The sequence below is a fragment of the Monodon monoceros genome, unplaced genomic scaffold (genome assembly GCF_005190385.1).
Source record: "Monodon monoceros isolate NGI ecotype Baffin Bay Population unplaced genomic scaffold, NGI_Narwhal_1 Super_Scaffold_10, whole genome shotgun sequence".
NCBI lineage: Eukaryota > Metazoa > Chordata > Mammalia > Artiodactyla > Monodontidae > Monodon > Monodon monoceros.
This window is the reverse complement of record NW_021703766.1, coordinates 1,633,654-1,703,766: the sequence shown is the minus strand read 5'-3', so window position 1 is coordinate 1,703,766 and position 70,113 is coordinate 1,633,654. Positions and strand designations below refer to the sequence as shown.

General features: G+C 58.5%; 1 protein-coding gene across 1 annotated transcript; it reads right to left on the bottom strand.

Moving 5' to 3' along the window:
* Positions 1–22,387: 22,387 nt before the first annotated feature.
* SLC7A5 (solute carrier family 7 member 5) lies at positions 22,388–55,589 on the bottom strand. Its single transcript, XM_029206875.1, has 10 exons — positions 54,978–55,589; positions 41,017–41,142; positions 31,589–31,694; positions 31,085–31,129; positions 30,571–30,694; positions 30,014–30,117; positions 29,506–29,602; positions 28,793–28,942; positions 27,009–27,186; positions 22,388–25,943 (listed from the first exon to the last, which is right to left on the bottom strand). Exons 1-10 carry the CDS (start codon positions 55,507–55,509, stop codon positions 25,888–25,890), a joined length of 1,518 nt encoding a protein of 505 aa, XP_029062708.1. The 5' UTR covers positions 55,510–55,589; the 3' UTR covers positions 22,388–25,887.
* Positions 55,590–70,113: the final 14,524 nt, after the last annotated feature.

The following is a 70,113-nucleotide window of genomic DNA, read 5'->3' as shown; positions in this document are numbered from 1 at the left end:
TAGAGCCCATGCTCCACAAAAAGAGAAGCCACCGCAATGAGAAGCCCACGCACCACAACGAAAAGTAGCCCCGCTCGCCACAACTAGAGAAAGCCCGTGTGCAGCAACAAAGACCCAACACAGCCAAAAATAATAAATAAAATAAATAAAAATTTTTTTAAAAAGTCAGATACTTTCCTGTTAGCCTGATTTCACAATAAACCCAAGACAGAAACAAATGGCAAGGAAAACACAGAACGAACAAGGTCGGCATAGAGATTAAAGGGACCAGAAATATATTAGACATACATAAGATAAATAAGCAACAAGTAATTAACATAGAGCACAGGGAACTATATTCAACGTCTTGTAATAACCTATAATGGAAAATAATCTGAAAAAGAATATATATATATAAATCACTTTGCTGTACACCTGAAACACAATATTGTAAATCAACTATACTACAATTAAAAAAAGAAAGAAAAAGGAACATATTAGAAGTAGGAACCAACAGGGTGTCTGAGTGTCCTGGGGCCGCCAGAACAAATTACCACAAACTGGGGGCCTTGAAAAAACAGAAGCTGATTCTCTCCCCGTCCCAGAGGCCAGAAGCCCAAAATCAAGGTGTCGTCGGGGCTGTGCTCCCTCTAAAAGCTCTAGGAGAGGGTCCGTTCTTAACCCTTCCAGCTCTGGTGGCCGACAGTCCTTGGCATCTGGGCTTATACCTACATCCCTCCAATCTCTGTCCATCTTCACAAAGCCTCCTCCTCTCTGTGTCTTCACGTGTCTTTACATAAGGTCACCAGTGATTGAATCTAGGGCCCATCCTCACTGGATTTAGTGTCCCCCGAAAGGCGTGTCCATAGTCCTAACCCCTGGTACTTGGGGATGTGACCTTATTTGCAAACAGGGTCTTTGCAGATGTGATCAAGTTACAAAATCCAATGACTGGTGTCCTTAAAGAGGCAGAAGAGGGAAGTTTGAGATGCAGAGACACTGGATTTTCCAATGGCCACGTGAGGACAGAGGCAGACATTGGAGAGATGCAGCTACAAGCCAAGGAACACCAGGAGCCCCCAGGAGCTGGAAGAGGCAGGAAAGGTGTGAAGATTAATTTTATTCGTCACCTTGACTGGGCCCAGCAGTTTGGTCAACCATTATTTTAAGTGTTTCTCTGAGGGTGTTTTGGATGAAATTAATATGTAGATTGGTGGGGGCTTCCCTGGTGGTGCAGTGGTTAAGAACCCGCCTGCCAACGCAGGGGACACGGGTTCGAGCCCTGGTCTGGGAAGATCCCACATGTCGCGGAACAACTAAGCCCGTGCGCCACAGCTACTGAGCCTGTGCTCTAGAGCCTGCGAGCCACAGCTACTGAAGCCCGCACGCCTAGAGCCTGTGCTCCGCAACAAGAGAAGCCACCACAATGAGAAACCTGCGCACTGCAACGAAGAGTAGCCCCCGTTCACCACAACTAGAGAAAGCCCGTGCACAGCAATGAAGATCCAACACAGCCAAAAATAAATTAAAAAAAAAAAAGTAGATCGGTGGACTGAGTAAGCAGGTTGCCCTCCATAAAGTGGGTGGGCCTCATCCAATCAGTTGCAGGCCTAAACAGAACAAAGAGGCCAACTCTCCACTGCGTAAGAGAGAATTCTTCCTACCTGATGGCCTTTGAACCGGGACAACAGTTTTCTCTTGCCTTTGGAACCTGAAGCATCAGTTCTTCCTGGGTCTAAAGCGTGCTGGCTTTTGGACTGGGACCACACGACAGCTCTCCTGGATGTCCAGGGTGCCGACCTTGGGGCCTGTCAGCCTCCACACTCAAATGAGCAATTCCTTGGAATAAATCTCTTTCTGTATGTGGAGCCATCCTGTTGGTTGTTTCTCTGGAGAAGCCTGACCAGTACAGAAGGCTCTACTCTGGAGCATTTGGGGGGGAGCTCAGACCTGCTGACACCTGGACGTCACACTTCTGGCCCGCATGACTGTGAGAGAATCCATTCCTATTGTTTTAAACCACACGGTTTATGGTAATTCGTTACAGCAGCTCTCAAAAACCCAAACCAAACCAAACTCGAAAGAGAGGCAATACTGAGCTATTTAGGGAACCTGTCCCTAGAAGCCTCACTCTTGTTCTGAAATGCACAATTACCCACGTGCACACAAGATTCTGAGGGTGGAGGACGCTTTAATTTCACAGCTTCCCCCAGAAGAAGAGCCAGACTGCTGTCCTCCCCAGCCCTCAGAGGAGATGTTACCGGGAGAGAAGCCAGGTTTACCTCTGAGGACTCGACGGGGAGGAGGATGGAGGGGGAGGGAGGGAACTTCGCCGCCGAGGACTTTGGGTTTCTGTAGTGTTTGCGTTTATAACAAACTTAAAGTTAACACGAGAGGAGCTGTAACCGTGGCTTTTAGATGAACAGTTCCCCTCTCTGGGCCTCTGTCTACTCTTCTTTCTAATAGAGCACATTCAACTAAGAAGACCTCCCAGGCTGCCTTTCCAACTCTGTGGCTCCTGTGACCAGCGGCTGGAGGGCAGGCCAAGTTGCCGCAGGAGCCCCGATTAGAGGTGCCTGGTCAGGAAACAGCCGTGGCAAGCGCGGCCGCCTGCTGCAGGTCCCCTGGAAGAGAAGCCTGGAGAAGGCAGGTGGACCTCTGCTGATTCCACGGGTGTGACTCGGGCGCTCACCCCTTAGCAGGTTGTCAGGGTGTGGACCTCCCTCCCCCAGGCTCTGCATGGCCCTGTCAGAAAGTCCCCTAGACCAGCCGTGGACCAGGGCTACCCCCATCCAAGGGGCCAGTGCCTCCACACCCCGGCACCTCGGGGCAGCCCGGGGTGCCCGCCAGGAGGGCCGAACATCTGACAGGACAGAGTCTACGTCCTCTCGGCCGTTTCCTCCCAATCTGACAAGTTCCAGCACAACCTGGTGGGAGTGGTGGACAAGGTCACAAGCAGGGGTCCTTCCCCGGCCAGGGAACTGCTTGCTTCCTGGACCCCAGGGCTCCGGCCTCCCTGCTTTGGCCGGTGTTGGTCCTTCTTCGCAGCCTCCCTCCTTCTCCCTGCGCCCCTCCCTGCTCCCACTGTCACAATTGAGTTCCATGGGTTCCCGAGGCTCTGACCACCTCTGCCAGGAAGCCCCCTTCCCCACCGCTCTCACAGAGGCAGCTCCTAGCCCTGCCCTTAACACCTGGGAAGCTGTGAGGCTTGGTCCATCCCAGCGGATGGAACAGAGGTGGAATGTAAACACAGGACAGAACTCCCCTCACATTTCAGGACCCCACCTTCCCACCCCCGCCAGGGGCCACCAGGCCTTGCACGGGACACCCTGTCCCGGCACAGCGACATCCCCTGTGATCCGAGCTGCCCCTCCAGGAACGCTCCTCTACCTGACGAGGCTAGAGGCTTGTGAAAGGGGTGGGATTTTGCTCATTCTGAGGCCCCTTCAGGTCCTAGTATGGGGTCCTGCCTTGGGCTGCCACCCCAACGTGGTACAGGGTGGATTAACATAGGCACACAAAGTCCGTAGGGCCTACAGCTCCTCTCCTTGAATGTGGGTGTGCTCCGTAGCTGCTGGACGAATACAATCTGGAGGAAGTGATCTGTAAGAAGTCTGACCACCGTGAGACTGCCAGCCTCTGGAAGGCCCCATGGAGAGGCTGCATGGAGAGAGAGATGCCCGCCCAGCCCCCGCACGTCCCGCCATGCCAGCCCAGGACCAAGAAGCTGGGAGAGGACACTAGATCCACCTGCCCCATGGTTGCAGCTGTGTGAGACCCTGAGCAGGACCCACCCACTGAGCCTAACTGCCCAGAGCCAGGAGCCCTCATAATAAATTGTCTTAAGCCAGTAACCTTGGGGCTGATATTAACATGGCCATAGCTGGAGCAGGTGGCTTGGCGAGAACCACAAAAGTCTTCCCCTTGGGGAGATTTGTTGTTAAAAAGACCCCCTCTGGGTGGGCACAGTCCCACAGGAGGCTTAGGTAGTGGACAGCATCTCTGTACAAAGACGCAGGTGCCCCGTCCTCTGATGAAGGAAGTCCAGGCCAGGGTGCCTCTGTGCAGTGTACAGTCTGTGCCACTGTACATGGCGGCCCTGAGTAGAAGCCTCACTACAGACAGAAGGAGAGGGGAAGGGACTTGCCTGGCGGCCCAGTGGCTAAGACTACACCTTCCAATGCAGGGGGTGCGGGTTCGATCCCTGGTCGGGGAGCTCTCACATGCCTTGTGGCCAAAAAACCAAAACATGAAACAGAAGCAGTATTGTAACAACGAGTGCGATAAAGACTTAAAAATGGTCCACGTGAGAAAATAAGAATCTTAAAAAAGAAGGAGGTGGGAAGTGTCCGTTTCGGATGAGCGCTCCACCACTGTCCCCGTCACACCTCCACCGCGCCTGCTGTTCAGTCATCACAGGGCCCCTTTCTCCTCCTGGCCCACTCCGGCTGCCGGGGAGCTCGGCCGAACAGGGAGCCGGAGGAACATGGCGGCAGAGGCAGGCCCGGGTGCCAGGAGAGCGTGGAGGAGGGTACCGGGGAGGCTGTCCGCCAGGCCCTGCGGCCCACGGGCCAGGACTTGACCCGACCTCCCGGGCACAGGTCTGTAGTCACTGCTCGTCCCGGCCTCGTCCAGCCCCAGGGGAGCCCTTTTGAAGTCTGCTGCTGGGGACGACGCACAGGAGCCGCGACCCGGAACCCAATAGCCACCCCGCCCCGCTGATCTTTCGCTGCATCTGCTGCAAGCGGGTGTGCCTCTCCCGACCATCTTCCCAGGTGACCCCAGCTTCCCGGAGCCACCTGGCGTTGTGACGCAGCCTGCTCTGCCTGGACCTGAAAGGCTGGGTGCTGCATCTCCCCGCTCCCCTACGCACTGCAGGCACCTGGGGGTGTCCTTGCTCCTGCCCTTGCCCGCCCCCAGGGCCCTCAGCTCCAAGGGCGGTCCCTAGGCTGCCGTCCTTGGAGGCCGCCTGTCCCGCCCTGGTGGAACTGAAGGGAGAGCAACAGCTTGTAGCACTGGTGAGAAAGGCCTCATCCTCGTCCCGCCTCCCCGAAAACCCCTGAGGGATGTCGAGTAAGGGGCCTGCACCCAGAAAAGGGTTGTCCACTGTATTCCATATCTTGGGGCCTGACGGCGGGGGAGTGCGGGGCAGAAAGAGGAAACCCGGCCTCCCGTCCCTCCCCCACCGGACGCCGACATTTCACGGGGACACGCCTGGGCCCAGCGTGGCCTTGCCGGCCTCATACGCCTGCCCAGCTGCGGCGCTGGGGGCCTGCAGCCAGTGACCCGGGCTCCCCGAGCGCCACTTCTTCCCGAGTAGTGATGGTAACAGAGGTAACAGACGCCCTCCGCACTGCGACAGGGGCTCTCCCTGGACCAAGCCCCAGTCAGGCGCCTCTGAGCACTTTTTCAACGAGGCCTCGTCCTTGGGCATGTCCTCAAGAGCCCAGTTTTAGCCAGAAGCCTGCTCAGTGCGTTTAGCCAGAGTCGCCCGCCTTTGATTTCTGACCACCCGACCTCCTTATCCCCACGCTCCCTGCTGATGTCTGAACCCCCTGGGCTGCCTTCAGCAAGAATCCTGTTGGGTCTGGGTAGCCAGAGTCTCCCTCATCCATACCTGATGCTTCCTACTATTAATGTTTCCATCCAACGACCCCCACCTGCTCCTTGGCCGCAAGACCCCACTTGCTGACGCTGTATTCAGACTTGAGCACTCTCCCCTCCTGCAAACCCCACTGCAGGGGCCCTACACCCATCGCGACGCGACGGCCCTGGGTCGGCCTCACCATCTTTAGCACGTGTGATGAATCATGTTTTCTTTCACACCCGTGGTTCACTCAGGTGGGACGGAGGGGAAAGAGCCCCCGGAGCCCCCAGCACCATGCCTGCCGCGGGACAGAGGCCATAGCGTGTCTTCTCCGCTTTCTAGGGAAATCTGACTTTTGAGAGGGAGATGTCCATGTTCCAGACAACCAAGCAGGTGCTGGGGGCCTCTCAGGAGACCTCCGAGAGGACCGAGAGTCTGTATTCATATCAGGCGGCGGGTGCCAGCTTCCCCTCCTGTGGACGTCTGGCAGGAGCCTCCTCCCAGCAGCCCAGCCGCGAGGAGGGCAGCAGAGCCCAGGCAGAGGGCGGCCAGGCTCCAGAGAGGCCAGGGCCAAGAAGCTCAAGGGACAGGGTGATGTGGACGTGGCGGGCTGAGGGACGGGATGGGACATTCCACTGGGTAGAGGAGGAAAGGACAGCTCACTGGGCTGTGCTCGGGGCCTCCAGGCTGGCACCCCCAGGACACTGGGCATTTTTGATTGTCAGTACTGGGGTGGATGGGCAGTGCCATGACATGTAGGGGTGGAGACCGGGGTGCTTTTCGACCACGTACGGTGCACAGGACGCGCCCCCGTCCCCCAGATGCATCCAGCCCAAATGTTCGTGTGGTGGGCGTGCACCCCTGTGACAAAGGGCACAGCCCCCGAACTCCTGCCATTGCCCGGTTCTCTTCATTCAGGCAATGGTGACACGGAGGACAGCTAACCGGCGTCAGAGGCCTCGCCCAACACACAGCTAAGCAAAGGCGCGTGCCTGCCGTGCAGAGGCAGCACCAAGTCCACCCGGCCCCTCTCTCTGCAGGCACGATGCTCCCACGTCTAGAAAGCCCCACTGCGTCCAGGATCTGAGCCTCGTCCACAGTCCCCGGGGCTGCTGAAGCCGGTGTTTCTATCCCTCTTGAGGACGTCGCCCCTCCCCACCACCCCACCTCTGACGGTGTGCCTGGGGAGATGCACACACAGTCACTCTGACTTCCCCTCCTCCCTTCTATGCCCACAGCGTTTGTAAGGGCTCCAGGAGGACGCAGGGTCCCTCCGTGGTCCCCCTCTTGCAGAATTCCAGCCGGGCCCCTCCAACCCCCCGCCGAGCAGACTGCCGGCAGCGCCACCCCTCGTCTGTGCTTTCCGTGTGCGCGCGACCGCGGCAGCAGCCGGTTCACTCGCACGTCCCACGTGAACGGCCGCTCTGGGGAAGGAAGCCACGCAATCCCGGAGCCTCTTGCATCAGCCGGCAGAGGCACCCTCTGCGCGAGGGGGAGGGGACGAAGAGGCCGCCGGAGGCTTAACCTGGCTCCCAGGTTCACTGATGCGAGGAGATGAACGTGTCCCTGGGGGCTTCTTTCTCAACAGAACACGCTCCATCGTCTCTGCCCAGGCCGGCCCTCGTGTAAATGGAGACCGGCTGTAACGGGGCCAGCGCTCCTTGGAGCTGCTCTGACAGGTGCCCGCCTTTGCCTGTCTCCGAATCACTGCTCACACTGAAGGGAGGGGCTGCAGAGCCAAGCGTGGGATCTGCATGTTGGTCTGATGCAGCGAGGCTCTGGAGGGAGTCACGCTGATCGAGCACCGATATGCAAACCAGGACCCGCGCACCCCGCAGGACGGCAAAGAGGCTTCACCTGGGCCATCTCTAATCAGCTGGTCCTGTCTCAATCCCTGAATGGCATCTGCGGGGTGCCTGGCAGTGCCTGGAGATATTTTTGGTTGTCACAGCAGGGGGTGCGGGGGCGCAGGAGGGCATCTAGTGGGGCCGGGTCAGGGATGCTGCTCAGCTCCTACAGTGAATGCATAGGTCACCCTCCTCCCCCTCCAGCCACAGAGTGATTCAGCCCCAAATGTCGATAGCCAAGACTGGTAAACCCTGGCTGCAAGAGAAAGAGAGCTGTAATCCACTGCTTATGTCTGTCACTGGCACAGAAAAGGGAGGTGGAGGTGTTTGGACCAGGGCACATGTCACCCTATTCCAGGGGTCCTGTGATGTGGTGGCCTTATGTGGGTTACTGCTTTCTCAGGGATGGTTTTTATATGGTCCAGGAGTTGAAATCTCACATGTCTCCAGGGGCCAGACCCGGAAGAGAAATGAGTTGAGTGGGCAGGTAGAGGTGATGGTTAGATACCAGGACAGCTGCTGTGTGCTCCAGCCACTTCAGTCCCTGGGGACGGACAGCCTGACATTGCTAGATCCTTGGGGTTTTTTTTGTTTTGAGACAAAAAATTTTTAGAAATTTGGTCATTTTTTAAAGTGAAGTTTCCCGATCTTTGAATATTAATGCATATTATTTGAAAATAGTGTGTGTGGGGGAAAAGGAGTCTGTGGGTCCCCATCAGCTACCCCTGTGCTGGTCAGGCAGGTCCCAGCGCCCTAAGTGACCGTGACTGCACCTGCTCAAATGATAGCAGTCCCCACATGGTCCAGGCCAACAGGCTGTGATGGATTGTATCACCACCTGCTGGAGGATGCTCACTCCAGGGCCTGGGGCTGAGAGCACGGTGTGCATGTGAGGAGAGGGTGGGAGACAGTGAGACCCAGGGGCTAGTCCATGGTTGGGCTTGTGGATCCTGGCCCCAGACCAGCACCTCCCAACTGGATCCCCACAGCACCCTCCAGGGACCCCTTATACTAAGGACCTCTGGGCTGCACCCAAGATCTGCCAAGCCAGAATCTGTTTTTCAAGGCTTTTTAGTAATGTTCAGTATCTTTATGTGGAGTTGGGTTACTCAGTGTATGTGTTTGTCCCAACTCATCCCATGATGCACTGCAGACGGTGTACTTTGTGATGTGTAATTTTACAAAAGGACGAAGGGGGCTTCCATGATGGCACAGTGGTTAAGAGTCCGCCTGCTGATGCAGGGGACACGGGTTCGTGCCCTGGCCCGGGAAGATCCCACATGCCATGGAGCGGCTGGGCCTGTGAGCCATGGCCGCTGGGCCTGCGCGTCTGGAGCCTGTGCTCCACAATGGGAGAGGCCACGACAGTGAGAAGCCCGCATACCGCGAAAAAAAAAAAAAAAAAAAAAAAAGAAGCAGGAACAGGGAATTCCCTGGTGGTCCAGTGGTTAGGACTCTGTGCTTTCACTACCAAGAGTGAGGGTTCAGCAAGCCTCACGGGGCAGCCAAAAAATAAATAACTAAAAAGAAGGAACAGAAGGAAGAGAAGAGGGAGTGTCGAGGAAGAAGAAATGTTCCTCTACCCTGTGAAAACGAGCAGGGCCCTGTGGGGCCCTCTGGGTACAAAAGCCCCTCTGTGTCCCCCGTTTCTTATTTGTAAAAAAGGCTTTAGTCTCCTGAGCCTTCCCTGAGTTCCAGAGAGCGGACTCAAACAGTTACTAATTAGGGAAGTGGGGGGACACAGGAACAAAGGAAAAGCAGTTAAGCAAGAAAAGTAATGAGAGTCCTAACAATAAACAGAACCCTAGCTCCTCCTCAAGGGATGTACATAATAATATGACGGATATCTTCAAGTTCTGCAGAAACTAAGAACCCCCACCCAGGTGGAGGATGGTGACTACATGCTGAGACCCCTGGCCCTGTTGGAACCAGAAGGCCTATGACTGAGATTCCTGGGACACCACCCTGTTGCCTCACCACCAACCCATCAGAGGCCAAGTCCACAAGATGCAACCCTCACCCCAAATGTTGCCTTTAAAAACCCTTTCCTGAAAGCCATCAGGGGTTTGGGTCTTTTGAGCATGAGCTGCCTGTACTCCTTGCTTGATACTCTGCAAATAAACACTGTACTTTCCACCTGAAACTAACACAATACGGTAAATCAGCTATATTTCAATAAAAATTATGAAAAATCAATCAATAAATAAACACTACACTTTCCTTCACCACAACCTGGTGTCAGTAGATTGGCTTTGCTGTACAGCGGGTGAGGGGACCCAATTTCAGTTCGGTAACACCTTCTAGGTTCTTTTGGCTGGCCTAAGAAGTAAATTGACATGAGACAGATTAAGAGGAAAAAAATCAGACAGAATTTCATAACATCACCCAGAAAAACTGAGTAACTTGCCAAAATGGCTGAAGCCCTCACCTTAAACACCACCTTCAGGTAAAGACAAATGAGGATGTTGGGGTCGTGGTTTGGGACCTCAAAGGGGAGAGAGGGAATCCACAGGGAGATGGAAAAGCACATGTCTGGTAAACAATGTTTGCCGAGCCTGCAGAGACAATGGGACACAGAGTGGACTGTAGTCTGAGTTTCCTCACCACACCTGGCCTCATTCCTTGTGCAAATCTCTGGTGACCATGCTATTCCTGAAACAGGCCCTCTGTCTAAATTCTAATTCAGTAAGCTAAGACAGAAGATCAATGCCTCTTCCTGAGTCTTTTGGGCCTTATTGTTCTCAGCTGGAAATAATTCCCAGGCCAGAGACATTTGGGATGGCAAATTTTGTTCCCCTAGGAGAGAGAGCGGGAGAGAGAGGAAGGGGGGGGGAGAGGGGGAGAGAGGGGGGTTGGAGAGAGAGAGAGAGAGAGAACCGTAATGCAACATTTGAACACAAGTGGGCTGGTCTCCCACCTCCTGGTCCAATAGGACTGATTTCCTGGGGTTTCCCAGACCCCAGTCATCCCACGACTCAACCAACCATCTCACTTTCTCCCCAGCCGCTTGTCCTCTCACTATGTTTCTTTAAATGGACTCACTTTATTTACTTAAAGGGAAAACCAGCCGTAAACAGAAGGTAACTGTAAAAAACAATGTAAACAAAACACCGCCTTAGATTTGCAGCGGGGCAGAATTCGCCAGCCCCAGATGTGTCCTTGTGGAGTACCACATTAAGCTGGTTATTTTCCAGGCCACACCAGACATGGTGAAAAACTCTGAAAGCCAAGTAGAAGTTACCCTTTTGCAAGAATCATTGCCATCTGTAAGGGAAATCTCCGGCTGTAAGGGTGCCTCCTTCTCTGTATCCAGAAGGAAAGGACCACATCTCTGGAAACTCTCATCAGTGGGGAAGTCAATGATGTAAATCTCCATCACGACCTCATCCTGGACCACCGGGCTTTTCCTCACTCCCCACACCTGGCCCTCCCCTACACTCAACATCCTCTTTCGTGTTTAGCTAAAGATGCTATTTAAGGTGAGGGTTTTGGCCATTAAACTTCTGTTTGATTTTTTCCCGTTAGTCAGTCTCATGTCAATTTAATTCTTAGGCCAGCCAAAAGAACCTAGAAATTTCTTCCCCCACCACCGATTCTAGCAGGTTCGGCTGTTTTGCCAAAGGATGGGAACTGCGGGTCGGCCAAAAGGGAAACTCACAAGAGTTGAGAGGCGTTCTAACTGGGACTTTCTCAATGCCACTGGAGGGGCTGTGATGGGGCGGGTGAGGGCAGAGGCACCCGCCACGTTTAGGGAGTGTTTTGCAGCTGGCTAGCAAAGCATGTGAACAAGGCCCCCTTCCCCTCCAGGCTGGGCAGCTGGGAGCCTCGGGCAGGTAGGGATGAGAGCCGGCCCCAAACCACTGGTCAGAGCAAAGTCAGGTGATCAGAACCTGCACCCACAGGTGTGTGCCCCAAAGAAATGAAAACGGGCTTCCGAATGAGCATTGTTCGCCGTGGCAAAGCGGAAACAACCAGACATCCATCCGCTGATGGCAGCAAGACAAACAGTAGTACTCCAGCCAAACAATGGAGTATCACTAGGCCATAGAAAGGAATGAACACTGACACAGCTAGCACGTGGGAGAACGCTGACAGCATCCCATGCTGAGTGAAGGCAGCCCATCACAGAAGACCACATAGTATGATTCCACGTGTATGAACAGTCCAGAAGCAGCAAATTCATAGACACAGAGAGCACGTCAGTGGTTGCAGAGACTGGAGGAGGCAGGGACGGGGCATGACTACCGATGGCTACGGTGGTTCCTTTTGGGGTGACGAAAATATTCTGGGACTGGATAGAGGTACCGGTTGTGCAACATCGTGAATATACTAAATGTCGCTGAACTGTAGACTTTAAAATGACTGACTTTATGTTATGTGAATTATACCTCAATGTTTTTTTTTGGCTGCGCCGTGCAGCTCACAGGAACTTGGGCCACGGCAGTGAAAGTCTGGAATCCTAACCACTAGGCCACCAGGGAACTCCCTATACCTCAGTTTACAAGTCTTCTAAAAATAAATTTTTCAAAAAGGAAGACACTCTGGGGGCTTCCCTGGTGGCACAGTGGTTGGGAGTCCGCCTGCCGATGCAGGGGATGTGGGTTCGTGCCCCGGTCCGGGAGGGTCCCACATGCCACGGAGCAGCTGGGCCCGTGAGCCATGGCCGCTGAGCCTGTGCGTCCAGAGCCTGTGCTCCGCAACGGGAGAGGCCACAACAGTGAGAGGCCCGCGTACCGCAAAAAAAAGGAAGACACTCTGGGAGAGAGGACAGAGATGGTTTATGGCCTGAGGCTGATGTTCAACCTCTGCACAGCGGGCACCCCCCCAGTCCCTCCCAGGGTGAGGGCCGCTGTGCTCAGCCAGGTGTGCTGGCCCCAGGAGGACAGGCAGTAGGCTCAACTAGGAAGGAAGGGACCTGAGACCCCGGCCCTGCGTTTGCTGGAGACCCTCTCCCCCTTCCCACTTGCAGCAGGCCCATCCCCCAGGCCCCGGGACATTTCTGTCACTTCTCCCCTGTCCTCCCCTGACCAGCTCCTCGCCTGGCGATGTGGCTCCACAGTGGAGATACAAAGGGCGGCCAGTCTCCAGCCTGTCAGAGATGTCCTGAGGTCACCCTCTCTCTCCAGAGACTCACGGACACCCGCAAACACGCCTGACACCAGGGAGGTGACAGCCGTCGGCAGGCTCATCCGAATATAGGCGTCCACACAGTCCTCCTGCCAGATGGGAGAACTAGCCCCGTTGGAAAAACCCACCCACATGGAAGCGACGAGGTTGGGGTGCCGGTGGGGGGCTGCAGGGCTCGGACTGACCCGGGGCTCCCCAGGGAGCGGTCGGGACCACCTATGCCAGACACGCCAGGAGCTGCTAACACACACCCACCCCATCGTGGGTGGAACAGTGACCTTCACCTGGAAACACGGATGTGACCGGATTTGGAAATAGGGTCCTTGTAGATATAATTCGCTAAGTTTAGGTGGGGTGTGAACTGAGATTAGGGTGGCCCTATATCCAAGGAGTAGTGTCCTTATATTTGAGGTGCACACAGAGGGGAGGCCGCGTGAAGATGGAGCAGAGACTGGAGGGACGAGGCCACAAGCCAGGGACGCCTGGAGCCCCCAGGAGCTGGAAGAGGCAGGGGGACCCTTCCTCGGAGCCTCCGGAGGGCACCCAGCCCTGCGACCCCTTGATTTCAGACTCCTGGCCTCCAGGCCTGAAGGGAATAGATTTCTGTTGTCTGAGCCCCCGGCTCCTGGTCATCTGAGCCCCAGGACACCGAGGCAGCACCGCCCACGCCCGCTCCTGGCCTGGTGGGTGCGTGGTCTCAGGGCCTGTGTCCCCCGCAGGCCTCCAGGCCGATGCTGAGGGCTGCTGCAGCCTCTCACGGCCCCACGGGAGCAGGGGCCCCTCTCCCCGGGGCCACGGCCGGCGCCCACGTGGCTTCACCGCGTGGTGACTCACGGAGCTGCTGCCTCTGCGAAACACAGCCTCTCCCTTTTGGTGCCACGGAGGCAGCCGTGTCCCCGCAGCCGTGACGACCGCTCAGAGCTTGGGGACGCGGAGGGCAGGCCCCTCCCGAGAGCAGCACCGCACAGGAGAGCAAGGGTACCTGTCGCTGCACGGCGCCCTCCAACCCAGGTGAAGCGGCAGCCGAGGGGGAGCTGAATGGGCAAACAGAGCCACAGGCTGGGAGCCCGGTGGCCGTGGAGGGAAGGCGGTGGCCACACCCGCTCTCACTAACCTCCTGCTGGAGCTGGAGGGGCCAACTCTCTCCTCCAGCGCCGGGTCCTCGAAGCAGCGGGGAGGCCGGCGACGCCCGCTGCAGTTCGGCTGTCTGGAGGGTCCCTGGAGGGTCTTATTCTCTGAGCCGGAGCCCACAGCTCCGCCTGGCCTGGCCAAGGAAAAGGCTCAGAGTTCCCTGACCTTCTGAGCCCTTTGAGAGGAAGCTGCCTGAAGGAGGTGGGGATTCTCCCCAGATGAGGGGCACCTGGGCCGGACAAACCAGGACAGACCAGGATGGAGCGGTGGGCGTGACCTGATGGGCTCCTCCTTCTCAGGGGCCAATCCCCAGCCTCAGAGCGGGGTTTGACTTCCTGTCACCGCGGAGCTCTGGCTGGAGAAAGGTGGGTTGTTCGGTTCAGCAGGTGCGGGCACAGTTTCAGCGCTGGGTTGTAAATTAGGAAACAGCAGAGAGATTCCTCCTTTTGTGGAACTCTGCATTCAGGTGCTTATTCCAGAGACAAAACTAGGAACATACCTGGACAAGAGCACTGGGCTCTGGGGTAAAAAGGTGGGGGTGACTCAGTGGGATTAGAACTCGGTCTGGGGACTTCCCTGGTGGTGCAGTGGTTGAGAGTTCGCCTGCCGATGCAGGGGACACAGGTTCGAGCCCTGGTCCGGGAAGATCCCACATGCCGCGGAGCAGGTATGCCCGCGAGCCACAACAACTGAGCCCATGCACCTAGAACCCGTGCTCCACAGCAAGAGAAGCCACCACAGTGAGAAGCCCGCGCACCGCAACGAAGAGTAGGCCCCGCTCGCCGCAACTAGAGAAAGCCCGTGCATAGCAACAAAGACCCAATGCAGCCAAAAAATAGTTATATATGTGTATATATATATATATATTTTTTTTTTTTTTTCGGTACACAGGCCCCTCACTGTTGCAGCCTCCCCCGCTGTGGAGCACAGGCTCCAGACGCGCAGGCTCAGTGGCCATGGCTCATGGGCCCAGCCACTCTGCGGCATGTGGGATCTTCCCGGACCAGGGCACGAACCCGCGTCCCCTGCATCGGCAGGCGGACCCTCAACCACTGTGCCACCAGGGAAGCCCAACATATATATTTAAAAAAAAAAAAAAGAACTCAGTCTGGATGTAGGGGGCGTGGGTTCAATCCCTGGTCGGGGAAGTAAGATCCCACATGCCACGAGGTGCAGCGAAAAAAAAAAAAAAAGTCAAATGGAAAGGCCTTGCTGAGCATGTGACCTGTGACCGACCCTAGTGGTAGCAGGTGAGGGAGGTCTGGGGCCGAGTGAATCCCCAGCTGAGTCCGCTCTTCCAGCCCCTGCTGGGAGCTCCCAGGCTGGGCAGCAGGCTGGCCTGGTGTACCAGGGGCTCTACTGAGTGTGGCGGGAAGCAGCACGCTACGATGGATGCCCTGGTCCTAAGAGCAGAGCATGGAACGGTGCTCTCAGCTGTGAGGTCCGGCAGCCTCTGGCTGTTTCTGTCTGGGTCTGTGGTTCTGAATTAATGCTTATTAACGTAAGCGATGCCAATCCAGAAATGGAAGCTGCTGGAGTATCATGGGGTGCAGGACACCTGCAAAACCCAGCAGGTGTCCCTAGGCATCAACACCTGTCAGCCACGTTGATCTGACTCAGTCGATCCTCACAGCAGCTCTGGGAGTTGGCCCTTGTGTTGGGGACACGTGGAGGCTGAGAGGCTGCCATCTCAGCCAGGAGGCCGTGGTAGCCCAGATCCAGGCCCCCCAAGCCTTCTCGCCCTCACTGTCTGGGGCGGTTACCCTGCAGGGTGAGGGTGAGGGGCAGAGGTGGGAAGTCCCACTGGTCTGTCTGCTTCACCCCTGGCTCCCTGTTAACTGTGGTTTGCAGGGAGGGTCGTTTCCTCCGCAGTGTAAAGACTCTGGTCTAGATGGGGTGGTTGTCAAGTTTCCCGAGATTCCAGCTTCACCCCTTCCCCATCACCCACGCACACTACCATCCGGGTCGAGTTTGCGGGTGGGCCCCGCTGTCCCACCAGTGGACATGTTACCAGACACCAGGGACTTCTACATGGACCCAGATTGGAGATCTTCACATCGGGAGACAGGGAGAGTCCTACGCGGGCAGAGAGTCCCACAGAATCTCTAGTGGGTTAAATGGTGACACCCTCCCCCCCCAATTCATGTCCACCCATAGCCTCAGGATGGGACCCTATTTGGAAATAGGGACATTGCAGATGTAATTAAGGCAAGGATCTCAAGATGAGCTCATCCTGGATTAGGATGGGCCCTAAATCCCTGAGAGTGTCCTTGTAAGAGAATGGAAAATGCACACAGACTCAGAGACACACGGAGAGGCCATATGAGGACAGAAGCCTCGATGAAGAGGCAGGAAGGACCCTCTCCCATCATCCCAGGAGGGATCACAGCCCTGCCCACACCTTGATTGTAAACTTCAGGGCTCTGCACTGCAAGGGGGTAAATTCCTGTTGTTTAAGCCCCTGGGTTGTGTTAAGTTGTGACAGCAGCCCAGGGACACTGGTCCAAAGAGCTGCTTGCCATGCATCTCCACGAAGTGTCCCCAGTTCGGACTTTCTGGGATGGGGTCACACGGGGATGGTACGCGGTCCAGGATTCTCTCACCCAACGTGAGGTTCGTGGACCTTCTCCACGTGGCCGAGGCCGGGCATGGCTGGGCCATCATCCTCATTACCGTTTATTACCCAACCTGTGACCTCACCACAGTCTCTCCCTTGATGGTTCACGAGGCCCCGGCAGTTCCCAGATTGGGCTGTGGTGACCGGAACATTCTGAGACTGGCCCTGGGCCTTGCACACACCTTGAAAGTGTGTGCTGGGTGCACACCCAGAAGCGAATTAGTGAGTCATGGATTCTAGTGAAAGCTGCCTTACCGTTTCCAAAAGGGTTGAATTCACTTATACCCGCTCCCAGGGAGATTTGTCTGAATGGAATTTGTGCCGCTTGCAGAGTCCTGAAAAATGTGTACAGAGCTGGACTAAACTGGTCCAGATCATTGAGATCAAGATGTTTAGTTCCTTTTGGCAGAATTAATGATTCCCCGCTGCGCCCTGGCCTGCGGGCCTCCGGTGCTCTCTGTCAGGACATCGGCAGAAACACGCTGTCGCGGGCCAGGTCTCCAGTGGGGTCCCCAGCACCTCACGTTTGACGAAAGATGCAGATTTCCCTTTGGAAGGGGCCAAAGAGAGAAGCAGGCATGGACAGGCGAGCGGAGGCTACTCTTCGTTGCGGGCTTCTCATTGCTGGGGCTTCTCTTGTTGCGGAGCTCCAGAAATGGGCAGAGATGCGGGACACCGTGACTCTCGGGCGGAGATGGGCCGTGACCCGGGGTACCAGCCCCCGCGTCCCCTAGGTTTCCTCCAGTGCACGACGGGAGGAACGTACAGGTGGAAGAGACCCCTCCCCCGCCCGGCTCGGCCCCTCTTGGGTGGCCTCCCAGGAGCATCTCTGAGGCAGGCTTACTGGGGTGTTCCGTGTCCCGCTGAGATGCACGGGGTCACGGCCGAGGCCCCAGCCGACCCCACGGGAGCTCAGGGGCGGGGAGGCCCCGGGCTTGTCCTGAAACCGAGTGGGGCCCTGAGGGAATCCGGGCATGGAGGCCCTTTTGGCCCCGTTTCTTGTAGGCAAGACTCCAGCCTCCACGACCTTCCCTGGGTTCCAAAGGGCAGATTTGAACAGTTGGCTAATCAAGGGAGGAGAAGCCACGAAACCACCTGAGGCGAGATTACAGGGACCAGAGAAGCCCATCAAGGTGAGACCGACCACCTGAGAGCCTGCGCACCCCTCACCTTGTCGGCACCCCACTCTGAACGCTTCTTAGAAACCCTCATCACATCCTCCCAGGTCGGGACGCATAGTTTTTCGAGGCAGGAGCCTGCTGCGTCCCCCTTTGCCTGGCAAAGCAATAAAGCCATCCCCTTCTACTTCACCCAAAGCTCTGCCCCTGAGATTTGATTTGGCACCCGTGTACAGAGACGCTGAGCTTTCGCTTACAGTCCCAAACCGGGGACACCCGGGGACGTGTCCGGTCGTCACTGGATGCTGGCCGCCCGCAGAGACAGGGTTAGCTCTGGGGGAGGAGGGCCCCTCCGGCCAAGTGCAACTAGGGGAGGCCCAGCTGAGAGTGGTCAGCGGCCACCCTGGCAGGGTGGGCCCCATGCCCACAGCGTCCATCCCAGCTGCCCGACCCAGGCAGGCAGGCAGGCATCTGCCGTCGGGGGCCTCCAGCTGGGCAAGCCGTGAGGAGCGCCACCTGGGGGAGGGGTGCCTCTGGCAGCCTCTCCCCCACTCCTCCGCCTCTTTCTCAGGCCCCGGCCAGAGAAGTAGCGGCTCCAGACCTCACGCTGCGCCCAGCCACGACCCGAGGAAGAAAACTGCCTCTTCCTGGCACTTTCCCCAGAAGGCCCAGCACGTTTCCCTCAGGCCTCGGGCCTCTCTGAGCCACTGGCTGCTCCTGGAACACGTGCTGGACGGGCGTGTGTTTGCCCATAGGCCCACCTGTCCCTGGAGCGGTGGTGGGCTCAGGGTCCCTGGAAGGGAAGGAGGGTCCTGCGCAGACATGGGTGTGCCTTGGGGGCAGGGAGAGTGAGGCCGCTTCCCTTAACTCTCCCCACCTCCTACACCCACCTCACAGGTGGGAAAACCGAGGCTTTGGCGGGGGAGGAGGTTGCTCAGACTCTCATAGCTGGAGAGCGTTGGGCCGGGAGTCTTCACGGAACACGGCACGCTCACGTCCGGGAGGACGCAGGGCAGCTCGTCCCCCTTCTCTGGCTTCCATCTGAGTGTCTCTGGGAGTCCCCAGCAGCCCATATGTTCTCAGAGGTGAGCGAGGGAAAAGCCAAAAGGCAACTCATGACATTCCAATAAACCTCCTGGGATCTGAGAGAGGTCCCAGGATCCCAGCACCCAGAGAGGGAGGGGGGTGAGGGGTCAAGAGAAGTCAGCAGGTGAGCTGCTCCACGAGGAAGCAGCACGTGCAAAGGCCCTGGGAGTGTCCCAGCCGTTGAGAGGCGGCCCATCATGGTGGGGTGCAGAGGGAGGGCGTGAGTGGGTCAACAAAGGTTGGAAGAGCAGCCAGCGGCAGACGTGCGAGGTCCTATGGAGGTGGGTCTTTGTCTCAAACGCAGTAGGTGTTGCATTATGTCTGTCAGATGGGTGGGGTCCTGGGGTCTGCTGGGCACATCAAGAATGCACAGCAAGATCCAGGCAGCCAAGCGTCCAGCGCACATTTAAACACACGTGTAGAAAAGTGTGTGACTCTTTCATGCGCAGCAGGATCAATTTCCACCCGACTAGATCTAAGTACAGAACAGCGCCAGCGTCCCAGAGAGCCCGCTGATTTTTTAAAAAGCTAATTTAAAAGTAATGTTTCTAAAAAATAAATAAAATTAAAAAAATAAATATATTAAAAAATTAAAGTATTGTTTCTGTGAATGTGTAAATCACCCATGGGATTCAAAATTCAAAAGGTATAAAGGGTGCAAGATGAAAATATGTTTCCTGCCCCTTCGCTGGGTACTCCAATTCCCACCCTGGAGACAGCTGGGGTTACAAACTTCTGCAGAACCCTTCCAGAGACCTTCCATACTCAGAAAAACACACTTGTATAGTCTTTTTTCCCCTTTTCTGTAAAAACCATAGCATACCACGCCCACCACTCCATACCCTGCTTAGTGGTACATGCTGTTTATAAGGCGAGCCGTCCGTCTTTGTCTTCCTTTTTTTGGGGTAACGGCTTTATGGAGACATAATTCACATACTGAACAATTCACCCATGTAAAGCATACAATCCAATGGGTTCTAGTACATCAGCCAGCGTTGCGCAGCCAGCACCACAGAACCTTCTCATCACCTTGTCGGTCTTCACGGCTGCCTTGGACTCCTTTGTGGGCTTGAGCCAGTTTCTTTAAGCAGCTTCCTATTGCTCCGCCGACGCTCCTAAGAGATCAGGTGGCCTCAACGCCTGTTTCCTGCTTCCCTGCGGTGGGCACGTCTGACTTCGACCCTGCACACACATCGCCCTGGGAACCTGCATGCACCGGGCTTATCGGGTGAGGTTCTGTCTCCCCGACGGGACAGGCAGCTCCCAACCCGGGGGCTCGTGGGGAGCAGAGGAGGGCAAGGCCAGGCTCTCCTGTCCACAGCCCGTGAAGGGTTCGGGCAGCAGGCAGCGGGAGGTGGCCGGGGTGGGGGGCGGCACGCCAGGTACAACAGGAGAAAACACCCCCGACTTCACGTAGAGGGGGCTGAACTTCACCGAGCCGCCAGCCTGGAGAAGAGCCCAGCCCAGCGCCCCTGCCCCGAAGACCAGAGGACACTGCCTGGCTCCCTGTGACGAGGCCGGACTCGGACCCACGAAGGACCCACTCTTCCCCCCGACCCAGGGAACACAATGCTCATAACCAAACTCTGGTGACCTTCCCTCTCCGCCCAGACCCCCGAACTCAGCCCCTCAGCCGGAGGTGACAGCCCCTCCTGGAACAGGCCACCTGGGGGATCTTCTCTCCCCACGCCCCTCCCGGCCGCCCTCACCCCACCCCCACCCCGGCCCCTTCCCCTCCCTGCGGAGGAGACCCTAACCCTCCCCCAGCTCCCCCGAGACGACTGCCCGTCCTGTGGTCAGGGCCCATCTGCAGTGACCTTTCCAACATCCCTCCTTACTCAGGCCAGATCTGGCTTCCATGTGACATTTCTTTCCCTGGGGGATTCGCAGCCCGAGTCAAGGGACGGAGCCCAGAGATAAAACAGGAGCGGCTTTACTGGAAGACCCCGCCCCCGTGGCTCCTTGAGAACCAGGCAGGGCCGTCCCACGAGACCACCTTCAGAGCCTGGAAGACGTCATGGTAGCCAGAGGGACGGGCGGGAAGCGCAGTCACGTCCAGGGGCACCCTCCCGCTCCCATGGCCGCCCGGGACACAGCGGCCCTTGGCAGTGGGAAAATGTTCGCTCCCCGGAGGAACCAGCCTCGCCGGCTGTGCAGGAGGGATGATGAGGTGGAACCCTGTCGAGACGAAGAGCGGCCCAGCCTGCAGCCTCTGGAGCAGGGAGACCCAGTCGGCCCTGAGGGCTCCTTACCCTGGACTTGCTGCATTCCCAAGTTCAGGGGCCTGGCTGGTCCAGAGAGCACAGGTGGCCACTACCTGCCCGGGCTTGGAAGGGTTGGGACCACGAGGTGGGCAGGGCCAGACCCACGCCGACTTTGGGCCCCAGAGCCCTCCTTCGGGGAGGGGGCGAGGGTAAGAGCCCGTCTGGGGGCCACATGCCATCCTTCGACCAGCCTTCACAGAGATCAATGAGGGAGAGTGGCTTCTGGAACCTTCTGTGCCCCTCTTTGACCCAGAGAGGATGTGTTCTCCGGTGAAACGGGTAGAGACAGGTTCTGTGAAGATCTGATCACCCGGGGTGTTGGTGTGACCTAGGTGTTTAAGTTTAATCACCGTTGAGTTCCTACTTGCAGAATTAAGTCACCCTGTGGCTGGAGAACAAAGATCTGGGTCTTGCCAGACTCTGGGCCCCAAGAAGTAACGAGTGCAGCTCGGGGCCTGTGTGGCGTGGCCGGGCACACGAAGAAATTGAGGAGCAGTTTCTGGCAGGAGGGTGAAGGGTCCTGGGGCCCCAAGGGAGGCTGGTAGCCTGGCGCAGCCCCACGAGTGCAGAGGGTGCCTTTGGGGGTGAGGATGTGCTGCTCTCCTGGGCCTCGGGCCACCCCCTTCACCATCTTGGAGGCCACGGAAGGGTCACACGTTTACGATGCACGAAAGGGTCCTGTCCAGAGGCAGGAGCGCCAGGGGGTGCTGCTTCCTCCCCGGGGTCCTTGTAACATCACAGCGTGTCTGAGCTCTCCCACTGGGCCCGGATGTCACCCCCGCCCCCTCCCACTCCCACTCTGCCTGGAATCCAGTTCCGCTTGCCTGGCCCCCATCCCCAGTCTGCCGAGATCCCACGCCCTCACCGTGGTTCTGGCTAACCCCACGGGCAGGGCTGGTTCAGCGATGTCAGAGGTCCCTGCCTCGCTGCCGACAGCCTGACCCCGCCGGCCGCTTCCCCAGGCAATTTCCCAAGAATTCGGGGACTACGAGAAGAGGCCTCCCATCCCACCACCTTCTTCCCCACCTTCTCCAAACAGGCTGCTCTCTCCGTGCACAGGGTTGGGCGAATGTGCCCTGGTCCCCCACCCGGAGGCATTTCTCTTCTCTCGCTCCCTCCTGCCCCAGAGGACCCTGACCAGCTCCGCTCAGGCCACACGCGGGGGGCAGTTCATTCAGGTTGCTTTGAGACCTGTCCTTTCGTGTCCAGACCCTTTTCCGTCAGTGACCGTGAAAGGCACACTCGTTGAGGGCCAAGGAACGATCAGGATACCAGTGCCCTTTCATGTGTCCCACCTGCTCCCATGGAGACGGAAGTAGGACTTTTAACACGCTAGTCAATGCATCACGGCCTGTGCATCTCACGGAGCTGCCCCTGGGGTTTTGTTCAGCTGGTCTCCCTGGAGTAATAGGTTTTCGCCAGCAAAAAGCGAAGCTACGTGGTGCTCAGGGACCCTGGGCACCCAACCCGCTGGGGGCAGCACCAGGACCTGGCCCGTGGCTGGTACTCCCTTGCCCCAAGCCCAGGGGTTGGAGTGGAAACCTCCCCAGGGGCACCCAAGGCCCCTGGTCCCAGCAGCCTGGGCTCGCTCGGCAGCTGCCGTGGATGAGCCTCCTGCCCTCGTTGAGGTTCAGGCGGCCTTCCCATCCTGGCACAACCCCGTCCTGCCACGCAAGGCCCCTCGAGGAGTGGAGTTTGCCGGCATCGAGTGAGGGCTGGCAGGGCTCTGGGCCTTGCTCCACCCCGAGGCTGTGATGACTACCCTCAGGGCTGTTGTGGAAGCCTGTCCCTTCCCTCCGACCCCAAGATGGCACGTGCCTCCTCCCGACCCGGTGCTGGTCCTGGCCTGGCTGTCGCCCCAAGGCCAGGCCTGTGCTCCTCGGTCCCAACTTCAATGTCCCTCCTGAGAGGTGGACCCAAACTCCCCCCTCTCATCCCCTCGCCTCCTCCCTGGCCCTGAGCACCCACCTGTGGCCTCGAGGAGGCTGTTGGCAAATGAATGAATGAATGAACGAACGAACTGGGCAAGGAGGTGTACGATCAACCCCCCCCCCAACCCCAGGGAGGCACCTCCAGGAACCTCCCTACAGCCAGAACCTGGCACTGAATACAAGACAGAAAACCATCAGCAGTGCTTATAATTCTTTAGAAACAAACAACCCCCCCACAAAACACAGAACTCCCCATCCCGAACCAGCCAAGCATGTAACAGGTTAGCGGTCGGCAGAAGAGAGAGGCGTGAAGTCACACACGTCACTGCGCGACATCGTGGTGGGTGGCTGGCGTGGCTGGGACCCGTGGAGCAGCTGGGCTGCACGCCACTCCCACGATAAATAAACACGGTGCCAACAGCATCCCTTACACTAGTGAAACGTGAGGACGAAACAAAGCAGAACGGCTGCACACTTGTTATGCCAAAATGTGGCTTAAAAAAAAAAGTAACCCACGAAGGTGAACGCTCAGGACACTTGTCAGTAGTGTGGTCAGGAGTGGAGTCTCTGCCCCAGAACACAGACACGCCTGCCTTCTAAGGGGTGGGCGGGGCGGGCAGGGCGGGGGCCCTGGGCTGCACGGGACCCCACAGCCTCAAGTATCACAGCCTGGGCCCACAACCTGCCTTCCCACATGCTGTGGAGAGCCACGCTTCAGAACTACCTCTGACCTTTCAGTGCGTAAAGGGACCCCGTCACTCCTGCAGGGGTGGCACCACCCCACTTCCCCAAGATGCACATGGTGGGAAGGCCACTGCAGTCTGGAAAGGGACACCCGGCTCCCTGCACTCTGCCAGGTCACATCCAGAGCCAGTGGTCTGACCACGATGCGTCCTAAGTGTCGCCCCAACACCCTGGAGGGAAAGAGGCCAAAATCTGCTCAGCGGTTGCTGGACCCCTGCGGACAGGCAGTGGGCAGTGCACCCCAGGCAGCACCCTGCCCGCCCCCTGTGCGAGGGGCTGCGGTGGCTACGACGGCCAGTCTCCTCCTGAAGGGGCACAGTCCCACCAGGCAGGTAGTACAGCAGCTGCGGGCCCCATTTACAGGTGAGAAAACTGAGGCCCCAATACAGAAAGTCTAAAACCAGGTCTCTGACCTCCTGGATGACATTCTGCCTTCAGACGTTGAGCTGAGCCCCTAGATGCGTGGTTTACAGCCCCGGGACAACTGAGTTGGTGAGGAGACTTCCGTGGACGTCGGTCCTCCTCACACGTCAGGCGCTACAGGCGGGCAGGGGTCTCCTGACCAGCACGAAGAGGGAGGGGTGGACACGTGGCCACCTCTGTTTCAGCCTCAATGCCCAGCCTGGCCCCCCGCAACAAGCTGCTTGTCAGGTCTCTCTGGGCCCATCGGACCATGTGGGGCCCCGGAGCCCAGGTGGGTGGCAGTAGATGGACTGGCCACTCGGAGCTCACATGGCCCCTGGGAAATGGCTATAGCTGAGCAGTGAGGCTCAATGCCCAAGGGCTAGTCTCATCCTTCCCCTGGTGGGAAGGTCAGGGGTCAGAGACCAAGGCAGAGCCGCCAGCGCCTAAGAGGGGCCTCGAGGGAGCCGATCTGACCTTTGGTGACGCTGCTCCCCAAGCTGACTCTGTGGACAGTGACAGCACAGGAAAGCCAGCCGGTGGCCAGGCCAGAGGAGCTTCTGGGCCTCGGCTGCCTCCCCTGGGGAAAATGCTATGGGAACCACAAACACAAAAGCCTGCGAGCACAGCCTCTCCGGAGGGGAGGGTGGGTGTACCATGCTGGTCTCAGCGGGAGCCAGGCCCCCTGAGTCAGGTGGCCTCCAGAGCAGGTGCAGTCAGAGTGCCAAGGCCTGGACTCTAGCTCCCCGAGCCTGGGACAGGTGACAGGGGCGGGGACAGCAGTGCCTTGGCCAGGAGCTGAGAGCCAGCCCCAGATAGCTGGCAGGTCTGCCGTCCAGCCCTCGAGGCCCGGGAGAGCTGCCTTGCGGGAACACAGAGGAGAAGCCCATGAAGGGTCACCGCGTCTGCTTCCAGATTTCAAGTGTGAAGCTTTCAAAAGACTAGAGCTTGGCTCCAAAACCGATGCAGAACAGACCTGAAACAGCACTGCCCACTTGCCCACCATAGGAGCTGCTGGAAGCTTCTGGCCTTTGCTCAGGCTGGTGTCCAGGGAGGGATTGTACAGTCAGGAGCCCAAAGGTGTCCTGAGTGACAGGGTCTAGCCCCCAAACTGGCCCCGATCTGCACGTCCCGGTGGGAGGTCCGGGGTCTCCAAGCTGCCCCTGACTTCCGCTCGGATCCCCCTGCCCGTGGCAGGCACCAGGGCACCACTGTCGATCAGCCCAAGGCCTTTCCTTCTACAAGCCTTTCATTCAGATGTTCTTTCTTTTCTGGGGTTGGGAAGGGAGCTAGCGCAGGTCTTTAAGGCAACGAGACACGAGCACGTGGGTTAGTTTCACGAAAGTCACTACATCTACGGTAACAGAGAAACAGCAAAGCCCAAGCGCATGTGTCCAGGCCACCGTCCAGAGGGTTCTTGGGGGGGGTTCTCAGAACCCCTCCGTTCTCGAGACGTGCCGGAATCTGGCGACAGGATCTGGTCCCTCTGAGGCACATCGTGCTACGGGTGGCATTAGGGGAGAAAAGACGCGCCGCCCGCCCCCCCGCCAACACACGTTTCTTTAAAAAATAATCATCTTGGTGGTGTCGACGCGACCTAAGATTAAGTTAAAACAAAAATAATAAAGGGACTTCCCTGGCGGTCCAGTGGTTAAGACTCGGTGCTCCCAATGGAGGGGGCACAGGTTCAATCCCTGCTCGGGGAACTAAGATCCCACGTGCCGCACGGCGCGGCCAAAAAAATAAAATAAAGTTAAAAAAAAGTACAAATACACAAAGGTGAGAAGGGAGAAGGCCCGATTCGGCAGGAAGCCCCGCGGCCTCCTCGGTCCAACGTTCCCGCCTCCACGCTCGAGAGGTATCCACGGACATCCGTCTTCTGGGACTAAATTCGTACCAGGGTTCACAGTGGCCCGGCCGCCACCCTGGGGGAGGGACAGTGGGGGCCCCCAGCTGAGCTGCCTGGATGATGGAACCGGAGTCGCTTTCTAAGGGGTGGGTGGTTTAAAACAATCTCTGCGTTTTCTTTCCGGCAGCTTCTCAGATCCTGTCGCTTACGTCTCCTGGGGAACCACATGCATGAGCTTCTGGCAAAGGACCGTCGTGGAAACTGCCAGGAGAAGAGCGGAGTTACTTGGGGATCCTCTGGTCCTGGGCCTGGGGGGTCAGGGCAGCAAGGGATGTGGGCTCACCCCACCCCGTCCTGAGGTTGTAGGAGAAGCCAGAAAGCCAGAAATTTATGTGGAACCTCCCAATTTGCGTGTGTGTGCGCGCGCGTGCGCACATCGGGCCTGCAGGCCTCCTAACGGTTACGTTACTCAGGGAGGTGTGGCCAAGGATCCCGGCAACAGGCGGGTGCCGGCTCCACCCCTCATCCCGGTTCAGACCCCAGGACCATCGGGAGACGTAACTAGATGGTGGCCCCCCTGCTGGAGGCCTGTGACACCACACCTGGGCCACCGCCTGGCAGACCTCCAGGACCGGCAGCTAGCACGCCCTCCGCGGACCTCAGAGGGGCTGGAACAGGCGGGTGTGCTGGCGCCCAGGTGAACCCATCACCCACAGAGCCTTCACGAGCATCACTCGGGGGAGATTTCAGAACGGAGGGGCCCTACTCTAGGCCCTTGGTGTGTTCTGACAGCTCTTCAACAGGGACTACAGTCCGGGCTGGAGGCAAAGCTCCAGCAACATGATGGACAGCGTCCTGGGCCCCGGGCAGGTGCCCATCAGAATTCTGGGACAGCTACCCTGGGGATTTTGAAGCCCATGCAGAAGCCTGTCACACTAACAGCGGTCTCGGCACAGGGTCCTGAACCAGGCTTGTAAATGAGCCCTGTGGCCACAGTGCATATCCTGTTTTCTCCTCCTCAGCCGGCTGGGTTTAAGCTGGCGGCAGACGGGGATTTCGTTACTTGGCAAGAGCGGCCTGGTTTTCTGGAATCCCTTGTTCTGGGATTAGCTGGTGCACAGCTGAGCGCCTTACCCTGAAATACGTAGGCTAGGTCACCACCAGACACGCCCAGCACGGTCTGCTCGGCCAGGGCCTCACACGTCCCGACCCCGACCCCCGCTGACCCAGGGCCGTGGGCACTGCCTGCCGCGTCACTCCTGGCCAGGTGGGCGGGGCAGACCCCAGGGCGGGTGGAGGAGGCCCGGCCTGGGGGGAGGTACTCACAGATGCCCTGCAGCAGCCACTTGGGCTTGTTTTTCCACCAGACCCCGAGGAAGTAGATAGGCAGGCCACTGAGGATGATGGTGAAGCCGATGCCGCACTCCACGGGGGTCTTCCAAAAGGAGACGGCGATCAGGAACAAGCAGGCCAGGATGAACAACGCTGGGAGAGCCAGGTGGACCTGGGGAGGGGACGCAGCTGACATGGGGAGCAGGACCTCCCCGCGGGTCCTGCACCTGCGGTGTCCTGGCCAGCCCTGGGAGCATGGCGCCCTCCCTGTGCCCCCGCCAGAGCCGGCCTCGCCCTTGGGCCCCCCCCCCCCCCCCCCGGGCCCCCCCCCCCCCCCCCGACAGCCCTGCGCCCAGCTTATCCTTCCGGATCCAAAAGGGCCCGACCTCCCGGGCTGCTGCACTCGCCGTGCAGCGTCTCCAGGGTTTACTAGAGCCTGAGGTTCCCCTGGGTCGTGCTGGCCTCTTGAGAACCTTGTTCTCCGTTTACCCACCTCAGCACCCAGCGCTGGGCAGTAACTACCCAAAGCCCAGCTGGTGCTGGCTGGTGAGCTGGACCAACCAGGCTTCCCAGGTGGGGGAAGGTGGGCCCCCCTGGTTCCCACATCGCAGGGCGGGACCCCGGCCCCGCCTCTCACCACTGTCCCGTGGTGTTGGGGCAATGCCTCTGGGAAGGCCGTGGCCACCCGCTAATAGGCAAGGGGCACCCACCTTCTCAGAGAGTCCTTGCGGATGGACTGGACCACAGGCTGCGTGGCTGCTTGGCAGACAGCTCCGCCCACACAGGGCCCAGAAGAGGAGCCACAGAGGCACCCACAGCACAGCCAGGGCCCCAGGGACACTTGTCCCCTGTCTGCACCCACCGTGCCTCCTGCCAGGCAGCCTGTCCACATCCGGAACCCGCCCTCTGTCTACACCTTGGCAAGAGACCCTGGGGTGAGCGAGGGTCCCATCAGGTCGGCCCTCATGCCTGCTCCACCCCCAGCTCCACAAGGACAGGCCTGCTCCCCACAAGCAGGGAGCAAGGTGGTCTAGGGCACTGAGGTCGCCGGGTCCCCTGGTGGAACCTGTCCAAGACAGGAAATCTGGTCCTGGCTGGCATTGCAGGACTGCTCGGTGGGCGAGGGGCCCGTGGACAGGCGCCAGCTGCTGGCCACACGCCACCAGGACCGGAAGAAGGGCAGGAGCTGCCGGTCGGCAGCCGCCACGCCACGGGCTCTGCCCTCTCACTCCGGCATGACTGTCGGGGGCATAGCTGACGTGCTCACCAGGCCTCCCCAGCAGGGGTGTGATGCCCTTTTTGGAGAAACAAGGTCGCCCTTGGGCAGCTGTGCCCAGTACTGAGTTTATGAGGACACAGAAAGCCGACCTCAGGCCGGGGGCACGGTGGGCAGCCTGGTCCCGAAAAGCCTCCATTCACTCAGGGGCAAAGTCAGAGGACGCGCCCCTCCCCAGACAAGGTGGGACCCGTCCCCTCCGCCCACGTGCAGTCTGCTCTCGGCCACCCCGGCCGCCCGGGGCCGCAAGCTGCTTACTTCTGCTCCTCTCCTTTCGCTAGAAGATAAGCTCTAGGAGGATTAGGTGCTGGGGGTGGGGGGTGACTATTGTGTCCTTTGACGAACCCCAGCACCTAGAATCAAACAGTCATCAACAGAACTCAAGGCTTTTCACCAGGGCCCTTGGAGAAGGGTGCCCTGAGCTCCGGTGTGCAGAGGGGACGGAGGCCCACAGAGCGACGCTGGCTGCCCGGGCACACGTGGGGACCGCGCGGACGCTCACCTTGATGGGCCGCTCCAGATCTGGCTTCTGGTAGCGGAGCCAGATCATCCCGATGATGGCCAGGGCCACACAGAGCCAGTTGAAGAAGCTGAAGAAGTTGATGACGGAGAATATGTCTTTGGAGAAGGCGTACAGCAGGGTCATGGCACACTGCAAGCACGGGGATGGGCCGTGAGCTGCTGCCGCCGCCGGGACACATCTGGCGGGCGGGCTGACCGCACGCACCCACTCCCGTCTTAAAGGAAGATGTGGTCTGTGGGACACGCAGGCCCTCACGGCAAAGGAAAGCGCTGATGGGGAAGGGGCCAAGGCGCCTGGATTTCAAGGAGGGGTCACAGCCCACGCGCTGCCCTGCGGGGGAGGTTTGGCTTCACACGCCTCCAGGTTGTTTCTGCTTCTTGTTTCTCTCTCTCTTTTTTTAAATAACCACCATGTATTAATTTTGGAACGAGAAACAAAAAACCATCCAGCGCCATGTGGAGTTCAGGGGAGAGTGTGGCAAAGAGCACGACGTGGAGACACACTTCGCGCTACAGCCCGTCTCACCTCCACCTTGGCCTCCGGCCCGCAGCCCGGTGACACTAGGCGGAGCCGGGACGGCGTGGCCGCTCCCCGGACTCCCTCTGCAGAGCCCCCAACAATCCCCGAGGGACACGCCCACCCTCCACCTCACCCCGCCAGTGACCCCCGCCCCATGGAGGGTGGGGACTCACCGTGAACACGAGCGAGGGCACGGGCGTCAGCAGCTGTGGGTGGATCATGGAGAGGATGGAGGGCAGGTGGCCCTCCCTGGCGCCCACGAAGAACAGCCTGCGGACAGAGGGGAAGGCGGTCGGCCTCGGCCGAGGGACCCAGGCAGGTGGGGAGCGGAGGGGGCCTGTGCTGAGGACCGGGCTCCCTGCCGTGGGCCTTGGTGTCCCCCACGGAGCCAGCTGGCAAGGGGCCCTGTCACCTCCAGCCCCCCGCAGGGCTCACGTGAACCCACGAGACAGCCTGGACGGACACAGCAGTTGTGTCACCTCTGGGCAGGAACGTGCGTTATTTCTGTGTCACTTGAATGTTTTGACAGCTATGTTATTACTCAAAGTAACAAAAAATAGAGCTCTCCGAGAGCACGCGAGAAAGCCACACGTAGCAGCTCCCCACGCGCAGCCCCGCCCGCTCCCCCGCTCTGCCGCCAGAGCCTGAGTGAGCGAGGGCGGCGGCCCTGGCGGGGCTCACCTGGAAGACGTGAAGAGGGACCCGTTGACGGAGCCAAAGCAGGACAGACCCACGAAGACGGGGATGATCCAGGACATGACGCCCAGGTGGTAGTTCCCAAAGTCCTAGACGGACGCTGAGCGTGAGCCCTGCCCCGTGACGCCCCGACTGCCCCACCTGGCCGTCCGCAGGCTCCTCACCGCCCCCCACCCCCGGGCTGGCCCACACACAATCCCCTCCCCGAGGGCTCAGTATTTATTCGGAACGTGGGACAGGCCTCTGAGGTGGGGCTGGAGGTCCGTAATGGACTCAGCCCCTCGGCTCTAAGAGCGACCATCACTGGAACCACCACAGACGTGCCAACTTAAAACTGTCCAGGGTGGTCTGGGCACCAGTGCTGCTAAAGCTCCCTGTGGTCCCCACATACAGCCAGCGCCCTGCACCCGCTGGCAGGCTTGGTAAAGCACCACCTCAACCCCTCTGAGTAGGAGCACACTTTGCAGACGAGGGGCCCGGCCCGCTTCTCATCGTGGGCTCGGAGGGCCGCGGCCGGCTCTTAGCGGCAGGTGGCATCTTACCACGGCCACAGCCTCCGACGTGAGCATCTGCTCAGGGGACAGCGTGGTGAAGTAGGCCAGGTTCGTCAGCACGTACACCAGGGTGACGATGGGGAGGGAGATGATGATGGCCAGGGGCAGGTTTCTGCAAGGACCGGGCGGGCACATCACCAAAATGAAGCCCACCACGGGGCCGGGCCCGCCCCTCGCTGCAGGGGAAGCGGCACGTGACCAGCAAGTGGCTGGAAGGTGGCGCTTGGGGCAGGGCAGCTGTGCAAACCTGGGCCAGCGACTCAACCCTGCCGGCCTCCACGCCCCCATCTGTGAAATGGGCTTCCTGCCCATTCTGAGGACGAACCTTCTTCTAGATCACACGGCCCCCATGATCCTGACCCCAGGGGCCCTCCCGGAAGGCCATGCACGGCTTTTGTCGGGGGCTGGGCTGAGCCCAAGGATGGGCTCCTGGACAGAACCAGGCTTCTTCCTTCTCTCAGGTGAAAATGATAAAAACACGCGTCTCCGTTCGCATACATACCTGTAGGGATTAATCATCTCCTCTGTGACAAAATTCAAGTAATTCCTAGAATTGAGAGAGCAGACTTTTATTATACGTTCCTCCCGCAGTCATCGGGAAGAAAGAATGCAGGTTCCACGGGGAGTCCGACCTGGCTGCCCTGGGCCGGTGGAGAGGGGACGCCCACACCCCCAGGGACACTCACTCCCTCCTGGTGAGCAGCGGGGGCCATGGGGGCGCCTCCTGAGATGGCGATGGTCCTGCCCCTCCCCAGCGCCATCCCCCCTGGGAAGCAGCACCGTCCCTGAGGTGTCAGCAGAGGTTTATCTCGGGGGCCCATTCTCGGGGGCAGGACACGAGCCGAGAACAGCACTGCTACGAGGGCCCCTCTGTGCTTCCTCGGGAAGCATGGGGTTTCCTGCCCCCGCCCCGTAGAATTGCCCGTGGATGGCCAAGAGGTGTGGATTTCTGGACACTTTGGGGTCTGGCACGTGTGCCCCAGGGCCCGGATGTTCTAGAACCTACCATCCCCCGTAGGCAAAGAGGCCGCTGTACAGCGCCAGCACGATGTTCCCCACGTCCACTTTGGTGCCTTCAAACGAGGACTTGGGGTCCAGATTGGATATGTTACCTGGCAGGGGCCAAACAGACAGACAGGGATTCTGGGTTAGAAATCGTGGCACGGAGGCCAAGCCACAAGTTCCGCAATGTTCCTGGATCAAAACACAGTAATAGCAGACAAAAATGCAACAGATTAAATGCACCTGTGAGCCCCCAGACTCCCAGGGGCCGGGGCAGGCAGGCAGGGTGAGTGCGGTTCGGCTAGGTCTGAGGCCCCTGGGCCCACCCACTCGAGATGGGGAGGGCAGCTCTGCAGACCCCCGGCCGGGCGGACACCCAGAGCCCATCTGTGCCTGTGGGACAGGATGCCTGGGACGGGCGGGCACCGGGGTGGGTCTGCCTTGCCTGGGCTGCAGGGCGCTGGGCGCCTCAGAGGACGCTCCCTGCAGATCTCAAGATGCGGCCCAGTCAGGGCACCTGGGCTGCGTCTCCACTCTCCCCCTTAGTGTTGGGAGCCCAGAGCTGCTAAGCGTAAGCCAGCCTTCTCGTCTGGGCACACGAGCTCCCAAAGACGACCTGGACCCGCCCTGGGACGCGGCTGCACCCGAGGGGCTGCAGCTGCTGAGGGACGGTGGGCTCAGCTCTGTTCCCTAACCCAGATGGACGTACTGGGCTCTTGGACACAGGGGGTCGGCTTCTCTGCTGACCATTTCCACCCTGAATGGCCCCAGGCGTCCTGGGCTTGTGGCCGTTATCGCTCCAACCTCTGCCCCTGCCTTCACTGGCACCTCTGCTGTGGCTCCTCTTGTGACCCAAAAGGACACCTGTCATTGGACTTAGGGCCCCCCTAACCCAGGATGATCTCAGCTCCATCCTTTCCTTAATTACACCTATAGAGACCCTTTTCCTGAATAAGGCCACATCCACCGATTCCGTTGGACATGTTTTGGGGGCCACCACTCAATCCAGTATGGTAGACGTGAAATGTGGGGGCCTTAGAAGGGTCCCTGGCTACTAGGACAGTGTCTGGCCCTTTCTGAGGCTGTTACACCATCTGTGAAATGGCCCCATAACACCCAGGCCCAGAAAGACTCGCTCCATAAGGAGGGACCAGCCTGCCAGCCAGGTGCCGACGGACACGGGCAGGGGCTCGGCCAGACTCCACGGGGTTTTCGTTCCTGGCTCCCCGGCTCTGGGTGCGGCCGTGACACAGGCCCCATGGCTCTGGATATGAGGGTCTGTGCCCCGTGCTGCTGAGAAGCACATGGTCCAGGACCCGAGGGACCAGGCTGAGACGTGACCCTGGGGCTGCTACATGGGTCACTGCCGCCCGTGGCTGGAGGATCTGCAGGTCCCTCGGGGGACGGGGGGATGGGGGGATGGAGGACGCCATGCCTTCCACAAGGGCGATGGCCTTGGTCACCCCAGGAACACAACACGGTGATGGTATGAGGAGGTCGAAAAGTGGACCCGTGGCAGGGAGGCTCCCATAAAACCCCGTCATTCTACCCAGCCAACACCGCGGGGGGAGGGGAGGGACCCCAAGTTCCTTTCTGGGTCCAGATGCCCTGGATGCCTGGACTCTGCCCTGCAGGTGTGCTCAGGCGTGAGCTGGGAGAAGGACTTAGGACGCAGGAGGTCCCTTCCGCTCCCCAGATGAGGCCACGGTCTCATGATGAGAAAAGGCTCCAGGGAGGCTGGCACCTCACCCAGCCCGCCACCCACACGTGGATCTGTGTTGGAGGCGCGGGTCCTGAGACCGCCTGGTCACAGGGTGGTCAGCAGGCTGGTGGGCGGGGGCAGTGCAGAGAGCCGGCTCAGGACAGGGCACCCCAGCACAGCACCCAGGGCCTGGCTGCTCCCCATGGAATGTTCTGGAATGTGCCTTCCTTTACATCTGTGGGGAGGGGGAGGGGCATCTGTCCCACAAGTTGGGGAAGCTGAGGCTCAGGCCACCTGCCCACAGACCTGGGTCTGGCCTCCTGAGCAGGCAGCCGCTCCCAGACGCTGCAGCTGCTCCCGCGACCCCAGGTCTCCAGAAGACCCTGCACCCCTACAGGGTGTTGCTGCTGCCCGTCAGGGTCTTGCAACTACTTCTGGAACATTAAAGGCCTTTCACAGCAAGGGCTCCTTACAAGTAAGGCACTTGTGATTTTCTCCTCAATCTGCACCATTTCCCCATCAGGACATACTTCGATCTCCTGCTTGTGCTTCAAGGGGAACTGCTTTTCGCACATGCTGGAAGATAGATCTTGGTGCAGCCATTAAAACTGGCTCCCAGGACTTCCCTGGTGGTGCAGTGGTTAAGAATCCGCCTGCCAATGCAGGGGACACGGGTTCGAGCCCTGGTTCGGGAAGATCCCACATGCCGCGGAGCAACTAAGCCCGTGCACCACAACTACTGAAGCCTGCACGCCTAGAACCCATGCTCCGCAACAAGAGAAGCCACCGCGATGAGAAACCTGCGCACCTCAACAAAGAGTAGCCCCCCGCTCGCCACACTAGCTGTTCTGGCCCAAACGCAGACTGAAGACTCACAGGCTCCACTGGGGGCCTCAGTAGGACAGGTGTGGCCAGGCCGTCCTGCTGGGAGCTCTCTTGGTTATCCGGGGCCTCATTCCCTGTCTACAAAGCACCCGAATGCCCTGGAGGAAAGTGGGCATCCAGGTGCACAGAGGCCAGCACACCCCCTGCTTCTCTCCTGGCACGGTGGTGCGGGGGGGAGGGGGTTGAGGGGGAGCTCCGCCAGGAATGTGGCTGCTTTGGGCTCCGATCCGCCACTGCGAGTCCCTCTGTGCTGCCCCCTCCCTGTCACCTCCCTCCTGCCGACAGTCAGCGCCCGATTGGGTGCACACGTGGGCACCCTCGGCAGAACTCCTGGGTCTGTCCAGCCTCCGTCTGAGCTGGAGGGCCGCCTGGATCAGACCCGCAGCCGGGCTGGGCACCCGACCAAACACTGGCCGAGTTCTGCCCTCCTCTCCACGGGCGCCTTGGAATGGGCGCCGGGCCTGCTGGCTCTGCACGGCACTTGGCCCCGGGACCCCCAGGACAGGCACGGCTCGGGGGAGCCCGCCCGGGGACAGTGGCTCCGCCTGCCCGCGCCGCCCGGGCATCCTGTTGGGGCTGGAGCCCTCACAGCAGGTGGGCTTGCAGAGGCCTGGAGAGCTGAGGGGGCGTGCGCGGCACCTGCCTGGTAGTCTCCAGAGCAGTAAAAGAAGCAACGGAGGCAGCCACACCCCGTGAAATGATGTGTGTCCGCAGCCGCTTGGTGCCTGGCGGCCACCGCAGGGGACACACAAGAAAACCCCCTGGGAGGGCAGATCCGGGCAGATCCCAGACCCCGCACGGTGGTCTCAGCCACCCACCGGCCCCAGCAACCAGGGGACATGCGGTGATGGGAGACACTTGGGATTGTCACGGCTGGGGGCGTCATCCAGCGGGTGGAGTCTGGGTGATGCGAATACCCGGCAACACACGAGACGGCCAACACAGCAAACAGTGCCGGGCGGGATCCCGCTATAGACAGTGCTGGCAGGTGCGTGGCTCATGTCCTCGGCCGTCCCCCCAGTGGACCCCAAACCGGGATGCCATCCTTGTTAAAAACACAGAGCTCCAGATGCCGGCCAGACACGGGATGGATGACCTCGTTAACACCCCACCCACGCCCATGACCGCCGAGCTCCCCACTCCAGCTCTGTCCTCATGGGGCCCCCAGGCCCACAGAAGGCAGGCAGGCAGAAAAGTCATCACGATGGACAGATGGGGGAGCGCAGGCCCTCCCGCAGGGGCTGGGGGTGTGGGTCCCCTGGGCCACCCCGTCTCTGGGGCTTCTCGGCAGGCCTCAACGCCGCCTCTAACTCGCTGCTCACCCAGAAGGTGGTGCCACCTGGGGTGGGTCCCGCCCCGCCCCGCCCCGCCCCGCCCCGCCCCCAGGCTCACCCGCAGTACAGGCACAGGCAGGCCCCGAGGCCGCTTCATAGGGTCTGCCCATCTCAGAGGGCCGCGGGAAGGTGAAAACTAGCGCAGAGCCACATCCTGGGCTCTCTGGCAGCCTCGGGAACCAGGCTGACTGGGGTGGGAGTGTTCACAAGGCCCCAGGAGCCGATTTCAGGGAAAGGAGCCCAGACCCCTGCGTCATGCAGACAGAGCCATGGCAACCCTCGACCTGGAGCTGTGCGCGTGGGGACGGGACCAGGAGCCCCGGGGGATGTGCCAGCCCCTCTGAATCAGAGGACAAGGGCTCCTCATGGTGTCTGCGTCCCCCCAAGATCCTGCCGGGCTTACGTCACACTCACCAAGGCTTGGCCTGGGCCCGGGCATGGGAACCCACAGTCTCTCAATGCCCAGCCTGGAGATGGCAGCTGGGGGCAAGCTGGAAAAATGCCAGAGCCTCAGGGTGACCAGGCCGCGCCCTGCCCAGTGCTCTCCCTCCTGCCTCTGCCCACGGGCACCCCTCTCAGGACGCTGACGCTGACTGTGAGAAAGTCATTCCCCGAACCAGGGTGGGCGGGTGTCCACTGTGCAGGAACCTTCCACCTGGTCCCTCCTGAACCCTCTGGGGTTCCACATAATGGTCGTGTATGTGGTGGAGCGCACTGCACAGGGTACCCCCAAAGTTCATGTCCCCCTGGAACCTCAGAAGGTGACCTGCTCTGGAAAAGGATCTTTGCAGATGTAATCAACGCAAGGATCTCAAGGTTGAGACCGTGGACGAGGGTGGGCCCTAATTCCCCGAGAGCGTCCTTATAAGACACAGAAACACGGGGGCCACGTGAGGACAGAGGCAGAGTGATGCAGCCACGAGCCCGGGAACCACTGGAGCTGGAAGAGGCAAGGACGCTCCTCCCTCCAGGTTCCAGAGGGAGCTCGGCCTGGTTTTGGACTGCCAGCCCCAAGACTGTGAGGGGGTAACTGCTGTCGTTTTAAGGCCCTGGTCTGTGTCCTGTGCTGTGGCTGGCCCACAACACCCCCGTTTCCGCTGTGCCTTCACAGGCATGGTCAGGACATACCACAGCCATGGCCTTGGATCCCGCCTCACCATCACGGGCCAAGCGAGCAGGTGCTTGGCCGTGGGACTAAGCCCCATCTGAGAGTCAGCTCTGTAGGACCCCTGCCCTTAGCGGGTCTCCTGCTCCACCCAGAGACCAGGCACCCTTGGGAGGCTGCATCCCACAGCTGGCTTGCCGCGGGTCCCTCTTTCCTGTCTCCACACCCCGGGCTGAGCGCACGGTGTCTGGTGCCTATTCTCCGCTCTGCCTCGGGGGTGGTGGTGACGGTGCCCATTCACCGTGGCCAGCGTCTGTCTCTGGTGTCGTCCATCTTTTAAACTCCTGGAGGAGCTGACCCGGGGCCTCAGGATCAGCTTCAAGCCTCAAAGGACCCTCTCTGCACTGCACAGGCTGCAGAGGCCCCTGGGCACAAAGTGTGCCCAGCACAGGGCTGTGTGGCTGCCGCCCCCGTCCTGCTGCGGCCCCGTCCAAGCAGCTGACCACCCAGGGCACGGGTGAGCAAGGTCGGCAGGGAGAGAGCCAACTTCCAGGCCTTTGGTCTCATCCCCGAGGGCAGCACAAGCAAAGCATGTGACTTCCCATCTGTGATGACCCTGGACTCGGAATCTGCACAGAGCCACGCAGGCTGATGGAAAGGTCTCAATTAAAAACAATCAAAGAGCACCCGGAGGGCTTCCCTGGTGGCGCAGCGGTTGACAGTCCGCCTGCCGATGCAGGGGACGTGGGTTTGTGCCCCGGTCCGGGAAGATCCCATATGCCGCGGAGCGGCTGGGCCCGTGAGCCATGGCCGCTGAGCCTGCGCGTCCGGAGCCTGGGCTCCGCAACGGGAGAGGCCACGACAGTGAGAGGCCCGCGTACCACAAAAAAAAAAAAAAAAAAAGAGCACCCAGAGGAAAGAGCCACCCGTGTCCAAGCCCTCCCGCGGTGGCTGAGGGGTGCCCATGTCTGCCGTGCGACCTGCTGCTCTGGGCATTGGGTGAGGAGCAGACTGGCCCGCCCTCCCCCTTGGCCCCGCCCCTGTCTCCTGGGGCACAGGTGACCGTGGGGAGAACTGAACCCCAGCCACGTGGCCCCCGTTACAGCACCCTGCGGTCCCGGCATGACCCTGAGCCCCTCTGAGACGGCCTCCATCACAGGGCCCCTAAGTCCTGCACTAGGGGAGGCCGAGCCCGGGCGCCCCCGAAATGTCTCCCCTCCCTGTGAGGACAACAGCCGGGCTCACAGGCCGCCCGAGCTGCCTGCCCACAACCTGAAGACAGTTTCAGGCGGCACCAAGGCCTGGGGCCGCTGTGGCTACTGTGGCCACTTCACACATGAGGACACCAAGGCTCTAGCAAGCGAAGGGCCCTGCTGAGACCCAGACCCTCCCAGGACGAGGGTCTCCTCCCTGCCCCCCAGTGCTCTGGCCACCTGGCTGGGCTGCCCAGGGCCTTCCCCACCAGCTTCGGACACCACCCTGGGACAGGACGCAGGGTGGGCCGTCCCTCGAGGGAGCTCTCGTCCCCGCACACAGTGCCCATCGTCACAGGCCTTGTGGGGTCATGACTGGACCCCGACCCTGCTACAAGCCGGGCAGGGTTGGGCCACCACTGCTCTGTGGCCTGGGGGCCCACTAACCTAAGAACTAAAACACACACTGTCAAGTGACTGCCAGCCGAGTCCCAGCCCTGCGGGCACACTGGCCTTCACAGCTCCACCGGGGCCTCCCCACTGCCAGGATCCCCTTCGGCCCAGGTGGACCCCTGCCACCCCTGCCCTAGGTCACTCCATGGCAGTGCCCGGACACACATGATCAGCACAGGGGCCAGGAGCCTCCACGCCCAGGTCTCCCGGACACGGGGGCCTACGTCTCAGCGCCAGGTGATCTCGCAGGAACTGCCATGGAGGCCAGGGCCCGGGGCCAGGCCTGTCGGTTCCCCCTCCTGTGAGCTCCCCCAGGGGGCACCCTTAACCTGCAGGGTGACACCAGCTGCTCCAACTGCTCCAGGAGATGCCGGCCCGCCCACCGGAGGACACAGCCGAGCAAAACCACAACAGTCCCATTGTGTGTCCTCTAGGAGGGGCTGGGGCTCAAGGGACGAGCCTTCCCCACTCCCACCCTCCAGTCTCAGAATGGCCTGGCCTTGGGCCGTGGGCCTGCTGGGTGTTGTAGGTAAAGGGCCGACAGGGAGAAGTCAAAGCGGGCACGGAGTGCCCTCTGCCCACCGCTGTCACTCAGCCCTGGTCCTCGGGGCGCCCCCTCCACATCACGCGCCGGGCCTGCTTCTCTCTGCAGCCGCCCTTGGCCAAGCCTCCGCCACCCACACTTCATGGCCACCGGGCTCTGAAATGCCGGCCTGATTTCAGTGCCCCCCTCCTGAGAAGGCTGGGGGGAATCCAGAGGCCTCGCGTGGTGCCAGGCCCCGCATGCGTGCCTCCCCCAGCCTCCGGGCCACCTGAGCCCCTCCCCGGCCCTGCAGAGCCAGCCCTGGCCACACCAACTCTGAGCCTTCATCCAGCCGTCCCTCTGGCCCTCAGAAGGGCCTTCCTGATCGGGGCCGAGCCCTGCCTGCCCGTCTGCGAGTCTCCTGTGCACATGTTTGATGTCCGCACACCAGACACAGCGCGAGCCCTGGACGGCAGGGCCGAGTCCTCAACTGGGTCTCAGCACAGAGCCACACCCGGGGCCGCAGAAACTTCTGGTGAAGGAGGACAGGAAGGCGGGCAGGACTGCCCACGAGTCTCACTGGCGACGAGGACGAGGCCTGGAACAGAGGCCTGGAACCTGGACCTGCCAGGCTCCACGCCCCAGCCCCTTCTGCAGCCCCCAGGCCCCTCTGGGCACCAGGCAGGCCAGGCGGGGCCAGGCACTGGTAAAGGGCAGAGACGGCGCGTGGGCGGGTCTGCGAGATGCGGGTCATGTCCTCCAGATGCACCGTGGCTCGCAGCCAATCTGGGCACCATCACGCTGAGCCCCTGCCCGAGGGGCCCTGGCCCTTCCGCCAACATTCAGCATGGGATCCTTGGGGCAGCCGCCCAAGGGGTAAGTCAGGCGACTCTCGTGGGGAAAGGGTTGTTTTCACAAAGTGTCCTCTACAAGGGAGGGCATCCATCTGGGAGGGAAACCAGCGGACAGGAATTTTGCAGACACTGCACTGCCTCCCAGGTTCAGAAAGGAATGGCTTCGGGGGGAGGACGTTTTCGATGGCAGTAGAATTATAAACACGTTATGTATTCAAGCTGAACAAAGGCGCTTTGCTATCCCTGCTGAAATTTGTTTTTACAAAACTCCGGCCCCCCTACCTTCTTCATCAGCCTGTATCTAATCACACCAGCCAAGCAAAACCTTCACCAGCAAGTCCTCCTCAAATGACACTGAGCGTGCTCCCCAGCTAGACCGTCTGGTGGGCGCAGGATGGATTTTTCCTCCTACCCACTGGTTTCCACCCATAAGCTCTCAGTGGCGGGGAGTCCCTCAGCTCCCTTAGTGCTCCCGTCAGCACTCCTGGTACCTGGAACCCAGCCCGGCCGGGGTCCTCCAGACAAAGTCTTGTCTTTAGGAAGATGCTGGAACCTGAGATCCCAGGAAGCCAGGGGACACAGAGGCTGGTCTCCCCGCTCCCCGACACACGGGGCTACGGGGGTGGGGGTGGTGCTGCTCTGTGTCGTCACAGTGACCTCAGCCCCTACGAGACCACAGATCTGTGGCAGCCACGCACAAGGCTAGCGTGGGCCTGCCATCCAGCCATCCTGGAGAAGCCAGTACCTCCGTTCACCAAGAGACACCCTCGAGAATGTTCCCGACAGCATCCCTCTCAGTAGCCAGAAACGGGGAGGCTCCACCTGCCCACAGCATAAACTTTGCGGCACATTCACGAGAACGCAGCCCAGCGGGAAGACACACTGCCACCAAACGCCACTGCATCGGCGCCCATCATGGGAGGGGTCGGCATGGCGGGCAGCCATCCACAGGGCACGGGGACCCTGCTGGGGGCTGGGGGCACGTTCCCGTGTGGAAGATCCAGCGGCACCGGCAATAGCACCTCTCGGCCGTGCTGCTAATGCAGGAGGCGCGTCGCCAAGCTCTCCCCACGAACCACCGCCCACCCCGGTCACCACCAGGCCCACCCTGTGTGGGCAGGACAGCGGCCTCTGCGTGGCGGACCTGTTTCTCCTGCTGCTCTGGGACGGACGACCCGCCAGGTGACGTGCAGCCCACCTAACTCAGTGTCAGTGCTTCTCCCGGGACCGCGTGACGCGCCGACTCCAGTGACACCCGTTAGCTAAGGCGGTGGATTTGGGGCCGGGCGCTCAGAGACGGGGCCCCCTCCCCCTCCCCCCACACGCCCCCAGGCTCAGCAGGGCCTCCCGGGACAGCGGGGAGACCCCAGGGGCTGCACTCACCCTTCCCGATCTGGATGAAGCCGAGCAGGATGATCAAGGCCAGCGCCAGGAGTTTGGCCGCAGCGAAGGCGTCCTGGACGCGGGTGGCGGCCTTCACGCTGTAACAGTTGACGGCCGTGAGCAGTACTGTGGAGACAGGGGCAGCGAGTGAGTCCCGCGGAAACGCGGGCAGAGGGGCCGGCGAGGAGAACCCCAGCCCTGAGGTCACAGGCTGAGAGACAGCTGTGAGCCCAGGTGCCCCCCAGGCTGCCAAAAAGGTCTTTTTGTCCTAATGAATGAATTTCAACACGTCACCGCCACCTGAGTCCCTCCTGCAGGAGCCCTCGAGGAGAGCGCTGTGCTCAGAGCAGGCTGAACGCCCACACTGCCATCTCGGGGGGCGGGGGCGGGGGTGCTCAGTCACCTTTCTGCTCCCACCTGACACTTCAGCACAAGTGTCAGGCTCTCCCACAGGCATCCAAACTTCTCAAGGTGGGAACCCTCTCTTCAGAGGGTCCTCGTAGGATCCCACAGGGGCACAAGGGGTGCGGCATCAGCCTGACAAGCCCGGGGCGGGGGGGTCCACGGGGGCTGAAGGAGATGCACAGCCCAGGCTCCCAGTGGTGAGAATAGCAAACGAGCACGAACTCTGCGGCTGGTGTCACAGCAGATACTAAAGACCCAGACTCCATGCCAGTCACCACCACGGGGAGGGACAGGAGACACGGGGGGGCGGGCAGCTAAGCCAGGCTCCCCAAATGTGCCGACACACGCAGGCCCCCCCCTGGGACCCCAGAGAGACCCTCCAAGTCCTGAGCAGAGGTGGAGGCAGCGCTCAGTCTTCAGGGACCTCGCCAGCAGCCCCTCTGCAAACTCACCACAAAACAAAATTAGATGAAAACAAAGGCAACAAATCAACACTCAACACCCGTGCCTTCCTACTCGGTGGTTCCTACCTCTCGGCCGAGTCGCACGTGGAAACACGCACGCCGTGAGGCCAGCGCTCCAGTGCCCACGCCACTGCTGACGCCAGCTGCCCAGGGAGATGGCCGGGGCGCAAATGGGGCCTTTTATTCTGGGCAGGCTGGCGGTCGAACATTAACCAGCACAGCCTGGACCCAAGGGAAGGGCGTCTGTCCACCATGCCCCGCACACACCGGCTTTTCCCAAGGGCTGCGGTGGGTGAGAAAGTCTGGACCGGGCTTCTGCTCCAGACAGAACCAATCCCGGGCGGGCAGATGCCATGTGGCTTCTTCCCCCAGCTAAATCAATTACGTGTACTTTTACAACATGAGGGAAAGGCCGCAACGAAATAAATCCACGCTGTTTAACTAGATGAGACCTGACAGTTCAGGTGTGAGAAAAACAGGAAATGGCCCCCTGAGCTCTGGTTAGGACCGGGGGCCCACACTGCACCCCGCCCACGCTTAGTGCTTCCAGAAATTAACTGATACCCAAATACCGCCCACCCCATCACTTTCTCTTTGCTGCCCTAAGCCTGGCCGATGCAGCGGCTGACCGCGACTGTTTGCTACGCCCTCAGGAAGTTCAGGCTGAAAACTTTCACAACCAGTTGCTTTTGGCTGCTACCCCTAAACTGAAACCCTCAGATGTTCTCAGACCAGATATGAAGGCAAAGAGCTGTCACAAATGGACCTGGAGTGGCCCTCACTCGTGGGGACCCGGGCCAAGTCTGCACCTGTCAGAGGCTCGTGATAAAATGAGCTGCCTCAGGGTGGCGGCGCTTACACGAGGCTGTGAGAACGGGGGGGACAAAGTATCCATGTCACAGCACTGAAGCCATCTCCGGCAGCAGGAGCTGAGCCCGGGCTCAGATGAGGGGGCCGACGTGTGCAAGGGACAAACAGGACCAGTGACCTCCGCCGTGTGGCTCTGGGGTGGACAGAGGGCTCTCAGTTCGGGCCCTCGGGACCAACGCAGAGACAGCTGTCCCGTATTAAGTACATCAGCACTGCCATTCCCAGCACAGAAGAGGAGACAGAGGCTCAGAGAGGACCCCTGTACACGGTGCTAGGGGCAGACCCAGATCTCTGAGGCCCGTCTGATCTCAAACCGCCAGGTCGGGGGCGGGGGAGGAGGTTGAACAGCAGAATTACCTTCTCCTGGGCATCCAGGCTGGTGCGACCTGCCACGTGGCTGGGACCCAGGGTGAGGGGGCCTTGGAGGGCAACCCAGGTTCTTTCCCATCACTGGCCCCAGGGAGCCTGTGCACAGTAAGGCGGGGAGGGGGCTTTTCCAGGACAGTCGCACATTATGGGGAATGTGGCAGCCCTGAGGCCTTCCCTTCCGGATGCGCCAAGAGGCTGACAGATTGCATCACACTCCTCCATTCATGCCAGGCAGGAAGCGGGGAGAGCCGTGGCCAAGCCACACACGGGGAGGTGGCTCTTCCCGCCGCCAGCCCTGCCCAGCTGCCCTCACTGTTACCGCTGCACGACTCCCCTGGTTTGACTCACCCCATTTGGGGTGTGCACCCCAAGGGGAGCAGGGGCACCTCTCCCCACCTCACAGATAAGGACCTGGAGGATCCAGGAAGGGGGTGTGGCTGGCCCAGAGCCCCAGCCCCAGGGCCATCCCCCTGCAGTGGTCACTGGGGGCGGGACAGACCGAGGCCCAGGGCCCCTCCTCTACCGACCCAAGGCCCTCCCCTTCAGGAACACAGGGTGCCACCCTGCCTGTGCAGAGCGGAGCCCACCCGGCAGGTGTCCGAGCCCTGTGGACAGAGGGTAATGTTCCTTGAGCTCAGCTCCGTGTCAGAGAGTGGACAGGCAAGGCCGGGCTGGCCGTCTGCAGTAGGGAGGGGAGCAAAGTGGACTTTGTAATATTCACTTCCTTTACAGAAAGAAGAACTGAGACGCACGATGGAACTTTAATGTCCACTGACTTCAGCTGATGAGGGAACAAACGCTTTATTATCCTCCCTAGTGTCCCTCCTAGAAAACTCTGAAATGAAACAGAATCTAAAGTAAATCAGGGGATTCACTAGGACCCGTGTCTCTTAGCCTTAAGGAAAGCAGCGCTGGGAGGCTGTCTGGGAGGCTGGATTTGCCTCTCGGCTACACTGGTTTTAGGCCCCGTCACCTGGACAAGGTGCCTGACTCTTCAGAGCCTCAGCTTCCACACCCGCAGAATGGAGGGGGGGTGACAGGGACACGAGAGGCTCCGGGTGTCACACAGGGTCTGCTGCCGCCACTACCACTACTCCCGGCAGTACCCCCACCTGCGCTGCGTGGCAGGGGGAGGACAGTCTACCCCAGCGCACCCACAGGCGGGCTGCTGGGTGAGGCCAGCACACTGGTGGGAGGGCACCCCGGCTGGCAGCCGGCCCCCTCGGGGTTCCCCGTGCCAGCACCCCCAGATAAGCACCCCGCAACAGCTGGGGCCGGGGAGATAGAGCCCAGCGGCCTCCGGAGAGGAGCGGCAGTGGGCTGCGTGCAGAAGGCGGGAGCAGGCGGGGCCTGGCGGCTGGTGCCAGGGGCCAAGCGGGAAGCCCGCCCTTCAGGGCTGTGCCTGTCCTGCCCTCAGCCCGCCATGACACAGTCACCTAGCTGGCCTGCAGGGGCACCCCAGCTCAACCTCGCAAATGAGCCGGGGTCCCCGGGGCTGTGCTGGAGGGCCCGCCACCCTCTGCAAAGTCACCGTTCCTCTGCCAACGGACCCACGAACTCGCACTCACACCCTGGTCCACCGCTCCCCACCCCAGGGGCTCCACCCATACCCCATCCTCGTGCCCGAGACAGCAGGAAGCGCTGCCCAGTGGGGGAGGGAGAACCCCTTGGCTGGCCTCCTGGGCTGCTCTCACCCCATGGCCCTGGGGACAGCTGGTCACACTTAGAGCCGGGCCATGAGCGCCAACTCCAGCTGCGACCTGGCGGACCAGGTGGCTTGAGTTCAGAGTCCTGTCTGCAGACCGCGAGGGCCACACGTGCCCAGGGGGCCACCCGGGCCGAGGACAGGGGCTGGCCCACGGGCTCGGGGATGCACGGCAGCTCCCCCATCTGTTATTTCTCAGGACCCCCCTTGGGTAGCGCCTCCGGGACCCTCCCAGAACCTGAGCACAGGGTGGCCGGCGGGGAGCTGCCACTGCTCCGCCCACCAGCGTACAAATGGGATGGGTGCCACCAGTCTCTGGGAGGGCGCTTATCTGAGCAGTTCCCAAAGGCTCCTGCCCAGCCTCGCCTGACGTGACCTCTCACCCCGGCCTGACCGGTTATCTCACTCTCCAGGCCCCAGGGTCCACCTCCTGATGATAACTCTTCACACATAGGCTGCTGTCAGCTGTCAGCCACTGAGGGCCAGCCTCCCAGCCCCCGGTACATGCTGCGCAGCCGACTGGCTGTCTCACTCGCAAGGGAGAGCTTGAAATGCAAGGGGACCTGTTTTCATTTTAAAACACCAAAACAAAACAAAGTACAAAAAACACACCCAAATCTTAGTTCCCCGAACCCGCACCCCCTGCAGTGGAAGCGTGGAGTCTTAACCACTGGACCACCAGGAAAGTCCCTCTGCTCAATATTCTGTTAACAACCTAAATGGGAAAAGAATTTGAAAAAGAATAGATATGTGTATATGTATAACCGAATCACTTTGCTGTACACCTGAAACTAACACAACATTGTTAATCAACTATACTCGAAAATAAAATTAAAAAATTTTAAGTTAAAAAAAACAAAACAAAAGAAACCACACACCCAAATCCATTTCCCTCTCTGACAGAGGGTGACACCCTGATGGGATTTACCAGGCCCAGTGACCAGGGCTGCCCCTGGATTTTGTGTATGCCAGTAACAAAATCTTCAACAAACCCGGCAACGAGGGCCAAGTATGAGCACCTGCTGCGTGCTCTCCATCGTTCAGCGTCCTCAGCACTGCCGGGGGTCCCCTCACCCTCACCCCCTCTGCTGACTCGAGGACAAACACACCAGACAACGGCATGACTGACGCCAAGAGAACCATCTGAAAGCAAAGCACCTGGGGACTGGCTGGCCCCCCACTCATGAGAAAACCCGTCTACTGTCCCCACGTCTCTGATGGGGCCGCAGCCGTGGACCCTCCCTCGTCCCCGGCCCAGTGTCTGTAGGGACCGTCCCCCTCCAGGATGGAAAGGGGAGTGCAGGTATCACTTGGGTTTCATGCAGGGTCCACGGGTCAGAGCCCCAGAGCCTAGAACCTCACTACCAAGTGAGTCCTACGAAGCCGCCAGTGGCATCCTCAAATGAGTCTCTGAAAAAGGTGCTTTCTGTACGTGGCTTCAGGACGCTTAAGAAAAAGGGCCAATACTTGAGGCAAAGCCAGTCTGAGGCCCAGCGGTAACTGCCACTCCACACAGGTGGGAGGGGCCGAGCCGCCAGCCAGAGGAGCCCCATTTTACCCGCAGCTCTGCCGGCAGGCCCCCGGCGGCCCCCGAGACAGGAGCGGAAGTGGCTGGCAGGCGGGGCGTGCTGCAGGAAGCCGGGCCAGCCTGGTCTCTTGGGGCAGCAGCTGTCACGGGGCCGGAGAGCAGCAGAAGCTGAGTACTGTGACTGAGGCTGGACGAGCCCTGGGCCCAGGCAGCCGGCCCACCTGCCGTCCGGAGCCTCTACCCGCCGAACAGCAGCACCCGCGGGGCCCCTGGACCCAGAGCCCCGGCTGCAGGTGGGCCGAGGCTCCTCGACTGTGGCCAGGGAAACCCTGGGCTTGCGTGACCCAGGCGGCTGGGAGAGTGGCCAGCAGCGGGGGTGACCACCGACAAAGCGTCCAGTCGCTCTGGCGTTCTTGTCCTGCCTTTACTCTACTGTCCAAAACCGCCCAGCACACGGGGACCCAGGGCCTCCACTCTGGTCCTGGACACCCGGATATCCACTGGGCTTGGTGAGAGCCCCCTCCACCCCAGGCCCGGCCCCCATGATGGTCTGTGCCTCCACACCCAGCACCTTCCCCTCCTGCCCTAACTCTGCTGCCTCCTAATAACAGATAGGTCTCCCCCCACCCCGGAGCATATCAGAATCCCTGAGGACCTCGTAAAACAGGTCCCCGCAACCCAGAGCGTCTGACTGGGCAGGCCCGAGAACCTGCATTTCTCACAGTTCAGGGAGAACCAGTGGGTGACTTCACGACGTGTAATTCACCTTTACTGGCCCTAAGAGAGTGCACGCACAGGACCCAATTGTACCCCAAACGCCTGAGAAGGCCGACCTCGCTTCCAGGCGCGCTCAAATACAGAGCCCGCTCAGGGTGACAGTCCAGCTCCTGACCCACCCAGGACCCCACCACCGGCCACTCCAGATCGGAGCCTCCAGAGAGTCTGGAAAACTGAAAGAAAATGAAGGAATTCTCAGGGGCAGGGGCTGCTCAGGTGGGACCAAGGGCTCCAATTCCAGTGTCTGATCTCCGCCAAGAGAGGCAGCGGCCACAGGATCCAACGGACACGACACCTCAGTCCAGTTGGGACGATGCCCCTCCAACATCCCCACCCTTGTCGAGCCACTGATTTCCTGCAAAAAGAACTGCTAACAGGCCGAGTCACATTTTCAAATGCGACCAGCCCTGGAACGTGTTTCACGTTTTCCATTTTTAACTGGGGCTGGGTGACGCCTGGCCACAGAGCTCCCCTTGCTTGGTGGTGGGGGTCTCAGCACGCATCAGGAACAGGGCTGACACTTCATTTCAAAACACACCAGGACTTCCCTGGAGGGGCAGTGGTTGGGAGTCTGCCTGCCAAGGCAGGGGACACGGGTTCGATCCCTAGTCTGGGAAGATCCCACATGCCGTGGAGCAGCTAAGCCCGTGCACCACAACTACTGAGGCTGCCCTCTAGAGCCCACGAGCCACAACTACTGAGCCCACGTGCCGCAACTACTGGGAGCCCACGTGCCACACTTTCTGAAGCCCGCGCACCTAGAGCCCGTGCTCCACAACAAGGGAAGCCACCGCAACGAGAAGCTCGTGCACCGCAACGAAGAGTAGCCCCTGCGCAGCAACGAAGACCCAAACACAGCCCAAAACAAAAATAAATAAATTTAAAAAAATAATAATAAACAAAACATACCAGAAAAAGGCAGATTCAGTTCACTCTGAGATCTGCTGACACCCGAGCCCTGAAGTTAGCAGAAACCCCGCAAGTCTCACTTTTTCGGGTTCTTCTGAAGCAGAGCCCTGCAGAATACAGAGGTTCCCAAAGGTCCCCCCGCCTCCAACCCCAGCCCCAAGGACAGCCAGGCCCTTAGGAAGGAGCCCCCCTCCAAGTCGGCCCTGATTTCTAACATGCTGTGTGACCTTGGGCAGGTTACTCGGTGGGTCTGAGCCTCTGTTCCCTCATCAGCTAAACAGGAATACTGCTGCTGGCCCCACGGGTGCGTTTTAACATGCAGACACGCCGGCTGGCACGCCTGCCGAGCGAGGACGTGCTGAGGCCGGCTGAGGCTGTGTGTGCAGGGGACTCCGTGGTTAGTCTCCGTCCCTGGCTCGCACCTCTGTGGTCTGGAATCCCCCCCACCCACCCACCCAAACCTGCTGCAGCACCTGAGGGTGAGAGGACACTACAGCATCCACACAGCCCCCTCATTTGCTAGTTGGGGTCAGTGGAGCTCAGAGAGGTTGTCCGACGTGCTGGAAGTCACACAGCAGTCGCCAGGGGAGTGGGGTGAGGACGCCCAGGCCTCCTAAGTCCCACTCCCATGTTCTGGCCACTTGACTGGGGTCTTCAACCCCAGCTGCCCGTGACAGGCTCCCCCCCCGCCGCTCCCCCAGCACACACTATGCACTATTACAGACCTGGCTCTGCCTGGGAGGGCCTGGGCGTCAGTCCTCCGACCATGTGCTCCAAGGTGCAGCCAGGGAAGAGACCCACCAACCAGAGCAAGTCCCACAGGGCCCCACCCACCACGAACACACATCTACTGACACCCGTGGAGGGGAGGGGACGGCTGGGTGGGGGGCACAGAAGCAGGCTGTCGCGGTTTGGGGGCGGGGGGCGCCTGGCAGGGCTGACTTCAGAACCCTACAACCCTGGACAACAGCCCGGGCTGAGAGTCCCTCCCCATACAGCGAGAGGGCAATCCCTGGTCACCTGGGATGAGGCCAGACGTGGACCCTCGACGACCCTCTGTGCCTCAGCAGGTGAGCTGGCCCCCCAACCCCCCGACCCAGGAATAAGTGCTCATAACCGGATTCTGGTGACCTTCCCTCCCCACCCAGACACCCAAACCCAGCCCCTCAGCCCGAGCTGTCAGCCCCTCCTGGAACAGGCCACCTGGGGGCAACTTCTCTCCCCACGCCCCTCCCAGCCACATGCACCCCACCCCCGCCTTGTCCTTTCCCTCAGCTCTGCAGGGGTCTGACACCACAGCTGGTAACACATGGTTGCTGCTGTGTGGGGTGCCCAGCCAGGGCCCCTCCACCTGCCGCTGTGCCAGACACACCTGCTCTGTCGTGCTGCGTTCCTGGACAGTCCCTCCAACAGCAGACCCTTGCTGTGATGGGCCGGCCAATCGCACACCCCCTGCGGGCAGAACGTGATCACCCCACCGCGCCCAGGCTCTGGAACACAGGCCCCGCGAGGCCCGGCACCCAGGCCCCGGGTCACACAGCCGGAGAGCCAGAGCCAGGGCCCTCGCAGGCCTGCCAGCTGACTCAGGCTGACAGGGTGCCCTAGAAGGGGACCAGCTGAGGACACAGCCCTGCAGCCAGCGTCCATGCCGAGGGCTGAATCTTGTACCGGCCTTGGGCAGCTCACGTGGACAGGGACAAAGCGCTAGGGGGCCACGGGGTTACGGTGGGCCATGGGCCCACGTCTCTGGGCAGGGACCTCAGTTCTGTACTGGCTACACTCGGGGCGACTCACAGACGATCAGGCTGCCAGCCAGCAGCCAAGGTCAGGGTGACGCAGAGGGCAGATTGGGTTCCCTGCAGCAGGCTGGAGGCTTCACAGAGCAGGCGCATCCCACTGGGGGAGGGTGGCGCAGCCCGGAGAACGCCCCTGCCTGAAGGCAGGTCTGGACACACAGGCAAGGGGGTAAAACCACACCCCTCCCTCCGGCTGCCCCGCCAACCCACACTCCCAAGCAAGAATGCAGGATCCTGCCAGGACTGAGGAAAGAGTTGGGTGGGGAACTCCTGCCAGGATGTACAGGGGACCCCAACCATCGAGCCAAGAAGCTGCTGGACTGGGCAGTGGTCCTGCTGGGGGAGAGGACAGGACAAGGCCCGTTGGTGGGGACAGGCATGCTCTGGGCAGCTCCCCCAGCCAGTAATCCAGACAAGGGCCCAGGAAGGTTACCCTGACTGACTGGGGGTGTGGAATCACATGCCCCCCGGTCCCCGGCACCTGCTGTGAGTCACCGGAGGGGACAGGAACTGGAGGCCAGCGTGGGCATGGGACAGGGCCCGTGGCCACTGGGTAGATGGAACCCATGGGGCAGCTGTCAGCCACCCTGCCCTGGAAGCTCGTCTGCAAAGTTCTGAGAGGAAGAGGGAGGTTTTTCTAGATGGTTTCCTATAAGGGGTCCGACTCCTCACAGTGCGGGGGCAGTGCTTCCCGGAGAGCCCAGGACACACACACACCTCAGATCCACTAGTGTGTGCCCCTGACGACCTGGCGCCTGGACATGGCGACCGACACTGTCCTGGACGCCTGATACCCCCAGCACAGACACGGCCGTGTCCCCACGCCGGATGACAGAGGCGGCTCCGGAGGGGAAGGGCACCACAGCCCCGGCTCCCGCCCACCGCGCCGCAGTCTCCCTGGCTGTAAAGTGGGGGTGATGACACTGATTTCAAAGGCTGGGCCGTTTATGCCGTGACGGGGGCACCGCTCTTGGGGGGCGGGGGGAGGCTCCCAGCCCGGACGGGGCCCCGGGGTTCTGGGAAGCTCTCACCGCGAGTCTGGGGTGAACGAGCAGGGTGGACACCTCTGAGCAGGGTCTGCACATTCCATGGGATCATCAAAGGGGTCCGTGACCCAGAGGAAAAGGGTCAGAAACGCCCTCCCTCAGTCATGCGCTCTGTGAAGTACCCGCCACGCCCCGTGACTCGAGCCGGAGTGCTTTCAAGTCTGGCCCAGGTAGTCGGATTTCAGGGCTAATTACCATGCTATCGTCTACACTCAGCTCACAGCTCGCGATTCTGGGGTTGCCAGCTCCTTGGAAACACCCAGAAGCCTCTGCTTCACGTGGCGAGGGGTTCAGGCCGGGCGGCTGGCAGGCGTCCAGACACCCTGAGCCGGCCTTGGGCTGTGTGCCGGCCTCGCTGTGACAGGCCTGGTTTGAGGCCCGGGGACACAGCGGTGGACACGCCAGGAAGCCTGGGGGAGAGGGTGTGCTGCCACCCCCTACCCCCTTCGGCTCATGACCCCAACGACCAACTTAGCCTGGAGCCAGCTGGCCACGGCTCACCCCCAGCCACCAAACCCCTGCCTCATCTGTACCCTCCCCTGCGGGGGAGAGATGTGCCCCAGCCCTGGGCGGGGCCGCCCCCCCAACCCCCGGCAGGGCTGCGGTGCCGCCTGTGCGATGGGCAGCTCAGCTCGGCTCCTGACAGGGAGACGCTGGCCTCCCTCTTCCTCTCCAACGCTCTCCTTCCTTCTTTCCGCTAATAGAGGGGAGGAGAGCAGTTTGCAGGGCGGCTCAAGAGGTCAAGGGCGAACACCAGAAGGAGGGCACTGCTGAGAACAATCACAGCCACCGTGTGACCAGGGTCCCCGGGTGCCATGCTCGTTAGACATGCAGTGGCCGAGGCTCCTCACAAACACCCACCACGAACCCCCATGTCACAGATGCGGAAACTGAGGCTAGGAGGTCCCGCGAATTTCTCAAATCAGAACCCGGGTCTGTCCACGTGCAGAACGCAGGCTCTTTACCTGACACCAGTGGAAAATATCTCAGGTCACAGGTCCCTAGAGGAACAACAGCTGAGGACCCCCTGCCCCCACTCCACGCAGGTTTGCCCGAGTAAGGGTGACAGTGGCGGGGGGGGGGCGGGGGCAGCTCACTCTAGGGGAGCCTTGGCAACCCGGTCTGTCCCCTGTGAGAAGGCAGGAAGGAAGTGCTTTCCAGGCCACACCAAGGGCCACCAAGCTGGAAGGGGACGCAGAGTCCCACTCTTGGCCACCAGCAGACCTGCCAGGTTCTACAAGATGGATGGATGATGTGCATGACAACTAGGGGGTCTGGGTGGCCGTTCTCCCCAGTGGGAGAGGGAGAAGGGCGGGCGACCGGGTCTGCAGCCACTTCCCTGACACCTACGTGTCCTGGGCAGGAGTGACCACAACAACTCAGACAGGGCACCATCCAGCAGAGGGAGATGGGAGCCTGTTCAGACGCCTTCTCCTAGGAGCTTCTCCATGAGATAAAGGACTCAGTTAGGTCGCAGCTGTTTCTGAACCACAATGGCTCCCAGGTACCTGCCCTGGGCAGCTCCTCTCTGTGTATGCCTCGTCCAGCCTCTCCAGATCCCACTGGACCCATCACAGAGAGAGGCGGCCAGGAAGGCTAGAGAAATTGCAGACGAAAACCCGGCCAGGCGAGAACCTCACCTCTCCCGAGTGACTTCTGTCGTAAAGATAAAACCCAGTGTCACCTGAATCTCAAAGAAACGCTACCAAGTTTTCGCTAAGTGATAAATAACCCGTGCAAACCAAACTCCCGGGGCCATCGGCAAAGAGTTACGGAGCTCGTGTCCCTCTCTCACCTTCATGACTCGTTAAAAACATGGAAACACCAGGGCCACACCATGAGAGGGCCCCATTTCGTCAGACCTACCAGAAAAGGGGCTCATCCCCTCCCCCCGTTTATGCTGTCAGTGGGACCATTCTAAGCACCAAAGCCAAACTGAGTCACAACAAGCAGAAGGGAGCTGTCCCGGGGCGAGACCAGGGGACAGGAACGATCAACTAGCAAAACCGAGAAGAGCGTGGCTCCTGAACCCATGATACACTGTTCAAAGATCAGGCCCCGGGGCCGTTCATGAAGCACCAGCACGGGCTGCTGGGCCAGGGGTGCACGTGCCCCCTGCGGGGAGGGGCCCAGGAAGCAGGCGATGCAGAGGGCCCTTTCTCCTCTCGAGGAGAAGTTCTAGAACCCAGCCTGTGTGTGATAATCGAACAACACTCAAAAACTTTCTGTGGCTTTTTGCTGCCTTCTCAGACACCCTGAAGAGCAGGCCCCCTCCCTGCATGGCCATAACCTTTCTCTGTGCCCGTGAGAGCAGCCCGGGCCAGCGGCTCCGAGTTCCGCCAGCCTCGCACAGGCCCACGTCCCCCTCTAGACACAGCAGGCTCTAGACTAGCGCTCACTCCTGCAGACAACATATCCCTTTTTGTTACTGAAAACCTCCTTTCCATCAGAAAAAGCAACAAACACCCTAGCTCACACCCAAAGGGGTGCTGTTCACGTGACCCTCCACGCTGGTGACTGGAGTCTTGGTGAGGGTGTACCCGCCACAGCCCCTTCAGAATCCACCCCGAGCCTTTACCTGCTTAAACCTAAAAGTTTAAGAAAGTAAGGGATCCATTTTCCAAGACTAGAAAGTGGGCCCTTTAAAGGCAGTATCATGTCATTACGTCCTGGGCCGAAACATTAAATAAGACCTAACAATGATGAAAATCGCACAATTAAAATTCTTTAATTGGGGCTTTTCCTTACTCAGCCCAAAGCACCGTCTGAGAAGCCCACCAGAAGCCACAGGTTCCCCCGTCCTCAGGCAGATCGACTGTTGCTGTGACTATTCCTAGATTTGGACCAAAAGTTTTTATAAGCTGAGATCCTCATCGCTGAGACTCCCCCAAAAGGCAAAACGCTCCCCCCCCCCCGCCACAGCGTAGTTGCTCTGTCAGAGTGTCAGGTCTCCTGGGGTCACCACTTCCCAGAGCGTGCCTCAGAGTTCTGAAAGCCCCTCAACACTACCACCACCACGCAGTGAGCTTATGCGGGAAGCTGGTCCCCAGGCTCAGAATCCCAACAGCATCGGCATGTACTGCTGGTCAGAAGCCGCTCCAAGGGATGGCACAGTCCCCTGAGTCTTGGGGCTCGGACAGAAACCACAAACCAGCCCTGTTAGCTCTGCACTTCTGTGTACCGTCAAGGTGCAGACAGAGCCTCAAATCAGGTGGCAGCTATGAAAGCAGGACACTTCCGTCTTGCAAGCCTCCTTAGACGTTCGCCAAGGGGTAGGCAGAAAACTGCAGCAGCCACAAAGCAAAGAAAATTGCGTGGCTTTTGGTACAAGTGATTTTTTTTTTCCTGAAATCCCACCAGAAAACAGCCCACCAACGTACCAGGACCTCCTCCACCAACATACTGGGGCCTTATCCACCAACATTTGGACTGTACCCAGTGGCTGTATTTCAGCACAGCTTGGGACCTCAAAGCCACCCTGCACACATTTAAGTTTCAGCCAAGCACCTCTCTTTTACAACTCACTAGGCAACCTTCAGGGGACTCAACACTGCTGCCTACACGAGCAACTCATTCACTGCCCACACAGAATCTTATTACTATTTGGTTTTGTATGAGTCAGCCTTTCCTGATTAGCTGGTTTGAATGAGGTGTGGGTTTTTTTTTTGGTATTTTTCTTTTTAAACTACGATTTCTCTCTTGAAAAAGGGAGTTTCATTTGGGAACTCAAGCAGACAGGTAGTTGGCTTTTCAAGCACTCCACGTGGGTGCCTTGCAAGAAAGTAAGGATATTGCTTCACCTCCAAGAGCTCTGGATGGACTAAGTGGAAAGGTTAGTTCCGGCCTGAGGCTCAGGGCGGAGACCCTGCTTGCTGTCTGCAGAATTCCCAAGGCGGTGAGGAAACGAATGAATGAAACGCACGTGGGTTCTGGGGCTAGTGTCCTCAGTCTAAAACTGCGGGGTCGGCCCGGGGCCGCGGAATGTGGGCATGGTCCGGGAGTGCGGGAAGGGGCCGGGACGCGGGCGCGCGGCGGCCTCAGCTCGGCGCCCCCCACCCGCCCGCCCGCCGGGGTCCCGGGGCCGATACTCACGCACGCAGAGGCAGGCCACGAGCTTGGCGGCCTCCTCGGGCACCGGGCAGGTGGGGAAGAGCGGCTTGAGCAAGTACGTGGCGAAGACGAGCGCCACGATGTACTGCGAGGAGGGCCGGATGATGAGCAGCTCGATCCAGAGCTTGAGGAAGGCAGGCAGCGAGCCGTAGACCTCGAGCATGTAGGCGTAGTCGCCGCCCGACTTGGTGATGGTGGTGCCGAGCTCTGCGTAGCAAAGCGCGCCCACGATGGAGAACACGCCGCACACGGCCCAAACCACCAGCGCCAGCCCCGGCGAGCCCGCCTCCTTGAGCACGCCGGTGGGTGTCACGAAGATGCCCGAGCCGATGATGGTGCCCACGATGATGGCCACGCCATTGAGCAGCGTGATGTTGCGCTTCAGGGTCACACCCTCGCCCTCCGCGCAATCCGCGCGCTGCGCCGCCAGCATCCGCTCCCGCGCCTGCCGCTCCTCCTCCTCGGCCGCCGCGGGGGCCGCAGCCGCGCGCCGCTTCGGGCCCGAGCCCGCCATGCTGCCGGGCCGGCCGCGTAGGACAGGGCCGGACAGGGCCGGACACGGTGCGCTCGCCTCCCAACAGAGAGAGCCCGCTTTGCCGGCGTGGCCGCTACGTTCACCGGCTCCGCGCTGCGCCTTTTATACGCCGCCGCCGGCCCCGCCCTCCAAGCCCCGCCCCCTGCCCGCGCCGCCCGCCCTGCCCTGCCCGCCGCCGTTTACTCGCCTGGCTGGGGTTCGGTCCCCGCCTCTGTTGAGAGGCACCCGCCGGCCCCGCCCCGCGCACGTGGAGCTCGCGGTGTCCCGCGGAGCATGGCGGGCGGTCCGGGTCCCACGTGGTTCCGGGGGATCCCAGCTCCGCCCCGCGCACGTGGAACGCTGGGCTCCTTGTCCTCCTAGCTAGCTCTCTCGTCGCCCCGCCCCCCCTCCCGCGGTGGCCACGAGCGCGCACTGGGGACCCCGCTGCCCGTGTGGGAGCGGGCGGTGCAGCAGGGCCGACCTGGGGTCACAGCACAGGATGGATGGGATTTGGGGCGCCTTTGGGGCTCAAAGAAGGCATGCTTGCTTCGCTGGCGGGCGCCCAGCCCCGAGGTGGTAGGCGCCCTCATGGTCTGCTCACCCTGGGGACTTGAGAAGTATTAAGATGATCAGAACCACCTCTCCTAGGGGGGAGCTAGAGGGCCTGAGGTCCTGAATCCCAGGCTTCATGAGTGCGATCTCAGAGAAGAGGGAAGCGCTGAGGCCACATCTGAACTCATTCCTGGGCTCAGAAATTCTCATTTTATCCCAAGGGGAACCTCCTTGCCAAAGAGCAGCGTTCAGGGGCTCACAGATTTGAGAGGTAGCGACACAGACTCTGGGAAACCAGGAATCTGCAGATGATCAATTAAATTGACAAAATGGGGGCTCCCTGAAGGAGCACCGTGAGAACTCCCTCCCCCAAATCTACCTGGAAAATCCAAAGGCAGGCTGCAGGGTGAAGGGGCTTTAGACTTAAAGAACTCCAGAGGCTCCTGGATAGGAGGGGCGGCCAGGTAACTAGGGGTCAGAATGGGGAATGCAGGATGACCAGTCACCCCAGGCCTGGAAGCAGGAAAGAATCAGAAATACTACCTGATGGGCTTCCCTGGTGGCGCAGTGGTTGAGAGTCCACCTGCCGATGCAGGGGACACGGGTTTGTGCGCGGTCCGGGAAGATCCCACATGCCGCGGAGCGGCTGGGCCCGTGAGCCATGGCCGCTGAGCCTGCGCGTCCGGAGCCTCTGCTTCGCAACGGGAGAGGCCACAGCAGTGAGAGGCCCGCGTACCGCAAAAAACAAAAAACAAAGAGGAATACTACCTGATTGACATGTACACAGGGAAAGAATTTAGAATCCCATCGCAGGTGAGTTTAGCCAAGGCATGTCATTTGGACCTTCCACGTCCCCCCCAATCAACCCCCCCTTAAGAGGCCAGCCCTTCATCTGCAGTGTTCCGACCAAATGAAATCTTGGCGGCTGGAAGGTCACACAAATATTAACTTTCAAAATGTCTAAGTTGGTGGCTTAGGGGGAATCAGAAATCATCTCTCCGCTCTTTTTCTTCCCACTGTCCTTTCCAAGGGTGCTGCTTGGCAGAGACCAGATGACCAAGGGCTGAGCAAACTTCCTGAACCTTTTTCAGGTGCTGTGCTGAGCCCTCGGCGTGCAAAGCCTTATCAAATAGAGGAGGTGCCGTTGCACGAGGAAACTGAGGCTTAGCAGAGCAATGGAACTTGTCTGACCAGTACCCTGAACCTCCATGGTGGACTTCCGGTCGTTCTGCCACCCCTCTTCTTGTGGTTTATTTACCACTAAATACATCTTAGGATGTATTTTGCTTTCACGAGGATGGCAGTTATCTGGCAATGCTCTAAGGAGAGGTCCCAAGCACCTCCACCCTGTATTCCCACAGCTGACACCTGCAGGTGCCGGCCACTGCACCGGGCTCCAGGCAAGTGACAGTGAGTACCTCCTCCAGACACAGAGAAGCAATCAATAATTGCACACGAGAGTGTAAAATTAACAACCGTGATAAGCCAAGGGCCCTAAGGGGCCAGAGAGCCGGTCAGAAGGAACCAGGACACTCCAGTCCAGCTTTCCTAGAGTGAGAATTAACAAGGGAGGCGGAAGGAGCAGAACATGCACGTGGACTGTTGGTGCCTCCCATGGGGGCTCCTGGGAAGCTGCAGGAGACTTTATAGCTGGAAGGTGACAACACCGCAGGAGTGTCTCCACCATCCCGCAGGAGACACACCACCACTGTCAGTTTCTGCTTGGTTTTCATACGATACCGTACTAGATTTCCAAGGGCAAACTTGCTTTGAAATATATGTGTGTATATATATATACATGCATAGTTATACATGTGTGTATATGTACACGTATGTGTGTATCTCAGAATTCCCTGATGCAAGTTAAACGGAGCGGTAAAACGCCTTACTGGAAATCTCTCTAAAATCTTAGCTAGGAGCACCATCTAGTGGTGGAATGACAAAGGAGCTTTTTGTCCGAGGCAGGTTCAATCCGCTCACTTTGCCTTACTCTTTGCAGAGCTAACCAGTAATTTCTTAAAAGTTGTGTCATTTACGACCCCTTTGGGGAAGCTTCTTCCTCCTGTTTGGAGGCTCAGCGGCTCTGGTTCCGATCTTGAGAGAGAGAAGCCCGTCACAGGAAGACAGGCTGGGTGTTGGGCCAATGTAGGAGCTGCCTTGAAGCTTCTCCTGCACGTTCTCTGAACTCTGTTCTGTTACCTCCAAACCTTCAGTGATTTTTTCAGATTCTTGATGGAAAAACGTGGGCTGCAGAAAACGGGTAGGGGGTTGGGGAAATGGGTGAAGGTGGACAAAAGGTACAAACTCTTACCCCCCAGTAAGACCTGGGGGGTCCAATGTGCAGCATGGGAACCATAGTTAATAACACTGTACTGTATATTTTGCTAAGAGATTAGATCTTAAAAGTTCTTATGACAAGAAAAAAATTTTAGGTATGTGAGGTCATGGATGAGAACCGAACTTTTTGTGGCAACCATATTGCAATATAAACAAATATCAAATCATTATGTCATACATCTGAAATTAACGCAAGGTTATATGTCAGTAAAACTGGGGGAAAGGAGATGGGAGGGGGATTTCATGGCAGCAGTATAAACCATGGGCTTGAGAGTCAGACTGCCTGAGTTCCCACCTGGGCCCCGCTGCATACCAGCTGAAGGAACTTGGGCAAACCCTACCCCGCTCTGGGCCTCAGTTTCACTTTCTATAAAATGGGAATAATAGTACCTACTACAAATGAACTGATATATGTAAAGCACTCAGATCAGTGTCTACCCCCAAAAAAACAACTTCATAAATAGCAGCCCCGGGCAGTAGTAATAGTGTCTATAAAATAGCTGGAGAATCGAAGAAATTTACACCAAAATGGTAACAGCAGCCAGTGTAGAACTGCACTGGCTCTCATGCACACAGAGGGGCTGGTGGCCCAGGCTCCAGAAGGAAGCTCTGGTGGGGTCACCCCAAGCCTTGACTTCCACATCTGCAAGACGGGGGGAAGTAATAGTACTTCTTTCTTACATTGTTTGAGGTTTAAGTGAGACAAGGCATGGACAACCTCTCAGGCAGCGCCAGAGTAGAGAGTGAGCACCCTGCCCCCTTTGACTAGGTTGACCTGTGTCATCCTTCTGTCTCATTGGTGAAGAGGCAGAAAGTTGGGAAGTGGGTAAACAAGACAGTTCTTTGCATGTTGTTGCAATCTCGGCCTTCTTACCGCTCAAGGTTTGTGGTTTTGAACCCTCCGAAGAATCCAAGGGTGATGGCCTGGAGTATGTATAGTTCTATTACATCCTGGCTCTCTTTTTTTTTTTTGCGGTACGCGGGCCTCTCACCGCTGTGGCCTCTCCCATAGAGGAGCACAGGCTCCGGACGCGCAGGCTCAGCGGCCATGGCTCACGGGCCCAGCCGCTCCGCGGCATGTGGGATCTTCCCGGACCGGGGCACGAACTCGTGTCCCCTGCATCGGCAGGACTCTCAACCACTGCACCACCAGGGAAGCCCCTGGCTCTCCTTTTGAACTCATTCTTTTTCCTGGAAAAAAAATGTACCCGATAAAACCTTCATTGGTGTGGAAGCTTCCCCCGCTTCAGGTGGCTGCGCTGCTGTGTTTGTTCTCAGTCGTATGGAACAAATGTTTGTGGTCTTTTCACGTAGCAAGTGTCTTTTCTTCTTCTCGAAATTTGTTTTTAAAAGCCGTGCTTTCATGGTGCTCAGCTGTTATTTTTCTTCCTGTCTGCGTGCTTGAAAAGGTGGGACTGCCCTTAGCAATCTCCGAAGCTAAGTTCTGTTTTCCGAGCAGGTGGGTGTGCATCGCCATCACAGTGACTGTTGAGCCCGGACCGGGACTCGAAGATGTTTTATGTCATTTAGTTACTGCATCAGCCGTGGCTAGACCCCGATTGGGGCTGGAGGAACAAGACAGGTAGTGAGTTCAGTGAGTGGTCAGCCCGGGCTCAGACCCACGGTGGGCCTTTAATCGCAGCTGCGATGCTATGGCCTCGCTGTCAGCCAACCGGGTCACCTGCCCTCCAGGACCAGACTGGTGAGCATGTGCACTCTTCTGGCCAAAGTGGCTTTATTTTAGCTCTCTTTGTGGCTCCGGGCAGTTTCACTTCCCTCACTGGAAACCCCCCATCCTTGTGGAGGGCAGGACACGTGACTTCCCTGCACAGGCTTTTCGGCTCCCTTCAGATGCTCAGCGAGGTCGCCCGATTTTCTGAAGTTCCTATGGTGGACATGGTGATTGACTCTGGGTAGAACCAACCAAGTCTGGGTAGAACCAACGCCTGGGGATTTCTGAGACATGGTAGAAGCAAAACTAGAGATCTTAGGGCTAGATTGTCCACGGACGGCTCCATTAAGTTAAAACAAGAAAAATGAGAGTCTGCCTGGGTTTCGGGCTCCAGGCTTGTGACAGGTCGCTGTGAGGCTTTCGCCTTCCGTGGGCTCGGCTTTCTCCATGTGCTCAGAAAGCGGGCCCTTCTCCTTGACGATTCCGGAGGAGCGATACTGTAGTAGCAAACGGGACTTGAGAGTTCAGGCCTGCCTGTCAGCGGATAAACACATGTGGCCCATGCACGCAAGGGACTGTCATTCAGCCATAAAAAGGGGGTGCCGACACACACCACGACATGGATGAACAGTGAAAACCCTATGCTCCGTGAAAGGGCTGGATGCATGGTAGCGTATGGTTCCATTTATACGAAACGTCCAGGAAAGGTGAATCTGGAGAGGCAGAAAGTACGTTAGTGGGGGAGGGGGATGGGGAGAGGGCGGTAGCAGGGACCAGGTTTGGGGTGATGAAATGTCTTGGAACTAGACGATGGTGAGGGTTGCACAGCAATGTGAATGCCCTAAATGCCACCGAATTGTCCACTTTGGAATGGTTAATTTTATATTATGTGAATTTTTACCTAAAAAAAGCATGCAGGCCTACAGTCAGAGGCCCTGGGTTCAAATCCCGCCTCTGCCTCTGTGGCTAATGGGGCTCCAGGGAGGGACACCACTCAGCTTCTGGAGACTCAGTGGTAGGAGCAGGGTGAAGCCCCCATTCCTGACAGAGCTGCAGCCGGTGGGCTGGTGTGAGGGTGCAGCCAGAAATTGGGCCAGTGGACTGGCTGGCTGAGTGCCCAGATCCCAACCTCGACATTCCCAGCAGAGGCTGAGCTGGACCACGTGTCAGAGGAGACATGGAGAGAACGGTGGTTCCACAGCCCACCCATGACCATCCCGTGACGAGCGGCCGTCCCTTGTTAGGGCCTGGTCACTCGTCCAGGTCCTACCCCCATAGGTATGGGCTTGGGACTCAGGGTCCTCCTGGGCTTTACTCCAGACACCTGGGTTGACCAGCCAGAGGACTGGTTGCTGGACTTTGGTCTGAGTCCGATTTCTTCACACGGATAAAATGCAATCAGCACTTCTGTTCTCATCGTGCACCTTCCTGCATGGGCTCGTTTGGGAAGCACTACTGCCCTATCCCACTGTTACCGGTTAAAGTGTGTCCCCCCAGAACAGGATGTTGCCGTTTAACCCCAGAGCCTCAGAATGTGACCTCCTTTGGAAATAGGGCTGCTGCAGACACAATGAGTTAAGATGAGGTCATCGTGGAGTGGGCTGGCCCCTAACCCGGGATGGCTGGTGCCCCCATACCAAACGGCCATAGGAAGACAGACACCCAGGCCTGATGCAAGGCAGAGGTTGGGCGGATGCGGCCAAAAGCCAAGGCCACCGATGACACCAGAGCTGGAAGAGGCAGGAAGGACCCTCCCCTGCAGGCTGCAGGGGGAGCTCGGCCCTGACGCCGGACTTCAGGCCTCCAGACCCTGGGAGGATAGACTTCAGATGTTTAAAGGCCCCAGTTTGTGGAACGCTGTCTTGGTGGCCCCAACCCGCTCTGTGAGATGTTACAAAAGGTGGAAATCTTTCCACGTGTGGGCCCCCCCTTGGACCTCACTGTTCCGTTACTCTGTGCCAGGTGCGGGAGGTCCCGCCCGGCCAGTATGCAGCATCCCCCCGAGTCTCTCCCTTAACACCTGCCTCCCTGCGCCGCCAGCTGCGTGGAGAACCCGGCCTTTCCCGAGTGAGGTGAGGGGCGCGCAGGGCCAGCAGCAGCTGGGGAAACTGCCCTGGAGAACCAGCTCGTGGCTGGGAGGAGGGAGAGCAGATGGGATGCTGTCCTGCCGGAAGCCCCATGGGGGTCCCGCAGACGCTGATGTGAGCCTGCAGGTCCTCCGGGAGGGACATGTGGAGGGAAGGGTGGGGGCATGAGGTGGCCTAGAGCGCTCAGCCAGCTCCTGGGGTCCAGCTCGGGCGGGCACGGACTGGGTGAGGGGCTCCGGCATGATCTTTTCTGACCCCGTCCCCAATTCCATCCCGAGTGGACACAGTGACGGGAAGGTCTCAGCTGTCTCTGCCCCCCAGGCCCACGTGGCTGGACAGCTCCCTCAGACCCCGGGATGAGACCCTGCTCCCTGCGCCCAACCGCCGAGCAGTCCATTTTGGGGGCATTACATGTGTCACCCCAAAGCAGCCTGGGCTCCCATGCAGCCCATGGGGCTGCCCCGCTGGCCGAGGGTCTGAGAATCTTCCCCCACCCAGCATACACCTCTGCTTTACCACATTTTGCCCCTTTAGTTTCCAGAAATGAGTGGGAAATGGAAAAACAACAAGGCTAAGGCTAAAAATGTAGCTCTCACAACTTAAAATGACCAAAGAACGTCAGAGCTGCAGGTAGCGGGAGGTCTTTCTCCATGCGTTCCTGAGAGCTTCTCTGCCCCTGGCCTTCCCGGTCAGCCGAGGGCAACTCTGTCCTCCAAGCTGTTTGCACCAAACCCCTTGGCTTTATCCCGACACCCCACTTTCTCTCGCACCCCCAGCCAGTATGGCTGGAAAGCACAGAGCAACTGTGTCCCACATCCAACACTTCTCACCACCGCTGCCGGCTGGATTCCGCCTAGGGTTTGCCCGTCACCCCGCATCTCCCCAATTTGAGAATCTGAGTGAGACGTACCCCTGCCCTGCAGCTGTCCTCACACCCCTCGGAGCAAAGCTCCCACCTACATGTGAGCCCCAAGCCCACTCTGGCTGTGGCTCCTCTGATCAGGTCTCTGACCTCTTCTCCTGCCACTTTGCCCCTTGAGCACTTTATCCCAACCATGCAGGTCTCTCTGCCGCTCCTGAACCTTCCAGAACCATCCCCACTGCCTGCACGGCCCACCCCCTCACCTCCTGCAAGTCTTTGCTCAGAGGTCAGCTCCTCAGTGAGGCCCACCCTGACCGGTCACTTGGCTCTCTGCCCACACTTTGCTTTTTTCTGGAGCCCCGCTCACCTGTAGCTTATCTCCCACTTGCTCGCTACACCTGCCGTCTCTGGACCATCTCCCCTGCTGATGTAGACGCCATGGGGCCCAGGGCCTGAGCTGCTTTGCTGTTTCGGTCACTGATTTTCCCCAGTTGTCTTGCACACTAACCGGTACACGCTGGCAGGAGGTGTTCGATAAACAGTGATGTCAAATTGCAGTGAAGCTGTGTGTTTCATTATGAAATTATGAAACAAACCAAAGACTGTGGCAAGTGGAGCCTGAGTGTCATGCCTGCTTTTGATGTCCACACCTTTGATTTGTGTTTATGTGCTCAGGGACCTAGCACACCCGTCGGGTGGCCCCCTCTGAATTTCCAGAATTCAGTAAAAAGGATCAGAAGATTTCACTTTGCTTAAAAATAATTTCCCTATTTCAATGCCAGTAAAGAAACAAAACAAAACAAACACAAAACCTCGCAAACTGACACAGGAAATTCTGACAGAGAATAATCTCGACACTGAAAAAATATACAGCTTTTATCTTCAACGCAGCGGTTCGTGAACGTATCTTAAGGATGGCGGAATCAGAGGGTCTTTCTTTCCTGTTGACAGACATTTTAACATTTCCACAGACATGGGAGCCAGGCATTCCCACAGCTGAGCCTCCAAGCTGTGACCCAACCCGCGTGTTAGGAAATTTGGGGACGAGCTGCCTCTCACGTTGGACTTGCCCCTGACAGAGAGGAGGGCTGAGCCTGCATCCCACATGCCACGCTAAGCAGCGCCGGGGTCGAGGCAGCTCTTATAATTCTGTCGAGTCTGGAGGGACCTGTGCTCTTTGCCGTCAGTTTTCAGAGCTGCTCACCTGGGCTACTTTGTCCTTCCTCCCAGCTCCTGGCACAGAGGCTGATGGGAAAACACCACGTACACCAGGGTAGGGATGGGAGGTCAGAGCTGCAGAGGCAGATTTCAGGAGCTGAGAGTTCAATTGTGTATTTCAGAAATGTCTGGGAGAGGACTTTGCTGGTGGTCCAGTGGTTAAGAGTCTGCCTTCCAATGCAAGGGAAGCGGGTTTGATCCCTGGTCGGGGAATTAAGATCCCACATGATGCGGAGCAACTAAGCCTGCGCACCGCAGCTACTGAGCCCGCACGCCTCAACTAGAGAGAAGCCCACGCACTGCAACAAAGCCTGCGAGCCGCAGTGAAAGTATTTTATTTTGTTTTATTATTTTTTAAAATTTATTTATTATTTTTGACTGCCTTGGGTCTTCGTTGCTGCGCGCGGGCTTTCTCTAGTTGAGGTGAGCTGGGGCTACTCTCCGTTGTGGTGCACGGGCTTCTCACTGCGGTGGCTTCTCTTGCTGTGGAGCATGGGCTCTGGGCGCGCGGGCTTCAGTAGCTGTGGCTGATTGGCTCTACAGTGGAGGCTCAGTAGTTGTGGTGCACGGGCTTAGCTGCTCCTCGGCATGTGGGATCTTCCTGGACCAGGGCTCAAACCCGTATCCCCTGCATTGGCAGGCGGATTCTTAACCACTGCGCCACTAGGGAAGTCCCGAGCCACAATGAAAGATCCCACATGCCGCAAGAAAGATCCCACGTGCCGCAACTAAGACCCAACGCAGCCAAGTAAGTAAGTAAGTAAGTAAATAAATAAACAAATGTCTGGGAGGATATTGTTAACTCTTTATTAACCACCTCCTGTCATGAGGGCCGTACACTGTGGCTGCTCCTTGCTTCTCCATGGTGAATCGTGCCCGCCCCACACCTGCCCCACGCAGACCCACACCTGCTGCACTTTGCTTCTTTCTCTGGACTTCTCAAATCATAGGCATCAGGTTCTCTGATTGGAGGTGAATTTCGGATTATGTTACGTGAAGCATCTAATACCTTAGCTTTCTTCCATCTACTCAGCTAACACGTCATGATCGCTAACTTTGGAAGAACAAAACGTCCGAGGACCCATGGCCTGTGGGTGACCTGTAAGCACCTGAGAACATGGGATACATCTGAAAACACACATGGGCAGGATGGGCACAGCACAGAGGGCTGGGTGGTAGGAGGAAAGTATCACAGGAGTGGAGGCTTTGGGCTGAGCCTGGATGATGGAAAGAAGTTTAGGAGCAGAGCTGGAGGGGGAAGGGCATTCCCAGGAGGGGCCGGCATGTCAAGGGTACGGAGGCAGCGCACACAGCAGACGGGGGACGGCCAGTAGCACCCGGCTTCAGGAGCTGGAACACCTCGGGTAGTTTCCACCGAAAGGATATTTATTCAGTGCTGTGAGCCAGCAAATAGGTGAGGACACCACCCTTGGGGGGAAATCAGTGGTGAACGAGGTAACAGAACGATGTCAGCAGTGGGTGCCCAGACCCAGACCCGGTAGGGTCAGAGGCTGTGCCCCCGGCAGAGGCTGTCGGGGGTGGGGATGGGTGGTGCCCGTGCCGATAGACAGGGCACAGCAACCCAAGCCGGGGTGGGGACCTGAGTGCAAAGTTCCACGGGAAGGGAGCTTGGGGGTCCAGATCACATAGGAAGAAGCCGGTGCTTAATTCCAAGTTTAGTAGAAGGCTCGGTCTTGCACAGGGAAGCAGAATGGTCAGGTTGACATTCCCCACCCAAATCTCTGCACGGCTAAGAGAAGAATGCATTAGGTGGGGACGGGGACAGGCTGGAAGGAAGTGGTGAAACCACAGGGCTGGCGATACCATTCTGGCTGGAGCTGGGGGCGAGCTGGGGGCAGTGAGAACGCGGAGAATGGAAGGTGGACGTGTGGCACGGAGGGGTGCCACCAACTGGACCCACTGACCCCTTGCACGCGGGAGTAAGGAGCATGGAGCACCGGGGGACTCCCTGAGGCTGGCCTTAGCTCTGAGGAGGCCTCTGGGCAGGAGGGACAAGCCCTTTAGAACGAGGAACCCTGCTATTGCTGGGGTACAGCTGTGCACCAGGCGCAGTCTAGGGGCTCCCAGGGAGCGGGTGTCCCGGGAGAGGAGGAGGGAACAGATGTCAGGCAGGTGGGAGAGTGGGGTGTCCAGGCCTCCAGGGATGGCTGTGGGGAATGCCGGCGTGGGAAGGGGCCAGATTCCTGGCTGGCACAGAACAGACAACGTAGAGTGTGTGGGCAGGCGCCCACATCTGTACTTTTGCAAAACGAGAAAATAACATAAAAGCAAAGGGAGGAAGCTTTGAAGTTTAAAGGCTGGCCAGGAATCGCACAGCACACTCGTAAACTGCAGTCACAGGGACAGGTCCCACAGACCCAACGGCCCTCAGGATGGGGAGGGGCAGCGCCTTTGTTTGTTTTCTGTACCGTGGCTTTGAGGGCTGAGATCAACGTCTTTCCTCTCCGTGTGTTTATGGTTTCTCTGCCCAGGCTCCGCGTGGTCCCCAGGAGAATCTCGCTGTCCCAGGGCTAACGCCAGATATTAAAAATAACGTACAAAGCAGAACATCTACCGCGAGACAAAGACTTCTGTGCACACAGAGGAAGGCCCTCCATCACCATGAAAGAGGAGATGGAATCACCCACTTGCTCTTGGGGCTCTTTTTGGGACAGGATGTCACCGTGGGGCGGGTGGGGTCCGGCTCAGGGCCCTGCGGTCCTTTCTCCTCCCACAAGGCCCCTCTGGACACTGGCCTTTCTCCGTCCCAAAGTCCCTGTGGAAATGGACGGCCTGTGCACAGTTGACACATGGCTGCTCTCTCCCTCTCCCCCAAGTCCCAACCCGGAGACGCCCCTCCAATTATCAATACTGTCCTTCCTTCCATAGCTGGGAACACCACCCTCAGAAGCTGCAGGACGTCTGAGCAGGTGCCTTTGGGGCAGAGTTTCCATCAAAGTAAAACTGCAGGTCCTTATACTGTAAGATTTCTCACTCAAGTGTAAAGTTCAGGACTTTGGGTTTTCGCCCTGAGGCTACAACTTGTCTTCAACTGCACACATCACAGAGGAAGGAGCAAAGGCTGCACGGCCCCAGAGGATGGCCTGCAATCCAGGTGGGCTTCCTGCTTGCTCTGCCTTTCCTGCTCCCCACCTCTCCAGCGAGCTCGATTTCCCCCATTAAAACCTGGGGGTGACCCCACAGAGCTTTCACAGAGCTTGTTACAACAAATGTAAATGGGGTGTCTGGGGCCTCATCCTCACCCACACAATCCAGTCGCCGGGGAGCTTTTTAAAAACACCATTCTGGGCTTCCCTGGTGGCGCAGTGGTTGAGAGTCCGCCTGCCGATGCAGGGGACACGGGTTCATGCCCCGGTCCGAGAAGATCCCACATGCTGTGGAGCGGCTGGGCCCGTGAGCCATGGCCGCTGAGCCTGCGCGTCCGGAGCCTGTGCTCCGCAACGGGAGAGGCCACAAGAGTGAGAGGCCCGCGTACCACAAAAAAAAAATCCTCAACAAAATACTAGCAAACAGAATCCAACAACACATTAAAAGTATCATATACCATGACCAAGTGGAAATTATCCCCGGGATGCAAGGATTCTTCAATATACGCAAACCAATCAACATGATGCACCATATTAACAAACTGAAGGAGAAAAACCATACGATCATCTCAATAGATGCAGAAAAAGCTTTTGACAAAATTCAACACCCATTTATGATAAAAACTCTCCAGAAAGTGGGCATAGAGGGAACCTACCTCAACATAATAAAGGCCATATATGACAAACCCACAGCAAACATCATTCTCAATGGTGAAAAGCTGAAAGCATTTCCTCTAAGATCAGGAACGAGACAAGGATGCCCCCTTTCACCACTATTACTCAACATAGTTTTGGAAGTCCTAGCCACAGCAATCAGAGAAGAAAAAGATATAAGAGGAATACAAATTGGAAAAGAAGAAGTAAAACTGTCACTGTTTGCAGATGACATGATACTATATATAGAGAGTCCTAAAGATGCCACCAGAAAACTACTAGAGCTAATCAATGAATCTGGTAAAGTTGCAGGATACAAAATTAATGCACAGAAATCTCTTGCATTCCTATACAGTAACAATGAAAGATCAGAAAGAGAAATTAAGGAAACAATCCCATTCACCATTGCAACAAAAAGAATAAAATACCTAGGAATAAACCTACCTAAGGAGGTAAAAGACCCATACTCAGAAAACTATAAGACACTGATGAAAGAAATCAAAGATGACACAAACAGATGGAGAGATATACCATGTTCTTGGATTGGAAGAATCAATATTGTGAAAATGTCTATACTACCCAAAGCAATCTACAGATTCAATGCAACCCCTATCAAATTACCAATGGCATTTTTTACAGAACTAGAACAAAAAAAACTTAAAATTTGTATGGAGCCTCAAAAGACCCCGAATAGCCAAAGCAATCTTGAGGGAAAAAAACGGAGCTGGAGGGATCAGACTCCCTGACTTCAGACTATACTACAAAGCTACAGTAATCAAGACAATATGGTACTGGCACAAATATAGATAACAAATATAGATCAGTGGAACAGGATAGAAAGCCAAGAGATAAACCCACACACATATGGTCACCTTATCTTTGATAAGGGAGGCAAGGATATACAATGGAAAAAAGACTGTCTCTTCAGTAAGTGGTGCTGGGAAAACTGGACAGCTACATGTAAAAGAATGAAATTAGAACACTCCCTAGCATCATACACAAAAATAAACTCAAAATGGATTAAAGACCTAAATGTAAGACTGGACACTATAAAACACAGGAAGAACACCCTTTGACATAAATCACAGCAAGATATTTTTTGACCCACCCCCTTGAGTAATGGAAATAAAAATAAACAAATGGGACCTAATGAAACTTCAAAGCTTTTGCACAGCAAAGGAAACCATAAACAAGACGAAAAGACAATCCTCAGAATGGGAGAAAATATTTGCAAACGACTCAACAGACAAAGGATTAATCTCCAAAATATATAACCAGCTTACACAGCTCAGAATTAAAAAAATGAACAACCCCATCAAAAAATGGGCAGAAGGGACTTCCCTGGTGGCGCAGTGGTTGGGAGTCTGCCTGCCAATGCAGGGAACATGGGTTTGAGCACTGGTGCGGGAGGATCCCACATGCCACGGAGCAACTAAGCCCGTGTGCCACGACTCCTGAGCCTGCGCTCTAGAGCCCACGAGCCACAACTACTGAGCCCACTTGCCACAACTACTGGAGCCCATGTGCCTAGAGCCCATGCTCTGCAACAAGAGAAGCCACCACTATGAGAAGCCCGTGCACCACAACGAAGAGTAGCCCCCACTTGCCACAACTAGAAAAAGCCTGTGCACAGCAAGACCCAATGCAGCCAAAAATCAATCAATCCATCAATCAATTAATTAATTTTTAAAAATGGGCAGAAGACCTAAACAAACATTTCTCCAAAGGAAACATACAGATGGTCAAGAGGCACATGAAAAGCTGGTCAACATCACTAATTATTATTTCTCTAATTATTAGAGAAATGCAAATCAACACTACAATGAGGTATCACCTCACACCAGTGAGAATGGGCATCATCAGAAAATCTACAAACAACAAATGCTGGAGAGGGTGTGGAGAAAAGGGAACCCTCCTGCACTGCTGGGGGGAATGTAAACTGATACAGCCACTATGGAGAACAGTATGGAGGTTCCTTAAAAAACTAAAAATAGAATTACCATATGATCCAGCAATCCCGCCTCTGGGCATATACCCAGAGAAAACCATAATTCAAAAAGACACAGGCACCCCAATGTTCGTTGCAGCACTATTTACAATAGCCAGGTCATGGAA

Excerpts from the sequence above, each read along its gene's own strand:
- SLC7A5 (XM_029206875.1), bottom strand. The coding sequence starts at position 55,509 with ATGGCGGGCTCGGGCCCGAAGCGGCGCGCGGCTGCGGCCCCCGCGGCG. Across the intron at positions 31,130-31,588 it reads CTCTTTGCCTACGGGGGATG|GAATTACTTGAATTTTGTCA; the intron begins GTAGGTTCTAGA and ends TCTCAATTCTAG. Across the intron at positions 25,944-27,008 it reads GTGGCTGCTGCAGGGCATCT|TTTCCACGACGGTCCTTTGC; the intron begins GTGAGTACCTCC and ends TTCTCCTGGCAG.